Genomic DNA, 72,089 nt, shown 5'->3' on the forward strand with positions numbered 1-72,089 from the left:
ATGTGCTTTCTCTAATGGGCATTCTTTCAAATAGTTCAAACTCCTCTTTTACATCAAAGCAATGTGCCATCTTTAAAAAAGTCAAACTAACTTGAACATAATGTCATGACTTGGTATGAGGTTTTTCAAACAAAAATTTGTAGGTTGGGACAATTATAATGTTTTCCATATAATACTTTTCATCAAACACTTAGATGACTTCTGTCTTAACCTTATGTAAGGCATTTTCTTAACTTGTAAATTGTATCCATTCTTCTATCCATTATGCATTGATAGATATTCATACCTTGTTCGACAAGTTGATGGTAATTGATAAGGGTTTTTTTTGTTTGGAATTAAACCTATTATCTTATTCATATCTGGCAATACTAGCAATCCATTAGAAGACATGCTTTGACCTGTGGATTTGATTAGATTTGAGATTCCCATTTTCTTTGAGGCACTTTGTAAGATAATCTACAAGTCATTTCACAAGATAAATCTTTCATTGATGATCTCAAAATCTAGAATATTTGAGGAGTATTTGATCAAAACATCTAAGTATGTCATTCACTTTCCCATAGTTAACTGAGACACCTGTCCTTTCCCTATCTTGGCATGTTCCTTTGAGATGATCTAGTTCTCAATTCTCCTTTTTATCACTTGGAGAAGGAGGTTAATCACCATATTCAAAATACTTATTTTGAACTTCAATCTTAACTTCTTCATTTTTTTTTGGATGAGAAGTTAAGGTTAATGATTGGGTGGAAAATATGTGTTTTGAGAGTTTATATTAACCCTTTCCAGATGGAGAGGTTAAGATATCAAATTGGAACACATGTTTTGGACTCCAAACCTTAAACTTTTTAGATGAGGTTAATGGGAAATGATTTATTTGAAAATATTTATTTTGGAAACTTATCTTAACTTTTTTGATGGAGAGGTTAATATTTTAAAATGAAGTTCACATATTTTGGGATGCTTCATTAACCTTTGATAACTTCAGACTTAGGAACCGTATTTCAAAAAATTGAAGTGTTAGATAGAGGTGGGGACAAAATGAGTGCATCAAGATGAGAAAATCATTAAAAATATAATAAAAATTTGGCTCTTTTAAATCTTGAAGCTTAATACATTCAAACTTTTTTGACTCAAAACATAGATGGAATTTTAAGAATTTAGTGGGTATAAGAACCATGGCAATGTAACTATTATTCTCTATTAATATGCTAGGTATAAATGAAATGTGGTTTCAGTAAGATATATCTTACAAGTGATATATTTTACCAACTATGTTCTTTATTGATGTCTCATGAATCTCTTGAATTGGATGTTCACCTTCACCGCATAGCAGTAATGAATTTTTCCTAGCTTCATCTATTATGCTACCAATTAGCTAACAGATTTATTATCTTTTAACATGAATATGATTGATTGAATACCATGTGGATCTAGATTATTTTTGTGAGAGATTCGGTAGGAAACCTTGGTAATCTTGTGTGGAAATTACCTTTGAATTAGGTTTAGAATGGAGGCAAGAGAATGAGCCCATAGAATATGGACTAGACACAAGGTGGTAAAAGACTACTTAACATACATAAATCTCATGTTGGCTTGCATAAAAAGGTAATTGTAGACTATAAGTCATGTTGATGCCTACTTAACATGACAATGTCATAGAATGATCTAATTGGGGACTCTCTTATGGTTTATATAATTGCTTCATTGCTTAAACCTCGTAACTGGAGGCCTCTTAAAAATAGGTGATTCTTCTTGGATTCCTATGAAGTGGGTGAGATTTTCTATACTACAAAACACATATTTATGCAAAAGCAAACAATTTTGCAATTAAGGGCTCCAGTCAAAATATTTTGGGATATGCATGGATAGTTTGGTGATTTAATGCACTTGTTTGATGTGTATGGATTTCCTTTAACAATTGGAGACATCACATTAGTCCAAATTTACCTTATGATACATGTATGGTAAATTATGTTCTCATGTTCTCATCTATTGCAATTTGTTTGTGTAAATGATGGTGTGTGTTTCCAAAGAAGTTTTACCTAGAATGGTGTTACACTATACTTTCATATATAGATGCTGAAACATTAAATTTTCTCCCCAAATTATCAATCTGGGAAGTTGGGCTATGAATTTGATGTAAAATTAAAAATTGATTGCTTAAGGATTTTTTTTAAAAGATTAATTTTTGGCCATGCAAGTGATATGGGCTTTGGACATCTCTTGTTTCCTATACTAATAGAATGATAAACTACACATATTGGTGTTCTTTCATGTGGATGCTTTCATTTGAATTTTATTAGTGTGATCCCTCCTTTTCTCCAACTATGCTATTCACTACAACTCATTCTAACCAGTTACCATAACATCACTAATTTGGAAAATCATTTTCCTTCCATCCTTTGGAACAATCTTAAGGTTTCTTCATAAACACTATTAAGATCACAAAACCTTTACAAAGTACTCCAATAATTAGATACACATCCTAAATATAATGATATTTCTAAATTTTTCAAATAAGATTTCAATTTTATTCTAATATAAACCAAATAATGTATTTCACACCTAAGGTAAGGTTACTTTGTATGTTTAATGTAAGTTTTGAATGTGATTGTCCTAAAAATGATATGACATTTTTTGGTGAATAATGATAGCCCCATGAGTAACTATGATAAGTACATGTTTCTAAGTGAAAGGGTGGGGATTCATATCGTGGGGCATATTTTTACTAGTGTATACACTAAAATATTAACTATCATTTGTACCTGAAAAATTTATTTCATTAATTGTTTATCCTTTAATCAAACCTATGAATTTTTTTGTGTTTTGATTATGTTATCACTTGAATCTTCAAAGTATACATGTGTGGATTTCTTACATCAATGAAAAAAACATTTATATTTGGGGTACATACTTTAGGATAATGATAGGTAGGTAGGTCTAAATGACCTACCAAAATTTTGATCTTTCCACATTGATCACTCTCCCTATATGAATTCTAGCTTCTCCTCATTGTTGTTGGTATCAAGGTTGTCTTATTTTTTCCATCTTTAGGTCTTTTGATATGAAAATAAGTTATAGGTGTAACTGAAGTAGGGTTTCCAATCCTGACTTGGAATCTCCAAGTAGGTCAACGGGTCTATATGGCTCAATACATCTTAGTATAAATCCATCAAAAAAAACTTGGAAGAGGAAACCATTGATGAATAGTATTAAACTATCTACAACATTAATCTTATTTTCTTAGCAGCATAGAGACTGTGTAGGTTTTACCATCTTCCAAACAACTAGCCATTTCAAAATCAAGCTATTGTTGTTGGAAATAAATAGTACAAAGCATTTTTAAAGAATAATAGCAAAGCCACACGGCTTGGTAAAGTTAGGCATAGAGTAGCATCAAGTCATTCAACATCACTAGAAAAATTATCTTCAAAAATGTGTTCAAGAAATTTGACATAAAGAACAAAAAAATTAGATTTCTTAGAATTTAGAAAAGCCAGAATTATCTTTCATCTTACTCTACATTTGTTAGAAAACATGGATGTACAATGCGGTCATCTTGCATTTACAAAACTAAAATTGTATTATCCAATCTCACAAGGACTTTCTCATTTATTAGCCCTTGAAATAGTGTACATGGCCCTTAGAAGGCAGCACTAGCATTAGGTAGAAAAAAGGGCATCTCTACTGAGCATATATACTCTATTTTGTCATGCATACTATCTTATATTGATCATCATCTCTTCCACAAGTTTGACTAAATACAAATTATCCACCAACCATGGAAAATATCTTTGAGTCTAATTATTATTTGAAGTCTTTTATCCATTGGCAAGAATGGGTAATGATCTTTCATTTATTTTTTTCCAAGGTCCCAATAGCCAACAATGGTTGATCACAATTCTTCTTCCTAATTCAATCTTGGTTAGTTACTTAGAGAATGCTTGATTGGGAATATGATATCCACTTTTATAATACATTTAGAGAGACTTCTTGCATGAAGGGTTCTACCATATATTTGCCAACCTAAGTTTGTATAACGGGTTAGCTTCAACTTCCAACTTAAAATTATATTGGATAATGTTCCATTTATAATCCTAGAGCTCCTCATATGATGCAAAAGAATCCTAGGCCGAAAAATTGTATTGCATCAAAAAAAATATTGAGTATTCTTTTTGCATGAAATTTTGCAATTTCTTGTTATTTTACAATTATTTTGGCTTGTCATAGTGGAATTTTTTTAACACAATCATTGTGTGAGCACTCAAATTAGAAATCTAATTCATGTATATAGTAACACTTAAGCATCGATTTTCATCAAATTTTGACTAGATCTCCAACAAGCCATTCGAAGCATGTCCACATGTTTCATTTATATTTCATGTTTCTATGAGAAGTTGAATTTTCTAATCAACTCAAGGGATCTATGAGACATGTGCCATAATTTAGAGCTTTATACCAAACAATACTCATTTGTGAAGTGTTATTGGTCCCACAGAAGTTTATGTTTGAAGCTACATTGATTTTGAGTAATATTAGTTTTTCATGGCACCAACAAGAACATTCTCTATCAAATTTAGATTGAAAAAGGAAGGAAAATTTATTTGACCATAGTTTGTGAAGTTATTTGATTAAAGTACCTTCTCAAAATCATATCCGCACTAACCTACCAAACAAGAAAAATAATTGTTTTTTACTCCTTTTTCTTACATTCAAAATGGTATTTTGTAGATGACCTTATGCAAAATATAAAATAAGGCATTCCAAAGGATTAGTTATATCATCAAATCAACAAATATGTGCCTATCAAATAGACAACCAAGAGTGGTCTAGGTACCAGTTATCACTTTCTATGTCTGATACAGAATTGATAATATGTAAATCATTATAACAATAATGATATACTCTAAATATTGTGGTAGGCTATCTAATATGAAAATATTATTATGCTATTAAATAATACTAAAGTTGTGATGCAAGGAGGAGGTGATGATCTTGTTTTCTATTACCAAACTTTCAAGCTACTAGGCTATCTTTTTCGAACCTTATCTAAGAATATTATATGCTATATCTTAGGATTCTCCAAGATTAGAGACCAGGTGATTGACCTATTCCTTATACCACCTCACCTATTCCAAATGCCTCTATCTATACCTTCACAAAAACCCAAACAACTATCCTTCACACAATACCCAACACCTACACTACCTTACACCCTCTAGGATCTTTATCAACACCATATCCCAAACTACTTCCAAAGGATTAAATTCATCACCAATAATGAGATTCTAAACATTCATAAATTTTTATACACCTTAGTGTACTTCAAAACATCAATTCTCACAAACTCTTCCTATGTGGATTTCAAAACATCAATTCTCACAAACTCTGCCTATGTGGATTTCAAAACATCAATTCTCACAAACTCTTCCTATGTGGATTTCAAAACATCAATTCTCACAAACTCTTCCTATGTGGACTCTCCCTTACAACTCTACCAAAACTAAAGGTAGATTGAGATACCCATTATAAAAACTTACTTAAATCCAACATTTATAGATTTTGAACTATAAAATAAGGTTTATAACCCAAAGGCCCTATACTAGTTAATAGGCCTAAAATTCATACTCATGTTAAAAAATCTTAAAACTCTCAAATAACACCATCAATGAACTTGAAGTTATCATTACCTTATTAAGAATCTTCCAACTATTGATTCTCGGGTTCCTTATCTTTGAGTAGATGATTAAACTTTCAAACATGTCCTTGGTGAGGGTTTCATTATGGAGTGTAATTGTTGACTCCAAACTTCAATATCTTAGCTATTCCATACTTTTAAAAAAAAAGTTTCTTAACATCCCATAGATGCCTACCAACCTTCCAATACTATGCAGCTCTCAGAAAACTTTTATCATAGTTTCTTTAGAATGTTGACTCTTTTCATTTATGATTCCTTCATTTTCATATTTTCTCCTTGATATGGAAATATGTTCCATGCATGTGATTAAATGAGTGTATCATGTTGTATGTATGGTTGAATGATGCAATTAATATCCTATTGAATTGAAACATAGATATGGTGGTGTAATTTTATATGTTGGTGTACTGTTATATGTCTAATGTGGTTTTGAGAATACAAAGTGGGATTGACACATGGGTTGTGTTTTTCTCAAATTTCTCTATTTTTGTATCACAATTAGTGTTTACCTGATTACATGCACCTATAGATTATTCATGCACTTTTTTTGTGGGCTTATTTTAGATGGGTTATACTCTCCTATTGCTTGGCTTAATTGAAGACATTTATTACCACAAATATTGAAAATTATTTAGCAAAGCTATTTAGTATTTATCATATTCCTTACAGGATACATGGTTCACTTTAAATTTGATCATGAGGAGTATATTATGACAAACTTAAATTTCCACCTAATTTCCCATATAAGCCTCTAGGCATTAGGTCTCTTTATTATCTTCTCCTACAAAATGTGACATCCTTGTACATGAAATTTAGTTGTTGAAAAATGTAATTTAATAATAGTTGATTCCTTTTTTCATGTTTTTTGAACTTACAATGTTTCACAAAAAATTGATGCATTAATTACAACATCTCTATTTACCTCCCTTGCAGCATGATTAAATCATGTGGGTTCTTTGCAACTCAAAAGTGGATATGCATGTCTATGAGTGATTGTAATTTTTTATAATGGTTTTATACACAATCTAATTTGTTACAAAATTTTCTTATTCTTATGCTTTCTAGAATATTACTAATTTATTTGGAAATTTTATCATTGTATTTACTTGTGTATTGTCCAGTTCATCCAGAAACATGGATTTCATGTGGTTTGTCTCAAGGTATATATTAATTTGATTCAATATTATTAAATGATTATGTTCACATGACTTTTGTATGTGTTTGATTTGAGGAATCAAGTACAATTCATTTTTGTGCCAAATTTGTGATTAACTTATTATTATTTACTGTAAACACATGGGTGCAACATTCTAACATGACTTCTTTCCTTCATGGTAAATTTAAACTGGTTTTTAAATTTTCATGGTATTTCTGCTCCTACTATTGAGTTCATAGACATGTTCTTAAATTTCGTGAATCCTTAATATTGTCATAACTATATTGAGAGAATATAATCTTCTGAAAATGGATGTACTTTTCTATTTATTATACTGTGGTTGTATCTTGCTATAAAGCTCAAAGATTTTTCCTTTTGATGTTTGAATTGAAATATTGGTCAAGATTATTCTATCCTAATTAAAATATCATTTTACTTCCTCTTAATATGGAAAGTTTGGAAATGATCGACATATTGTTTTGGAGGACAATGAATCCCCATGTGATGGGGAAGTATTACAGGTTCTCTTTATCCTATAGGCTAGCAAGATCACACACTTATACCACTGGAAGATCCCTTTCAAAATTTAGCCTCAAAATTTGAGACTCAAGGAACTTCACTAAATACATTGCAAACAATCTTTGTATATGTTGTTTCAATGTTTCACTTTGTTAATGATTTCTTGAAATGATGTCAAATATGTTTTAATTGCTCTCGAATTGTTACTAAGATGTCTATGTAAAGAACCATCATGTAGATGCAATTTTTTCAAAACTTTTGAATCGATATAGATGATCCGCACTATGTAAATATGTAGGTGTCTACATTAATATAGATAGTTGTCATGCAAACTAAATATGATGGAGGTAACTTTGACATTTAAACTCCTTGTGACTACAATAATGTTAGAATGCAATAAAATTTCTTATATAGTGAAATGATGTGAAAAAGGTCAAATTTTGGTTTAGAATGATGTATCTGATGCAATTACCAAACTCCATAAATTCCTATCCAAATGATCAACATTCAATTGAAATGTGCCAAACATATATTACTTTATTCAATTCCATACGTTAATATGTTGCAACTTCATTCAAATAGTTGAAGTATGAACTACTTGCTTCTTAAACTCTACACCCTACTAGAAAGGTCTTCTAGCAGATGATGGATTTGTATGGCTAGGTATAAGTATATAAGTCTTCCATACTCACCTAGAAATAAATCATTCTATTGGGTATGTGCAAGATCATGGTCAACCAAACTATGCTCTTAAGTGGCAATAAAATATTAAAAAATCAGGGCTATGTCAATTTGACGTGCAATTTTCTACTTGTTATTAACTTTATATCAAAAAGTTGAAAGAAAAGAATCTCTAGAAAATTTAATCTAGTTTCTAAACTACTAGGACTTATCTTTAAAAAAAAAAATTGATTGGTCAAAATTCTGAATTTTAATGCAATATTACAAAAAATTTCAAAACAAAAATAAGAAGTAGATGTATGTCTGACCACTTTAATCAAAATCAAATGATAATATTTTTTAATAATATTCTTGATATAAATAGTAGACTCATGCTTGAATGTGACATAGATTTTTGGGTATTTTTTATTTTAAATAAATAATAATTAATTAATTTTTGACTTTAGTATTTTTGGAATAAAAAACTCTCGTGTCTAACCACCTTAACTAATTCAAAACTCTACAAAATTCAAATTTTCAATTTTTTCCTTATAGTAGAAGAAATATAGAATGTGATGCAGCTTTTGGATTTAAAAAATGTTGTACCATTTCAAAGTTATAGTTATTTTTCAAGTAGTGTGTCAATCAGCACTTTATACATAACTACATTAGAAAATAAGCAATAATTACTTACTAAATTCATAATTTGACAAACCTTACATTTATGGAAAGATAAGAACATTCTTAAGAAATGCTTTTCATTTCATCAAATTTTGGTGAAAATAAAGTTGTGAGCTAAATGTTTGAAGTAAAAATCACATAAAAACAAGCCAAAAGCACACTTTTAGGATTTTTTTAAAGTTGAACATATAGATTTGGTATCAAAAGATATAGTAGACCTTATAAAGATATTAATTGTTTTCATTTAGTATCAGGGTGGGTGAGAAGAAAAATTGGAATATATTTTGAAACGGTTTGAGATATTTCAAAACTATAGATTTTTCAGATTACCAGTTTTTGGCACACCATGATCCTACACATACCCTACTACAAATCTGAAGCAAATATACTTGACGAGATGTCATGCAAGTATGCACAGAAAAAATACAAAACATATGAGAAGAAAATAAACATATAATGGAAGCTAAATAACTCTCACAATATTGTGATTTTGTCTTAACCATCTAAAAGAGGAGTTTTCATAGTAATTTCCGAAGTGGGAAAATCATTTTGTGTAGGATTATTGGATTGAAGATGATTCTAGAAAATTTGAGATTTTTCCTTGATATGCAGCCCCCTTTAGATGTCACTAGACTTAACTCTTTCTTGGAGACATTGGGTACTTCCAGAAGCTCATTAAGGACTTGCATAAAAATCCTATTGGTTGGATAAGGTGACTTGAAATGCTAAGCCATACACATGGGAGATTGCACAAGGAGAGGCCTTTGAGGAGCTCAAACAAGGCTAGTGTGTACAACTATTTTTGGCATATCTAAATTGGGAAAAGGATATCTATTTTAGAGGCATCCACATGAACATAGAAATCCTTGTCCCAATTCAGATATGCCAAAATGGGTGTACACACTAACCTTGTTTGAGCTCCTCAACGGCCTGTCCTTGTGTAATCTCCCATGTACAACTTGCCATTTCCAATCAACATATCCAAGTACTAGGATTTTTATGCAAAGTTCTTAATGAACATCTGGAAGTTCCCAATGTGTCCAAGAAAGAGTTATGTCCAGTGACATCCATAGGGGCCTCCATATCAAGGACAAATCTCACTTATTCTGGAATCATCTTCAATCCAATTTTCATTTTTTCTTCAAACAAAGTAAATTGGTCAAAAACTTGAACAATTTTGGTATGACTTGGTCAAAATTTAGACCAAACTTGATCAAATTTTTGACCAGGTCATCGACAAGGATGTCATCGTGGGATTGGCATCTTGGTTGATCAAGGATTCCAACTAATAAAATTTTTGACCAAACATGGTCAAAATTTTGATAAAATTTTATATATAAATTTTTTTTAAAAATAAATAAAATTAATGTGGCATTTTCAACCAAACTTGGTAAAATTTTTGACCAAACTTGGTTGGCATTTCGAAAAATTGCCATTAATAATGGTCATACCAAATGTGGTCAATTTCAACTTAGTATTTGGTCAAAATTTACTAGTGCCTCCTTTATGGTACTTATTTATGGTGTTGATGTGTAAAATCATCCAAATATTAGACCATGTAGTCAAATTGTAAATAGATTGAATTTGATTTTCACTTAAATTATGGAAACACTTCACTAAACTACCAAGAGATGACCATTATCACACATTCCATGAGAAGCAAGTAGAATGAATTTTGATTTTGAAGGAAGAAAAAAATAACAATAATATATATGTGGATGAGCATAATGAAGAAGGTGTCGAAATTTTCCAACCATAGCTTAAAATCAATTCAGAACATATTTAATGAATCAATGATTCATTGCCTTCCTAGCTGTTACCATTATCTCTTATTCTCTAGTTGCCATTGGTTTAAGATTTAACAATACGTACACATAGATATGTTTTAGAACAAATTTTAATCAAACATAACCATGTACACAATGTGACTAATAAATGTTCATAAAAAAAAAATATTGACAAGAAAAAAATGGAATAAGATGGATGCTAGTTCACTTCTCTAATCCTTTCTCCAAAAATTTATAGCACTCCATCCCAATCTTTGTGTCTCCTTCCCAAGATTTGGTAGTGTGATTCTAATTTCCCCCTTAATTGACCCAATACACTAGATAATCATAACTAATTGTTTAGTTTGGTAGGTGAAACTCTTATCATGTTATCCCCATGCAATATTTCATTCACATTTAAATAAAAAATTATAACAAAAAAATGTGTTGAATGGATTTTGGAAGTCTCTTATGAGACTAAAGTAGCCTCTTAGATAATTATGTGAAGGTTAAGTTCATCTGCATAAATGTAAGTATCTTCTTTGCCTATTATTCAAAGACTCTAGATTTGAGGAATTTTTCCCTTTGCAATTTCTCCATTAGCATCTCATCTTATAATCTTTAAGGATAATAAGTCTCTAAATTTCTTACTTAAAATATTTTTAATTGGGTGGTTAATTAGAAAAATATACTATGTGTTCATTCAATGACTCTTGGAGGGACTTCTCATTGACTTCACTTAATTCACAAAAAGAGGAGTTCTAAAATTGGAGTTCAATTTCTTCTTCTATGCTTCCTACACAAAGTGGTGGCTAATAAGGATTCTTAGCGAGTATGGGTAGTCTAGTAATGTCTTATTTGGTACTCGATCTATGTTTAAGATGCCACTAAAAGGTGATGGTTTAGGTGAGATGGCTAGAGTATATCTAGGACATATTTTCATAATTCTCTCTCTAATGAAACTAGCATATTTTGTGATTCTATGGGTTATGAGACTCCTTATAATATATCACTAATTTATATGTATTATTCAATTAAATCTCATGATGATCCTTCCACTTTGCAACCTCATCTTCATTTTTTATCTTCTGACAAATCTCTGTTGTATATAAATTTCATTTCTAATTATTGATGTAATTAAATATTTAATAAATATAATATACTAACTTTATTTAGGATTATACATCACATTGTAGTTTTCATAGTAGAAATCAAAGAGTTTACATCTTATTATTGTATGTAGTGTAGGATAAAATTTAGTTTAGGTTGGGATAATAGTTATCACATTTTTACATTACATGTTTGAGATCCATCTTTAGTAAAATTACCACATTTGTGACTATAAGAATTTTCCCTAAGAAAAATTCTTACATGGTATCAGAGGTTTGATATTTTCTCTTTACATAGCCATTCAAGACCATTGTTGCTTCAGTACCTTAGCTTAAATCCATAGTACTGCAGAAATTGGAAGCATCTAGAGCTAGATCTGTCACCATTGCATCCATAACACTGATTCAGTGAAGATCGACTATAAATTCAGCTACCTTAGCCCAAAGTCAATCCTGAGACAATTTTTTTTGCAAATCAGCACCCAGAGGCCATGATTTCCAGTTTAAGTATGGTCATTTGGAGATTTAATTAATTTATTCAGATTTGCATTTTAAATTCTTTGCAATTTTTGACAATATTTTTTCGAAAAAATAATTTTGCCCTCTAGGCAAGTAGTAGAGAAATTTTTTTGTAGGTACCAAGCTATCAGATCTCGACCCTACACAAAGGAATTTTTTTTAATTCTATGGGCATATCTCTTTTGGCAACAACATATTCCACCATAGAGCACTGTACCATTTTAGATGAGGGCACCAAATTTTTTGACTACATAGTAGGCAGTGGATCATATTACAAGCAAATGAATCTTGGAGTGACAAAAATTTTTTGCCCCCCCACCATGCAAGTTTGGCAGCTATATATCCCCCACCGGTTTCTTTTGTGAAAGTTACTACATGGGCATCTTTTAAAAAAGCACTTGCAGTGCTTACCCATTAAATGTGGGATCTTTTATAAAAAATATCTGGCACTACTTTTATTCTTTTTAGTGGCTCATGTTTACAATTGTTCAATAGATAGTGCATTAACAACCCAGTTCCACATCGACATTATGTACACCTATGCTTTTGCCACATGGACATTGAGTCATGTCCACTGCTTTCTCCTCTAGCACGTAAGACTGTCCTATCACATTAGTGCTTATGTAGGCAGCTATGTTAGCACATATATAGTTAGCTCAACACATGTTTAGCCATGTCCTTAGCCATGTAGAGGGCCATGTCACCGAAAGGAAAAATCATTTTTTTACCACAACAACAATTACAGTGCCACATTTGATAGTGACTTAGCTGCCATGTGTCATACATGTAAGCAACGCTTTACAGATCCATACATTCTGTACCCTTTCCACACTAGCAACCAACTAATCCTTTCCATATAGCCACATTAGCATATGAATTTTGCTACATTTCATGTCCGTATGAGTGACATCAGCAATTCGTATTACCACATCAACTGGGGCCTAATTTTTTTGTTGATGTCATCATTTTGCTACGTTAAATTTGATAGCCATCTGACCATGAGAACTAAACTTTTTATAACTATTGCAATAACCATTTGATCGTCAAATTTAAGAACACAATTTTCCTTCCAAACCCCTCTCTAGATTGCTTTTTTCTTTGGCTACCTAACTTTGCAAGCCCATAACTTGGTCATCCGGACTCCAATTCAGGTGCAATTTTTTTAAAAATTGGGTAGAATTTCCTAAAACATTTGTCATTGTGTTCTTTTCTAGTTTTGGTGCAAGGATTTTTTAGAAATTATATTTTTTGGTGATTGTACCTGCTTAATCCTACATTTTGCAAGTTTAAACACTTCGTACGGGCTCATCTGTTCACCTTTTCATGTTCTATTTTTTTGAAAAGTGCATTATTTTTCATATCCTTTCTAGATATGCAAATATGTGTTAGAGATGTATGGACAAAAATCTCACTTTTAGAATTAGGCATTTTTTTGCATTGTAAAGCTTTGATTACTTTTTAGAATTGTTGTACATTACAACTACAGTGATTAGTGATAGAGTTTTGTCTCAAAAGGTAGTTGTGAAAGAAAAATTAGAAAGTCCACTTTATTCACCTTGACAAGTGGCCCATTGTACATGCACTACTTATAAAGTGTTGAAAGCATCTTTTTTGGAGGGATCTTTTGATTGAGTGAAAAGGCGGGGGTGTGTACTATGTTTTTCTGTCTTTTTTTTTTTTGCTATTTTCATTTTTTGCATCATGGGTTCATTTAAATGTCCACCTCTAACTTCATGCAATTATTCTACATGGAAAGATATTGCATGGAGTAGATTAATGGAAAAAGGTTATAGTCTTTATGTTGATGGTAGAATTACCAAATCTACTATTGTTAAAGAACTCATTGAATGGAAAAAAACAAGACTGATAGGCTTTAGGAATTATTAGCAGTTCTGTACATAGAGATCTCTTCTTTCACATTGCCAGTTTCATGGAATTCAAACCTGCATGGGACAAAATTGAATCATGGTATGGTAAGGTGGATGAGGAAAAGCGATTTCAGATTGAAGATGATCTACTTGTCTTGGATCCAAAGAACTTTGAAACAATTTAGGATTACATCAACAAAGCCAGTGAGTATAGGGAACTACTTAAAATTGTGGAAATTCCATGAAGGATGAAAAGTTGATTCATCACATCCTAAAGAGGCTACCTCTAAAGTATTCTTCCTTTGTTTCGAGTCTTAATATTCATAGGTTGACCATGGGAACTACTCAACAGAAGCCTACGTTTGATGCATTTGTAGAGATTTTGATTGTTGAAAAATCTCACTTGATGGATTTGGGACTTCTTAAGTCACCAAAGACCAAAGCCTTGGTGGAAAGTGATGAGCACCAATCAAGTCAAGGAGGGAAAAGAAAAAAGAAGAAGAAGAAGTAGTGGAAGTAGAAATCACAATCTGAGACACAAAAATCCTCCTCATAGTCAGGCAATTCTTCTTCCAACAAGAAGGGAAGTAATGAAAAGAAGGAAAAAAAAATTGTTCATACTACAAAAAGCCAAATCATGATGAGCATCATTGCAAGACTAAAAGAATCGATAAGTTAGAGAATCTACTTAGGAAGAACAAGATTCAAGTGCCAGGTACTTCCAAGGATTCAACTCCAACCTCTTCAAAGGGTAAAGTGGGAGAACTTATGGAAAACACAAGTTCTTCTTTGGAATGGATACTTGAATCAAGTGCCTCCTAGCATATGGGTTCTTCAAAGGGAGACTTTTCTTCATTAAAGTAGTCAAAGGTACCACACATCTTCATGGGAGATGATACCAAAATGCAAGTTGAAAGAAAAGGACATCTAGAAATGGGAAACGGGGAACTCAAAGATGTTCTCTATGTTCCAAACCTTAGCTCCAATCTCCTCCCAATTTACCAAATCACTCACCTTGGAGAAGGTCACAATGTTGACTTCCTTCTAGATTCAGTGATGGTGTGTAGTCTTAGAAATTATTCATTGGTTGTAATGGGAAAAGTCAATCATTACAAGGGGCTTTATTCCTTCTCCCACTTTGTGCCTAAGTCTCATTCTCAAGCCTTGTTGACTCACTCTACTTCACAAGCCACATTATGCCATGAGTGGTTTGGTCATCTTGCCTTTCACTATCTTTAGTAACTTTGTTTAGAACACATGGTCAAAGGTCTACCTAACATAAAATTTTCTAAAGGAGAGTGCTCATCATGTTCAGTGGATATGCATCTCAACAAGAAGTATGACAAAGGCAAGTCTTCATGAGCTCCTGTTGTTCTCCACTTGGTTCACATGGTTTTAAAAAGTCCTTTTGTAGTGACTTTAGTTAGCCAAGGCCAATACATCCATACTTTTTTTGATGACTTTTCAAGATTCACATGGGTCTACTTCATCACAAGAATGAAGTGGATCATAAGCTTTAAGAATTTAAGACTCATGTTGAGCACAATTCTAGGAAAGCCATCAAGGTTTTATAGGTGGACAATGAGAACAAATATGTCTCAAATGACGATGTGAAGAGAAAATTTGCAAGCTTTGATACCATGTAAGAATTTTCCTTAGGGAAAAATTCACCCAAGAACTAAGAACTCAAACACAAGCACACTTGTAGACTAGAAAGAGAGAGTATGATTAGAATGATGATATATTCATTCAATATGCCTTAAGTGTACACTAGGAGTGCCTATATAAAGGCCTCTGAGATATGTCTAGAATGCTTCATAATCAGCTACATGATAAGTCATACCACCAGGCACATGTCCACTAGATATCCTCCATTAAGCACCAAAGTAAGTGTGATGATGAGAGGATAAGCCTACAAGGGTGTGACATGCAAATTAGTGTTGTAGACAACATGCGCTAAAAGGGGAGTGCGAACAACTATGTTGTCTACATGACAACTCAGTGACTGATGCAAACTCTAGTGTTATAGACACCATGTGCTGAAATAGAGTTGCATACTTCTATGTTTTCAACATGAGAACTCGAAAAGGTGTGCAAACTCCTAAGTGTCTCACAAAAATAAAATAATGCATTAACCTAAGTAAACTTAAGTAAGTGAAAATAGTAAATATGTATTTACACCAATAGTAACTCCATATTGTTGTAATTTTGTGTGCCCCATTTTTTATTTTGTAGAAATATATCCTATCATTTAATCAAAATTAAAACTTCTCCTCGGAGAATTCAAGAAGTTCTTTTTTCAACATTCCAATCTTCTCTTCAAGTTATTAGACTTTGCACAAAGAGGCTCAAAGCTTTGATATCAATTGTTAATATAGGATGAATAAGTAATGTGCAACTTTATAAAATTTAAACTCAAACCAAAACTTATCAAAATTAATTAACCAAAATTGATCTTATCATCTATTCATTCATTCATTCATCCATTCATGTTAACTTGTAAAATTTAGTCATAAAGAAATACATAAAATTATCTACACAAGTAACACAATAACATAATAATACAAAACAAATTATATCATGGAAACCCTTGGTCATAGGGAAAAACTCCATGATATGAGTTGATAGCCACATGTATTTTTCACTCTTCTAAATTAGCCCTTTAAAAAGTTATGATTTGGTTAAAAATAGACCATGTTAGGTGTCACTCACTCAAGGGAGTTACACCTTTATCAATCAAAACCCTTCAACTAATATCTGCTTTCTCCACACACTTACAAAGTATCTCTTGTTGGATACAATTGTTAAATTGTGTGTTGTCTTTGATGTTATACAAATGTCATATTAGTTATCAGACAGAGTCTACTGAGCTCAGTTGGCTAGCAAAGTAAATTCTAAAGTCTACCAAGCATTCCTGAATATACTCTATGGAAACAGTTTCTACCAAGCTCACTTGGGCATCGAAGGATTCTGTGGCAGAAGTTAGTTTCTACTGAGCTCACAAAGTTAATGAAGGAAAGTCAGTGTTTACCAAGTTCAACAGTCTCCAAATAATTTTGCAGATTTCACAGTGTTCACCGAGCTTTACTTGGTTAACATGGGAATAATTTCTAGAGCAGTGTTTACCGAGTAGGGTTGACCAATGAAGGATTTCATTATTTTGGGTAATAAAGTTTAATTATTTCATGTAATGTTTGTAGCCGACTGATATAATGATTATTGATAAATTGTAACTTGTAAATAAGCCGACTTGAGAATTTGTAAGGTATAAATAAAAGGTCAAGTTGTGAGTTCTAAAGTATCAATGAATGAATGAGCAAGCATGCAAGTGAATTGACTGTGTAAAGAGGAAAGTGTGAGTGAATTTTGAAGAAGGATCAGATATCCTTGATGAGCAAAAAATTTGTATTTGATCAGAGAGGATCTAGTGAAGTAGAACATAGATCTATATGAGCATAGTTTAGTTGCATCTCATTTAGCCAACTCATTGTTACTTTCTCACAATTGTAGTAGTGATTTATAAATCTCTTAATAGAGTTGGTTTAATAGACATTTTGTAAATCCTCTAACAAGGTGGATAGTTCTATTTGAATTGTTCTAAAGTCCTCTAGCAAGACCACTCCTAGTAGGGTGATTAAATCCTCTAACAGAGTAAAACCTAATAGTGTATTTTGTAACCTTAAATAGGGTTGGCTCCTAATAGGTCTCACTTCAGAAGAGTGAAAATCAGTAGCCAGTTACTTGGTACTTTTTCCCATATTGGATTTCCATGTTAAATCTGGTGTCTCTTGTGTTCATTTTATTTATTTATGCATGCATGTTAAATCTCTGTGAATGCCTAAAGATCAGTAATAAGTTAACATTCATCTACCAAGTTACAACATTTTCCTATGTGGCTACTGTGTGATAGTAGTAACTAGTTTTGAAGACATCTAAGGGATCTATGGATTTATTTTTGTGGTAACAAATTCATCCCCCTGCACTTTCCCCCACCCCCTTCCCCCCTCAGTTACTCCATCTAAGGCTTAATAGGTATAAATTTTCAACATGGCAAGGTCTCAGGAGACTCCATCTAGCTTCCATTGGAGATACAAGATTCAAATATCTTGATGAAGAATATGTAACTCCTTCTGTTACATTATCTGTTAATGACATTGCTAAGAAGGAAACTCATAACACCATGATGATAGACATTGCATCTTCCCTAAGCTATGAAGAATTTGATGATATGAAGGACTACAAAACTACCTTTGAAATGTGGAACAAGTAGAAGGAAATCTATGGAGGTGATGATAATATGAGAAGAGCCAAAGCAAAAAGTGTAAGAGGATAGTTTGATCAAATGAGGATAAGAGAGGATGAGAAAATTGCTAAATATGTTGAAAGAGTCAAAGCAAGTGTCAGTGCAATCAAAGCTTCTAGAGGAGATATCAAAGAGAAAAAAATTGTAAGTAAAGTTCTTAGAACATTGCTTCCCATTTATGCAATTGGATTTTCTGCAATTCAAGAATGAAGATGTGAGGAAAATCATAAGATAAATTTAGAGGCCATACTAGGAAGATTGATTGCATTTGAGTAAGATAACTATGAAAACTATGTTCCAACTTCCATGTACATTGAATGAGCATTTGAAGCCAAGCTTTCACTCAAAGAAAAGGGCAAAAATATAAAGGATTCTCAGTCAGAAAGTGAAGAAGAATCAAAGCAGAGTTCTAATAGCGATCTTAAGGCGGTTGAAGCTCTACTAGCAAAAAAAAGTATTTTAGAGGCAAAGGAAAATACAAAAGTAAGTTTTCTTTGATCTATTTTTCATGTGAGAAAATTGATCATATTGCTTCTAGGTGTCCAAACAACCAAAATAAGGATTAGAAGTAAGGTCACAAGTGCAATGGCTAGAAAAACTTAAAATCATTCAAGGACAAAGGTAAGAAAACATGTTTCATGGTTAAAGATTCTAAGGATTCTAACAATAATGAGGATGAAATTGTTTACATTGCCATGAAAGATGAATCTGATAATGATGAGAAAGATAAGATGGCACTTATCTCTCATGTGAACAAAAATGATACATGAATCATAAACAATGGTTTTTCACATTATATGACTACTGATAAAACTAAGTTTGAATATTTTGAAAACTATGATGGTGGTAGTGTGAGGTTTGGAAATAAAGAACCCTCTTGCATAAAAGGAAGAGGAAGAATCTCACTAACCAAAGAGCTTGTATGTAATAATGCCTACTAGGTTGAAGGACTAAAACACAATCTATTGAGTTTGGCACAACTACTCAATAATGGATTCAAATTGGAATTCATACATGGAAAAGCAAGACTATTGGATGACAAAGGAAAGCTCATTGGATCATGCATACCAAAAAAAAAGTAATTTGTTTTATCTTGAACTTGGTGAATGTTCATGTTTTATTGCTCAAGTTGAAGAAAGTTAGGTATGGCATAGAAGGTTATGTCATGTGAACTTTGATAATCTGGTGAAAATAAGAAAATTCAGAAAAGTAAGAGGCATTTCTAGTATAAAAAAACCTAAGGTTGGTCTATGCAAGAATTATCATATTGGTAAGATGGGAAAGGCTAGCTTTAAAAGTAAGTACTATCAATCTGAAGGAATTTTGGAAATTGTGCATACTAATTTGTGTGGACCTATTAGAATTCAGAGCTATACTAGAGAAAAGATCTTCATACTTTTTGTTGATTATTACTCTAGAATGATGACTGCCATGTATTTGAGAGACAAATCAAAAGCATTTGAGAAGTTCAAATGGTATTTGGCCAAAGTTGAGAAGGAAAAGTGAAAATGAATCAAATGCTTGAGGTTACACAGAGGTGGTGAATTCATCTCCCATGAATTCAATAATGTTTGCATTGAAAGAGGAATCAAAAGATAGTTATCAACATCTGGTACTCTCGAGTAGAATGGAATAGCTAAAAGGAGAAACAAATCTATCATGGACTATGCAAGAGCCTTAATGATTGAAAAGAACATTGCTATCAAATACTAGAAGGAAGCTATCAACACTGCAGTTCATACCTTGAACCAAGTACAACTAAAGAATGACTCATTCAAAACTCCTATGAGTTATGGTATGGCTATAAACTCAATGTAAGTTATCTAAAAGTATTTGGAAGTAAATGTTACATCTTGAAAGAATCTAGAAAAGAAAAATTGGATGTGAAGGGTGATGAAGGCATATTTTTGGGATATTCTTGCAAGAGTAAAGCATATAGATGTTTGAATTTTTCTACTTACAAAGTCATAGAAATTGCACATATAGAAGTTGATGAGTTTGTAGAAATGACTGAAGAAGAAAGAAAAAGGGAACCAAAAAATTACAAGAATATTTTTTTCATTAAACCTAATACAGTGCTAGACACATCTATTAATTAGAAAAGTTTTACTCCCGAGTCTTCAGTCACTGAGTTACAATAAGTTCAAACCAAGTTGTAGGAACCTGAGTCATATTTAGATGCTACTGAACCAATGCCTACCGAGTCTGAAGGACTCGAGCAATAGTCAGATCAACCAAAACTAGAAATTGAAATACAAAATGAAGATAATGGAACTCAATCAAAAGGCAAGGAACCTATATTAGCCAAGTATGTCTAGAGATATCATGCACCAGATTAGATTATTGGGGACAAATTTGAAGGTACTATGACAAGAAGTAAGCTAAAAGGTACTTGTTTACAAGCTAATTTTGAACTTAGAAATGTCAAAGATGCATTAGAAAATGAAATTTTGATTGAGGCTATGAATGAAGGGATAGAGAAAATAAAGAAGAATAAAACTTGGACTCTTGTACCTAGGCTTAAAGATAAAAATGTGATTGCTACTAAGTGGGTATTTTGAAATAAGATGAATGAATATGGTAAGGTATCAAAAAATAAAGCTAGATTGGTATGTAAAGGCTACTCTCGAGAAGAAGGAATTGATTATGGAGAGACTTTTTCTCCTATTGCAAAACTGGAAGGTGTTAGGACCTTACTTGCATATGTTGCATACAAAGGATGTAAGGTATATTAGATGGATGTCAAATCTCCATTTCTCAATGGTATTATAGATGAAGAAGTCTACATTGAGAAGCTTGAGGGTTTTTTTGAGCCAGACAAGGACATGGTCTGCAAATTACACAAAGCATTATATGGTCTGAAACAAGCCCCTAGAGCATGGTATGAAAGATTGTATAACTATCTTATTTAGATTGGTTTTTAGAGAACTAATGATAACAATAACTTATATATTAGGAAAAGACCAAATAACAAGATTGTTTTGGCAGAAATATTTGTGGATGATACTTTTTTTTAATAGGAAAAGACGATTTATGGAAAGAATTTTTAGAGAAAATGAACAAGGAATTTGAGATGTCAATGTTTGGTGAGATTAAATCTTTTGTTGGTCTACAAATTCAATAGAGCAAGAATGGTATCTACATCACTTAGTCTAAATACATCAAGGAGATAATTAAAAAGCTTGGTATGGAAGATTGTAAACCAGTTGGAACTCCCATGTGTACTGGACAAAAGCTTACCAAGGAAGATGAATCAAAAGAGGTAGATCAAAGCTTATATAGATCAATGATTGGAAAGATGCAATATGTAGTTCATAAAAGATCAGATATTGCTCTTGCAGTTGGTATTGTAGCAAAATTTTCAGCAAAACCAAGAGAAAATCACATGATGGCAATCAAAAGAATCATGAGATACTTGAAAGGCACTAAAGATTATGGATTATGGTACAAATTTGGAGGTAATCTAGATATGAAAGTGTTCATTGATGCTAATTGGGCAAGAAACATTGATGACAAAAAAAACACAAGTGGAAGAGCATTCTTTCTTAGAAAGAGGTTGGTTTCTTGGACAATTAAAAAGCAAAATTGTACATTCCAATCTACAAAATAAGTAGAGTATGTTGCTGTAGCAGTAAACTATTCTAATATTGTTTGGTTTGAGAAATTATTGGAAGGCATGAAGGTGGAGATCAAAGAACTTGTTGTTATGTTTGGTGACAATACAAGTGCAATCAACATATCTAAAAATTTAGCAATACATTAAAAAACCAAGCACATTGCAATAAAGTATCACTTTGTCAGAGAATTGGTGCAAGATAAGGAGATCAAATTGGAATATGTCCATACAAAGGAACAAATTGCTAACATATTCACCAAGCCATTATCTAAGGATGCATTTTTGTATCTAAGAGGTAAGTTAGCAGTCATTCCCCTATCTAAAGCTCACTGGAATAAAATTTTAGTGATGCATCAATGATTCAATAGGTACCAAGTTGAAGATCTATCAGTTGATGTAGCATAGTCATGAAAACATTGCATATGAATCAATACTTAAGGTACATTGTTACTCATTTGGTATGTGTTTTCTTTGGCATGTGTTATCAAAGACAAAGAGTATACTGTCATATCTTTCTAAAATTTGAATTTGTTTGTGGAGAGTTTTTTGTTTGAAAAGAAGCTATTTAATTCCTTCATAGAGGGAGATTACTCTATTAGAGAAGATTTTGTGGCATAAAATTTAAGAGGGAGAAATATTCTATCAGGAAAAGACTTGTTCTCAAATTTCATTTGCTATGACATATTGTATTGCCATCAATGCCAAAGAGGGAGATTGTTAGATACAATTTTTTAGTTGTGTGTTCTCTTTGATGCTACACAAATGTCATATCAGATATCAAATAGAGTCTACCTAGCTCAATTGGTCAGAAAAGTAAATTCCAGAGTCTACCGAGCATTCCTAAAAATACTTTGTCAGAACAATTTCTACTAAGCTCACTCGGGCGTTGAAGGATTCTGTGGTAGAAGTTAGTATCTACTGAGCTCACAAGGTCAGCAAAGGAAAGTCAATCTTTATTGAGTTCACTCAGTCTCCAAAAGATTTTGTTGAGTTCACAGTGTTCATCGAGCTTCAATTGGTTAATACTAGAAATCATTTTTGGAGCAGTTTTTATCGAGTAGGGTCAGCCAATGAAGGATTTCATTATTTTTGAAAATAAAGTTTAATTGTTTCATGTAATGTTTGTAGCCAACTGATGTAATGATTATTGATAAATTGTAACCTGTAAATGAGCTGACTTGACAATTTGTAAGGTATAAATAAAAGGTCAAGTTGTGAATTCTAAAGTATGGATTAATAAATGAGCAAGCATGCAAGTGAGTTGATTGTGTGAAGAGGAAAGTGTGAGTGAATTTTGAAGAAGGATCAGATATCCTCAAGGAGAAGCAAAGTTCTATTTGATTAGAGAGGATCTAGTGAAGCAGAATATAGATCTATATCAGCAAAGTTAAGCTGCATCTCATTCAGGTCAACTCATTGTTACTTTCTCACAATTGTAGCAATGATTTCTACATCTCTTAATAGAGTTGGTTTAACAATCATTTTGTAAATCCTCTAACAAGGTGGATAGTTCTATTTGAATTGTTCTAAAGTCCTCTAGCAAGGCCACTCCTAGTAGGGTGATTAAATCCTCTAATAGGGTCACACCTAATAGTGCATTTTGTAACCTTTAACAGGGTTGGCTCCTAATAGGGCTCACTTCATGTAGTGCCTACCCCTGGTTCACATTTTATTATCATTGCTTAACTCTTTTAGAGTTAGTTTTATGTTGCTGGTTAGCAGTATTCTTTTGAGATTATCAGATATTGTGCTATGGATTCGGTTTATTATGTGATGAGATTACATAGACTCTACATTTTATGTATGTATGATGATTATTTTCAGTGTTTGCAGTTACTAATGATGATTAGTAAGATGATTTATTATCATATATGTTTTCTTATAGATACTTACCCCATACTTGCATGTGTATAGTGTGCGTGTTTGCTTTGCATTTTTTCTTTTGTATGGCGTGTCTAATGTGGTTAAGGAAGGGAGTCGTAGTCATCTGCTAGTCGGGATCTACATGATGCACCACTTCCTGCCATTGCCTATTTAGTTTAGTATATATTGTGTTTGTACATCCATAGTTTTTATATAGATTTCAGGTACTGGGTATTGAGTTCCCTGAATTTGCCAAGATGAGCGTACCCTATCATATTATTTCAATCATAAGAGAGGGGAGATAAATTTTCAAGTCCAAATCCCAACCCTTTTAAGCCAAATGTTGTAATTGAAAAATTAGGACAAGTATATGAGTTGAGTACCCTTCAAATATGTTGGATAACGTAATTCGTGATATAAACCCTTGGTTTGATTTTGTATGTATTTTGGCTATGATGATTTTCATATTTTTACCTTGTGAGTCTTTGGAGTATTTTCTATTAATTAAGCCTAATTAAAAGATTTAATTAATGGTTTAATTAAATGAAAAATTTATATGATATTTTAATATTTATTTTATTTAATTAATTGAAAAATTAATTAAATAAAATTATTAAATTTGAAAATAAAAGTTATAATATTAAATTTGGAATGTGACAATAATTATTTTAATAATAATGTATTTAAAGTTAATTTTTAAATAAATGACTAAATAATATTATTATTAAAGCTAATAAATATTTTAGCAAATTAAGTTTTGGAAAATGAAATTTAAAACTAGAAAATATATTTAAATTAATAAAAGATTCTAAATCTCATGTGATTAAAATATTAATATATTAAGATTGAAAAGTGGAATTATTAAAGTAAGTGCATGAGATTTAATAAATAAATAAATTAAATTGGAAAGAGTAAAAGTAAATATTAAATAAATTAATGTGCATTATTTTAATATTTGGTCACATAGGAGTTGGCAAATTCTCGAGAGTTGTCATGTAGACAACACTGGAGTTTGCACTCTAAGAATGCACTAGTTGTCTACACATAGAAGTTAGCATTTTATTTGAGCACATGGTGTCTACAACCTTAAGACTCATCTAAAAGGTTGGAGAAGACTCATGCTTGGTTGTCATACTTATCTTCTATTTGTTTCTAGAGACACTCTAGATGCATCTTAGAGGCCTTTAAATAGAGGCTCTCCTAGTGTGTTTGGACAAGCTTAATGGAAGCTACAAGCTACAACCTAAAATGGAAGATTCAAAGCTCACATGCTCATATATTTTCTATATGCTCCTATGCTTCTTCTAGAACTTCTAGTCTCTTGGAGGATTCGGTTGGCTTGGGTCTTGGAAGAATTGAGAATGATGGAGAACAAAGGGATTTTCTATGTACTTCTAAGGCATGGAAAATTAGCATCAGTGTCCAAGTGCACTCGTGATATTCACATACTCTCTTTGTACTCTTTCTCTTCCTGTCTTCATCGTGTCTGTTATATGTGTCTGAAACTTCTCTATGATTGAATCTGTAATTTAAAATTGGAATCTAGATATATATGTTATTTGGTTTCAAAGAAAACATTAGAAAACCTTAGCTTCAATTTAAAAAATTAGATCTGAATCCGGTTTGGATTTGAATTTATATTGTGAAATTAGATAGACAAGATTTGAAATTAAAATTAAAATTCTAAGTAGAAGATTTGAGTGGTTGGATGTAATCTTTCTATCAATTATATTTTCAGATGCATACGGAAAAACCTATTAGGTGGATGAATGGGTAAATTTAGACAATAATTACCTTTTAGGAAAAATTCTTAATTCATCACAAACTGTCCTGTCGCTACCCCTTGGATAGATCCGAACTCAATCATTCATAACTTTTTATCGTGACGAATTTATTCGAGCGCTCCAGTTAGAATTGGCGCAACTTGGCCCTCTCCAACATATTTAAATTTCAGCCCAATTCAATGGTTCATTAGGGAGATATGGCCCTCGTACTGGGACTGTTTTATTCAAAGATAGATATTTCTCCATTTTCCGTAACCAAGAGTTCTTTATGCGGAAACTTCACAAAAAAATAATATATCAAAGCATGGAATGAATTAAAGATATTATCGCAATCTTCCCTTAGTAGAATCTTATTAAAATGCATTAGTTTTATATGATTTATTATCTAATCTAATTAAATCAAATTTAATTAAGATTAGCTAATAGTAGAAGAAGTGTAATTAATTATTAGTCAATTTAACTAAATGGATTTTTAAATGAGGGAAAATCAAAAGAAAAGAGATATTAATAAGTGGAATTAAATAATTGAATTATTAATGAGATCATTATTTAATGGATAAGATTATTAATGAGTGATGGTATAAATAGTTTTAATGAGACTAATTGGTCGAGATAGAGGAAAAGAAATTCATTATACTATGATTAAATCAGAATCATCTCTCGAGAGAACATTAAATTATAACGATTCAAACATTTACCCTTAGTTGAGTTTAGAAAGGTTGATTTCAAAACATTACAAGGATTATACTATTTAAATAGGATAACTATAGGGTTAAAGGAAGTCTTATTGCTTGATAATAATTATTGAGTTATCAATTAAGTTATGCAATAGATTGATTAATTGAAAATTGATAAGCATTATTTTGATAGTTTAAAATAATCAATTACTACGATTAATTGCACCTATCGTTTAAATATAAAAATGGGTGGAATCATGAATCTCTTCTACCTAGAAAATACTTTAAATTTGAAAATAGTAGTTGACTTATAACTTACAAATTATAGTTAGTTATTAATCGACTGATAATCATTGGGTTGTCGATATGGTTATGTGATTATTAGTTAAATCAATTAGTTAGAGTTAATTAGATTTAATTAATAATTAAGTTATATAATAAAATGTTTAATTGATATGATTCTGTTACCAAAGTTGCAAAGTAACTACGTCGAAGTTGATAAGTCTTATTCTAATAACTTGAATAGTGACTTAGATATTTTAACAGTTATTAGTGACGATTTAATTATTATAATGATTATAATTAAGAGGCTTAAGTGTTAGAGATATTTAACTGAGTTTTAACTATTAGAATGTTAAAGAGTCATGGATTGTGTACCTATGTTAATTGATTGATTTAATTGATCATTTTATTAAAGTTATAATCTTCTTAATCGAAAACTAGTAATTGGCTCTCTTATAATTTAGACGAATAATAATCCTTTATTTATGTTAAAAGTTGAAGTAACATTAAGAAGAGTCATTCAATTTGTAACATTGATCTTACCAAAATAAAGTGAATGATTTTATTAAGTGTCAAATGATTTAATATTTATCCTTAAAGTTATTCTTAGAATATTATTGTTAATGAATGGAAGGATAATGCTATTGGGGAACAAATGGGTTGACTTGTAGGTCAAATGATGAAACTTAAGACACTTGAAAGTATACTTGCAAACAGAAATAGGAAACCTCTACATTGAATTCAACTATGTGAATTTAGTAAACCAAAACGTGTGTTTGCATTGTGTATTCTATATGCTTCTTGTTTTGGGTTTTTGGGCTGACTAGTGTTCACCAGTCTTAGGTTGTTACTGTAGACACCTAAAAACTTTTAGAAAATAAAGTATTTTTATTTTCTGAAAAATTCTTGATGACATCATGATTTATTAATTAATTAATTATTTAATTAATTTATTTATTTTTATGCCATTAAATCTCTTTATCTTAATTAAAGATATTTAATTAAGGAATCCCTCCCAAAAATGTTTAAATCTTATTTAAACATTGTTTCCTTATTTATTAATTATTTAATTAATAAATTGACCAAAAAACTCAAAATAAATTAAAAAATTATTTTTTGTCCAAAACTTGACCAATTTCCTTAAGACCACTAACCTCTTTCAAAATCTTCTAATCCTTCTTTTATTTTGATTACAGGCTAATCACATCATTTCCTACCCCTAATCCCAACTCAAAATATTTAATTAAGATTAAATATTAATCCTCATGTTTATTTAAAAATTTTTTTAAATATCTCCTCAACCCAAACCCTTGAAATAAATAAAACTTTATTTATTTTCTAAAAATCTAATTTATCCTCATCCTAAGAAGTTCTAGACTCTTCTAGAAAGTCTTCATCCCCATCCTAGGAAGTTCTAGACTATTCTAGAAAGTCTTTATCCTCATCCAAACTCTAGACTCTTCTAGAAGATGTCTTTAAACCTAATCCTAATCCCCTCCTAACCTTGTCACATTTTCTAATCATGGGTTAATTCTTACTAACCCAAGCCAAAGTTAACAAATATCTCCTCCTTGACGCACCCTCATTAAATGCCATCCACTTGCCTATCCCTAAGCTAATCCTTAACCATCATAATCCATCATCTAATCATTTTCACAATTGTAAGCAAGCTTAAAACCTTCCTAATCAAGCCCAAGTCGAAATTCTTCTCATCTCCTTCAAAATATCCCAACCATAAAACTTTATGAAGCCCACTAAGCCATAAATTACTCTTTCAAGCCCTTTTATTGCTCTTACAAGCCATTATGAGGGTCTTTATGAAAATTTTATCCCTTGAGCCTCCTTTGTTGACTCATCCTTCCCCTTTCCTCCATCCTCTCACCTTGTGACATGTGTCACTCCCTGATTGGCTATAAGGAAGCACAATCCATGTGCTCTCCTCTCATGCAATCTGAGCACTCCATGAGCTTTTTCCCATGCTTGTAGCTTAGCCCTCAATCCCTCAAGCCTCTTGCCTATAAATTAGATCCTTCCCCTTTGCAAAACAACACAATCCATGAAGTAAAGTCATAATGCCATTTTAAGAAGCCATTTTACATCAAAACCATACACTCACACCCAAATTCCAACTCCATTTGAAGCCTTTTTTGAAGCATAAGTTTGAGCATACATCCTATCTATTTAGACAAAGCCACTCAACAAGAGAGCTTCTTATTGAGAGAGCCCATTAATGGCTCATATTCTTAATTGAGAGCTCATCTTAGTCTATCTTGAAGTTTATGAATTTTGTTTAGTTTGTAGAAGCTTTATTTAAATTTGGTTTCTATTAGCATACTAACATTGCTCATATACATTTTGGCACGCCCAGTGGGACCCCGCATGGGTCATCTTCATTAGTTTTTTTAGTCAAATTTTTTTATGTCATTTGCTAATTTTGGCTGATTTTGCTTATTTTTGTGATTGGTAGGATTGTATAAATTGGTTTTGTAGGTGCACATGAGCATGAAGAAGACAAAGGAACTCATAGTCTATCTCATAGTATTTGCAGATTTTTCAAGCTTATAAGTCTACAAAGCACTTGGAATTCTTCTTCCTCCTCTTGTCTATATTCTTCTTATTTCATCTACTTCTTCTTCTTCTTCTTGTGGGAGATCTTGGCCATTTTTTTTTAAAGGAAGCAAAATCATACACATTTCTTTTTAGTGCTTAAAATGAACCCCCAAATCATACTTAAATCCATTAAAAAATTAAAAATTTGCAAAAAAGAAAAAAGCTTTTAACAAGTGAAACTAAACCAATCCAATCATTTGCATCCTTGCAACATCAAGGTTTTAGATGCATTCATGCAAAGTTAGGAACACTTCATTTTTTAGAATTTAAAAAGAACTTCAAGTTTCCATTTCAAAAGGTTCAAAATCAACACTAAGTGCACACTAAAATCTAAATCAAACTCAAAGCATCAATCAAGGATAAAATGAACCTCATTTGAAAATATTTTAATTTTCTTTTAAAAATCTCATGAAAACTAAGAGTCCTAAATGGTTGCCAAAAATTGTCCTAAAAGCTTTGTTATTTGTTCCAAACAAATGTCTTGTTGCAAAATCTTGAATATTTCTTAGGTTTTTCATGCATCAAAACAATCTAGGAATATCATTTTTGGGCTTAAAATATGCAAACTAGAACACAAAATCTTGAATGAAAACCAAAGTCCAAAGAGTCATTTTCACTTTTGAGTCCAAAACAATCTTGAATGATTTAAGGTTTAAAAAAAGTACTTCAAAGTTCTTAAAATAACACACAAAATCTCAATCTTGAATGCTCAAAGGAAAAAAACTTGAATGTTTAATCACTTGTCTTTGAATGCATGTTGCTAAAATCACTCTTAAGTGCCATGGATTAAAATCAAGTTTTTTCTTTTTTCTGAATGCATGATTAAAACAACAAATCCAATCTTGAATGCCATAGATCAAATAATCATCTTTTGGGGCATAAAAAGAATCCACATTTTTAAAATCTTCTAAGTTATAAAAACTAATAAAGACACTTTGAGTAATTTTGTAGTTGGACTCACCCTCTTTAATCACACATCAATTTAACCATTGGTTGCAATCTCAACACCATCTATGGGGATGGGTCTACCTAAGAGGGTGTTAAGTGCTCCACAAATATCAAACTCCACTCACTTGGGTCTTTAGTGGTTTTTCTAAGTTAGAAAATTTTTTGAATGCGCATTAATCTCGCTCACACTTCATTTGGGCATAAAAATTGGACAAATCTTGACGTGGAGGGCCTCTGAGCGTGCGCTTGGCAATCAAGTTTCACACATCTTTGTTTTGGGCTTAAAAAAAACTCACACTCAATCTTGAATGCCTAACAATCAATGAACATTGCATGGTTTGGATGCATTTTCAATGGCGCTCGCATTTCTTATGTTGACGATCTCTCGACTTTCATTATGCTGACGATGCTATCAAATTGGAATGAACATTGTATGCCATAATCACAACTGTCTTCAATCATAGCTTACAAAATCTAAATCATCAATTGGAATAAACGCGTGTCTTTTAAAGCCCAAGATCATGTATGTTGTCTTGTTTTACACTTTTTAGGAGGCCTTCTTGGGGATTTCATCACCCCTTGGGATGACCTCAACTCTAGCGTTCTGACGGAGTATAAAAATCGAGAGGTGAATCCAAAGACACCTCTCTTGGAATCAAGATTTTGTCACTCGGGCTAAGCCTCAAGGAACTTTATACCCTTGAAAAGTGAAAGAGGAGAAGTGGGTTACCGCTACTCTCGGCTATGTGACATCTTTTTGATTTCATCTACGGATTCGGGCCTCATGTACCTTGCATATATCGAGGACTCCCTAGCTATAACAAATTTTATCCTTGTAGAAAACTTCCTAGGATGTTGGTGTGTTTGACGTGCTTGCTCCAAAATTTTGTCTGCTTGTTTGTTCATAGCTTTTGAATGAATATTTGCCAACTTTGGTCAAAATCCCAAAAAAGGAAAAATCTCCCAGCTCAAGGCATACTTAGCGTAGTCACTGCCTCATCAGAAAATCATCCAAGCTCCCCCACTACAACCAAATCTATCTAGTTCCTTGCTTTAGAATAATCCCAAATCCAAAGTCTCTCCAAATCATCCCCCCCAGCTAGCGAGTAACCCGATCCAAAATCACACCCAAGCCTTTAGAGAGTTGTTGTCATTCTGCTAGAATTTTTTATCCAATCAATCCGACCAATCCACCAGCCTCACCAAGGTTATCCCTTTGACAGAGCTTTGTCTAGGGTAATCTAGCTTTGTCACTTGTTATCCCTCATCACCTTGAGCTAAAGGTTGGGATCCACAAGTTGTCAATCTCGTGTCATGCCCATAGGATCATTAGTCTATCCTTAAGTTGACATAATCTCCACCAATCCATTGCATAGGAAAGAAAAACTCTCACTTTTTGATAGCATGCCCTTGAAGTCTTCCATCCACAAGAAAGCCAAAAATCTCCAGCCAATCCTCCTTAGGTCTGTCATACAACTTTGACTCTCCTTAGGAAATCCTTCATCGGCCAATCCAGAATCTGCGCTTAATCCAAATCCAACCATGAGCTTCCCTGTTCATCCATATGCAAGACCCCATCCCCATCCGACTCATCATCAAAACATGAAATCCCAAACCTATCATGATGTGTTCAGTTGTATTGTCCTTGCTCCCACCACCTCCTATTCCAATGATGATGAAAATCTTGCTGACTATGACAAGTAATTGAAAGCCTTAGAAACATTCCCCCAAGCATCCCACAAAATTTATGCATTCTTCCAAACTATCTAGTCATGCCATCTGATATCCCAGCTTCTCCTCCATCACCCAATCAACCAAGTTTCCAATCTTCCACCCCCATCACACTAGCTATTCCTGTCAATCCACCTCCACCTCCGACACACAAGTCTCCAAGGAATTTCCTAGAGGAAATACAAGAAAAGTTGCCTCCAGCAGTCGATAAGCCATGTCATCTAATCCAACCATGTGAAGTAGTCAGTAATGAAGCTTCCCCATCTATAATATCACCTCCATCTCCCATAGCTATCATCCCCATACCATCCATCAAATTGCTTAAAATCCTTCCACTTCCCACAAGCATCAAAATCCCACCATCTGTCAAAACCCTCCAAATCCTATCCACATCACCTCCAAGCATTTTCCAAATCTCCCATAATGACCATTATGCATCCATCTTCTACTCACCCATATCCACTACTGAATCTCCCATCTATCCATCTACTACCTTTGAAGAGTCCATCCCTTCACCTCCTATCGCACCATCCACTCCAAACCAATCCTATCAAGATCCTACCCAAAAGCATGTTGACATCCCCCAAAGCATAAACGAAGATATCATCGTACCATGTCTTCCATCCATAGTACAGTCGCTATCCCCTCCATCTCCAAAACCTGAAGCCATACATCCTCTACTGTAGGATATCTTTTCATGCCATCAGCTAAATCAAGATCCTATCCTACCATCTCCTCCACTCCATGCTTCCATCTTACCACCTATCCAAGCTATTTCACCATCTATAATATACCCTCTTGGTTAACTTACATTCATCCATAGTGGCCTCCTCTCAGCAGAAGAATTAAGAATAGTATCTCCCTATTGCAATACATCTGATAAAGCACTTCCACCATTTTCTGCAAGCAAAAAGTATCCTCAGCTAGTTCAAATGCTCAATTGATGGCATTATCAAGGTCAAGGTTTAGGACCACAAGAGCAAGGAATCAGAAAGCCTATTATTGCACAAAAAAATCTAGGATTTCATGGTCTTGGATATGTATCCAAAGGCTCACCATCTAAAGGTGTTGGTACACCACACCCCCAAACCAAGCCTATCTCCAAACCCCCCATGCCAACCTCCCATCACTCCTTCAAGAAATCTTATGTCATCCCCACTCCACCATCTTTGCAACCTAAAACAACCTACCATATCCCCCCTTTATCCGCTAAATCCATTTTGAGTCCATATGTCCCAAAATCTACCATCCTCCATCCTCCTATCAGCCATCTTTCAAATCCTATTCCCTCCATTTCTATGCAAGATCAGCAAAGGCACATATCGAGGCACATCATCCATCATCATCCCCCTACACACTCTCCCATATCCTCTCCATCTCACAAAGCTTCTCCTAATCATCTTCCCAAAGCTTACCACAGCAATGTAAATGCCAACTTCAAAATGCATAAAGCTAAAAATCGACATCTTAGGCAGTCATATGTCTATTCTAAAAGACATACTCCAAAAAGGAAAAATCCAATCAAAGAATGCAAAATAATGCAAAAGCCTATGAAAAGAAAAATCCAAAACCATGTGGATCCCAAAGAAAAAAGTTGAAACCCAATGCATAATGGCATCTACCATTGCTAATCCTCCATCCAGTAACTCATGTCCCCCATCTCCTAACTCCATCTTGGGTGCCTATATCCCCAAGCATGCTTCCACAAATCCTCCATCACGCCCGCATCTACCATCTATCCCCCATATGCTCTTTTCACACCCGTCCCAACATGTGCCAATGTTGCTCTTGCAAGCATCCCCATCTCATGTTCCTTTCCAACCTTTTCATCCCTCCACCTCCTACCATCAATCCCATCTAATCCAATCTATTTCATAAATCACACATCCAGTGTACCAACAGCTAGCAACAAAATTGAACATTCCAATAGCCAGTGAAAAATCCCAAAAAAGCCAAAATAGCTGAAGAAAGCCAAAATCATTCCAGCTAAGTCCAAAGTTAAAAAGTCAAAAAAATAAATAAAAATAAAGCGTCCACTGGTGAAAAATTGGCAATTCAAGCGCCTTGGACAAGTACCATGATGAAAACTTGGCAAACAAGCATCATGCATAATCCCACCATCCCCAGCTTAGCCTATCACCCTCATGCTTTTGGTCATCTCTTGACATCCAACTCCATCTTCCAATCTATCGTCCTATCCTCCACCCTCCATCTTCGATCTCACACCATCCACTTATCTCCTGCAGCTTCAGCCAACCATCCCAGCTATCATCCATCTCCCTAGCCCCTTCAACTTTTTCCATCCTAGCTTCAATCCTATCACATCCATAATAAGACCTCCTTTCGCATGTTATCTTCTGATTGGGGGCACTATATTCCTTGGAGATCTTGTCTTGTCCATCCTCCCTTGTCATTGGTATCTAGCTCTAGGCTATCCTCATGCAAACCCAATGTTATCTCTTTATATCCATCATAATCCTAGCTATCTACCATCCTATCCAGCCATCTCATCCTGCTCCTCTAGCTATCCTTGGTCACAAAATCTCTCATCATCATTGGATGCATCCTGCCAAATCCATATCTTTCGCTATCACCCCACCCTTAGCTTTCACATCTTGCACAACATTGAACCATCCCGCTATCCTATCATCCTGAGCTTTTGCCTGCTTGTAACTATCTTGGTCAGCTTCAGCATGTAAATATCTTGGTCTGTCAGCTTGTACATCCTCTTTAGCTTAGTACCATTGTATCTATCTAGCTTTTGTGTCAGTTCCTCCTTGATGACATCATCATTAATTAATTAATTAATTATTTAATTTATTTATTTATTTTTATGCCATTAAATCTCTTTATCTTAATTAAAAATATTTAATTAAGGAATCCCTCCCAAAAATGTTTAAATCTTATTTAAACATTATTTCCTTATTTATTAATTATTTAATTAATAAATTGACCAAAAAACTCAAAATAAATTAAAAATTTATTTTTTGCCCAAAACTTGGCCAATTTCCTTAAGACCACTAACCTCTTCCAAAATCTTCTAATCCTTCTTTAATTTTGATTACAGGCTAATCCCATCATTTCCTACCCCTAATCCCAACTCAAAATATTTAATTAAAATTAAATATTAATCCTCATGTTTATTTAAAAAGTTTTAATAATATTCTCCTCAACCAAAACCCTTGAAATAAATAAAAATTTATTTATTTTCTAAAAATCTAATTTATCCTCATCCTAAGAAGTTTTAGACTCTTTTAGAAAGTCTTCATCCTCATCCTAGGAAGTTCTAGACTATTCTAGAAAGTCTTTATCCTCATCCAAAGTCTAGACTCTTCTAGAAGATGTCTTTAAACCTAATCCTAATCCCCTCCTAACCTTGTCACATTCTCTAAACATGGGTTAATACTTACTAACCCAAGCCAAAGTTAACAAATATCTCCTCCTTCACCCACCCTCATTAAATACCATCCACTTGCCTATCCCTAAGCTAATCCTAAACCATCTTAATCCATTCTCTAATCATTTGCACAATCCTAAGAAAGATTAAAACCTTCCTAATCAAGCCCAAGTCAAAATTCCTCTCATCTCCTTCAAAATATCCCAACCATAAAACTTTATGAAGCCCACTAGGCCATAAATGACTCTTCCAAGCCCTTTTATTGCTCTTACAAGCCATTATGAGGGTCTTTATGAAGATTTTATCCCTTCAACCTCCTTTGTTGACTGATCCTTCCCTTTTCCTCCATCCCCTCACCTTGTGACATGTGTCACTCCTTGATTGGCTGTAAGGAAGCACAATCCATGTGCTCTCCTCTCATGCAATCTGAGCCCTGCATGAGCTTTTTTCCATCCTTGCATCTTAGCCCTCAATCCCTCAAGCCTCTTGCCTATAAATTGGATCCTTCCCCTTTGCAAAACAACACAATCCATGAAGTAAATTCATAATGCCATTTTAAGAAGCCATTTTACATCAAAACCATACACTCACACCCAAATTCCAACTCCATTTGAAGCCCTTTTTGAAGCATAAGTTTGAGCATACATCCTATCTATTTAGACAAAGCCACTCAACAAGAGAGCTTCTTATTGAGAGAGCCCATTAATGTCTCATATTCTTAATAGAGAGCTCATCTTAGTCTATCTTGAAGTTTATGAATTTTGTTTAATTTGTAGAAGCTTTATTTAAATTTGGTTTCTATTAGCATACTAACATTGCTCATATACAGTTACCAGAGGCTCGGAGGTTATGAGATGTCATGGCATGTTGATCTTTTTGGTCTCGATCTTTATAAGCCCAACCATGGTAATGTGATCATATGCTCTATGAAATATTTGTATTTTTTGATTTTTATTATTCATCAATCTTCATGTGTGAAGCTGAGATGTATATGAGACACTTGTGTTGGAAATATTCAAGATATAACAGTTTACTGAGAGGGGAGGGGTGAATCAGTAAACATAAAATCTTAAATTAACCAGTAAAATATTTAATCACCTAACCTGCAGTATGTAGACATTCATAACACATAAGCACAGAGATTTTGGTGACCCAGAAACCTTCCAAAATAGAAAGTAAAACTGGGGTGGGGATGAAACCCACAAATCTTCTTTACTGCAGTAGGAAGTTAGCCGGTTAAGGCATACAATGATCACTTCTGGTGATCTGCCCTATTAGGAGCATAAAGGATTGTTATATCCACCTTGTTAAAGGATTTGAAACATACTTCATAAGTATGCACTCTGTTAGGAGATTTAGTACAAAGACTGTTAAGTCTACCCTGTTAAAGGATTTATAAAAACTGATTCACCTGTTAGAATGAAACAGTGGATCTGAATACAACTGATTGCTGATAAGATCCGCTACGCTCTGATTGTCCTTGATATGACAGATAAAAAATTTCTGCTCCAATGCTGACCTTGCTGAAAACCTTCAAAATTCAGCTTACATGCTTTCGCACACATTCTTCACATACTTCATATACTTTTAGAATGATACAATACATTACATATATATACCATCCAAGTTAAAATTACATGCAATGGTCAGCTGAATAAAAGTAGACAAAATTTAACTGAGTCGTCCAAATAGCAAAACAAACTCGGTAGAACAAACTTCTTTGTTTACCGACTGAGCTCGGTTAACATTGAGTCCTATGTTAACCGACCGAACTCGGTTAACACTGCATCCGTCTTTACTCGGTTAATATTGAGTTCTTAATTAACCGACTGAACTCGGTTAATGCTGAGTTCTTAGTTAACCGACTGAACTCAGTTAATACTAAGTTCTATGTTAACTGACTGAACTCGGTTAAAACTGAGTTCTTCTTTACTCGGTTAATACTGTGAGAAAAGTGTTGTCACTAATGGCAAAGAACTTTATGCCAACAATCTCCCCCTTTGGCATTAGTGACAAAAAAAATTATGTATCAAAGTTTATGTACAGAAATTGACATACATTTCAAAAAGTTTCCAAAATTGTAGATCTTATTAGATGTATGTCTCCCCCATACAATATGCACAGTATTTACAGATCAATACATATATCTTTGCACGGATAGCTCTAAAGTTCTGAAGTTCTATCTCCCCCTTTTTGACAATAATGCCAAATAACATATATTTACACTGAGATTTCAAAATGAGAGAGAAATTCTGAATGTACCTTGAGAATAAGAGCCAAAGTCTTATCCCAATTTTCTTGCAAAATTTTGTTGGAGGAGAGTGCAATTTGAATTTCTGCAGAAAGTTCAATCATATGATCTGCAACTGAGAAATTGTTGTCATGAATCAATGTTCTGGAATGAGCAATATGCTTTTGCATTGAAGTCATGACAGGAAGAATCATATTCTGGATATCTATGAGAGTAGACCTGATTCTTGCTTCCTCTCTCAGCAATTCTGCCTGTTTCTCCGACAAAAATCTTATTTTATGATGATGGGATGAACTTGTACTGAGGTCAGATTGCAGCACTTGAGCACTGACCTTCATATCCTCATCAATTTTATTCAACTTTTCTTTTATATCTTTGGTATACTTAGTAACATCACAGAGTTTTCCAAAAAGTGAAGTTACATTATTAAAATAATTCTCAAAATTATTCAAAATTGTAGACAATTCTACCTGATTTAATGCAATATGCTGAGCAATGTACTCAAGCACCTTATTGTCAAATTTCTTCTCTGCCTTTTCAATCAACTTTTCTTGGCCGGAGGTATCCTCATTGAATTTGTTTACAGCATCTTCCAACTGAATCAAAATGTGTTGAGTAGAATCTACTTCAACACCTATAGCCTCTGTTATAATATTTTTAGCACTCTCAATGATGCTATATTCCAGATCTCTTTCATGCCGTAGCTGTTTCTGCCTAGCCTTCTGCTCTAATAGCTGACTGAGCATTCTCATTTCATCAACTGATGCTGTATCAAGATCTATTTTAGGAAGGATAATGTCCTTATCCAAATCAATTTCCTCATCCAGTGTCTTGCTGGAAAACATGTATCTTTTTGCTTTTCCAGCAAAGACTTCATCTTGACCCTTGTGAACTGAGACGATAGTTGATGAGGCAGGGCTGGCTGATAAGACTGGAATAGGACTATGTAAAGGAAGACTAAGAGATGTGCAAATGGTATCAAAAATTGATGTTGCTGTACAGGATGGAGTGGAAGAGCTAATAGTTGCCAAAATTTGATTAAGAGAAGTCAAAATTGTAGTATCTGTAGGTACACTTATTATACATTCTGCAGTAGAGGTTGATGTGCATGATGAACTTACTGCAGAGACTGATGGAGACTCGGTTAATGAAGGTGGCTACATCTCGGTTAATGAAGTGATTGGCACTTGCATAGATGGTATACGGAGCTAAGAGGACTTACCAGTAGAAGCTATTTCCATAGTTGATGCAACTGTTTTGGATGGAGAGTGTGGAAGAGATGCAATGACTTCAGCTGCAATTTGTACTGGATCTTCTTCCACCTTTGCTTGTTCTTTCTCCTCCATTTCTTTTTCAGCTTCTTCTTCCTCTAATTCTTTCTTAGCCTCTTCTTCCACTTCTAACATGATTGAATGAAGATCCTCTGGAATATCTTCAATATCATCATCATCTTCATCATCATCACTGTTGTCAATGTCCTTGATTTCAACAGTATCATCACTGGATTTGTGTAGATGATAGATGTTTTTCCACATGTTTGTTGCATCATTTACCACATGCTCAATGTCTTTGACAAGTATCAAACAGGTGTGGAATCTAATCATCATATTGCCTTTGTGATCTTTCAGTGATGCTTTCACTTCAGCATTAGTGAAACTTGGCAGGAGATTCTTCAGTGTCTGCTCATAGATGTCTTTTACAGTCTTGGTTGCAGCTTGCCATCTAATTTGCAACCTCTCCAATAGTTCTTTGGAGATCTGGGAGGCTATCTGGTCCGGTGAGTATTTCCATTTACCCATCTTGTTCAGTACCAGTTCCTCAATCTGCATCTTTTCTTGTTCTGTTCTGGTTTCAAACTTCAATTCTTTGAAGTTTGTGAAGCTAGCACCTGCTTCTAATTGCTTCAATCTATCCTCAAATGTGAGTGGAGGCTTAACAAGTACAGGTTCTTTCTTTCCTTGTCTTGTTCTCCTGGAGAAGACTGCAGAGGCTTGCCTTTTAGGTTTGGTGATGATCACCTTGCCTTTCTTTTGTTGAGGCTCCTTTTCCTTGTCTGACTCGGTTTCCTCTTCTTCTTCTTTGTCTTCTCCTTTGCCTTTTGTTATCATAAGAGAGCCAACTTCCGTCTTCAGTTGGGTTATCCTTCTCTTTCCTTTGCTAATGGCCTGAGGGATTTTAATTTGGAGCTCAATTCTGGCCTTAGCTTGATCATATGTTCCAAAAATTGGTTGCCTTGGGTCTACTGGTTCATTCACCAGTGCTTCTATGATATCCCTGGCTTCGTCAATTTTTACCTCATAGGGAAGAGGTTTCACCCATGCTACTCGAGGCCTGGCTGCCTGAATGTATACCTTGTCGCAATCTACCATGAAGCATATGTCTTCCTTGTATTCTTCAACCAGTTTGGGTGGAATTCGGAACCTATGATTCATCTTTTCCTTAAATTCTTCAAAATAGTTATCCAAAATACTATCAAAATTTTCACCTAGTTCTGCAATGAACTCGTTTATCTGATAAAGAATTGGTATATCTTTTCTCCATACTACTGATCCCTTTGATGCAAAAGATTTCTGAATATAGAAGAATAAACAAATCAAAAGCGAACTGAATTTGCAGGGATTGTTCTTGGAGGTTCTAATGCTTTCCATATTCTTATTGAATTGGGATAAAAGTAATTTTGATAAATCAAATTCTAAATTCTTCTTCACTATTTTGTACGCCAGATCCACAGCTTCACAGGGTACACTGTTTGGACGGCTTGAACTATAGATTTTGTGAGCAATGACGTGAATGCCAAATCTCAATTCGACGTCAGCTACAGTATTCAGCTTAAGTCCCCTACCATCCCATTCTGCTTGGGTCAGTTTCTGCAATTCCTCCCGACCTAGGGTTTTGGTAGACTTGGCTTTGCTCAGCATGGGGAGTCCAGTAATTTTGTTAATCATTTTCTTTGTGATGAGCACTGGTTTCTCTAACCACAATTGGCCATTGTGAACTCGACTGAGTACATACCTAACCCATTTAACTTGAAATTTCCTTGGCAAGTGCGAAATGTGGGTTAACCCTTTTGTTTCAAGATGCTTATGTTTGGGTTTTAGGTTTCCATCTATGCTCATTTCACCTAGGGCATTATCAATTTCTAGGTTTCCAAGTTCTTGAATAGAGCATTTAAAATGAGATCTTATATCATTGACAAGAAGTACCTTTGAAGGAATTTGAGATTGAGCACCATTAGGATCCAGTGATTCTGCAATAGCTGGTGCTAATTTGAAGTTCGGCGCCTTCCATTCCTCTCCTCTAACCAGCATTTCTGAGCCTTTCTTAGTCTTAGAGCTTCCACTTTCGGATGCCATTGTTACTTGATAGGTGTAGAAAAATTCTGAATTGATTCTTTCGCTCTTTTGAAAAATTCGCTCGGAAATGTCTTAAGCTCGCTCTGAAATTGCAGAAAATACCTTAGCTCTTTGTTCGCAGTAAAAATTTAGATCAAATTTTGCCCCTTTTGATAACAAATTTGCCATAAATGTTTTGGTACAATGGCAGAAGAAATGACAGGTTGTCATCCACTAGCTCGGTAGATATTATCAACTCGGCGATCGAAAGAAAATATTGAAGTACCGACCTTACTTGGTTAGGTCATGAACCGACCTTGCTCGGTTGACACAACATGGTCAATGAAACTTAGTTGTGACCGATCGAACTCAGCAAAGTCTCTTACCGACTCAACTCGGTAACTGCTACTCGGTTAATGAAGCTTTGTTACATCCAACCAAACTTGGTAAAGTATTGAACCGTCCTGGAGTCAGAGTGTATCTACAATACTAATTTGATCCATCTTCTTCCTTTGGAGCTGCATAGGATAAATCTTGGAAGATGCAGTTCCAATGTTTCTTATATGAATACTAATTGGAAATGGTAGAGTCACCCACCTCTTGAGTGACACTCCTATCTGACTTATCTTGTTCGGTAGATTTTGGAATCCATTGCTGCTTCATTTGCTTTCGAATGTTATCTGCTTTGATTTTCTTTTCATCCTCAATTCTTTTGATATTCATGTAATTTTTGGCTATATGACCGAGTTCTGTACATGTATAGCACCTTACAGTTGTGTCCTTTTTCCTTAGGTGATGTTTGGCACAATTCATGCCAATATGTCCATACTCTCCACAATAGTGACATCTGCACCAAGTGTTGTAGTCCCATCCGAATATGGCTTTGACAAGTTGTTCAGCTGGATTGAATGATTTGGATTTGCACTGGAATGCCTTGTGACCATGCTTTTCGCATTTGTAACAATTGCCTTCAAATTTTGGTTTTTCTTTACACTCATTTGCCTTGTGACCATGCTGATTGCAGTTGAAGCACTTACCATTGAATTTTGCTTTCCCATTGCTCCAGCATTTGTTTGATGTATGACCTATCTTTCCAAAATGATTACAAGTGGATCTTTTATTCCTTTGTTCACCTTGCTTAGAGGATTCACCAGCTTCTTTGTATCCAAGACCAGCTTTGCTTGTTTGTTTTTGAAGATTCTGCTCATTCAATTGATTTACGTCTACCTGAGATTTCATCATCCTTTCATTGACTTGCCTTTCAGAGATTAGGTCATTTTCCAAGCTTTCATTGATTTTTCTTTCTGATCTCAAGTCATTCTGTAGACTTTCATTGATTTTCTTTTCAATGTTCAAATCATTCCTTATTCTTTCATTTTGTGCTCTGAGAATCCTGATTTCTTCATTTGCATTGGTGAGTTGGTCTATGAGATCTTCATACTGATGAGTTTGATTGCGGATTTCATGACTTCTATCTTCCAGTTCTTCTTGTGCTTTGTTTCTTTGATCCAAAGCTTCACATAGCCTGATTGACTGTATTTCTTGTTCTCTCTTAAGCTTTCTTACCTCTTCTTGCAGAGATCCATTCTTTTCTAGAAGTTCTTTGATTGCTTGGTCAGCTTCTTCTAAATTGCTTGATGGTAACAGGTCTTCAATCTTCACTTCAACATACTGATGATCATTCATTTGTTTTGCAAGATCCTTTCTTCTTTTTAGGGATTGAGAAAGATGTTCCTTTGCTTCTTTAAGTTGAACCATGGCCATTTCAAGATCTAACTTTTCATTTTCTATAACTTTCTCCAATCTGAATATCTCCATTGACTTTGATCTTTGCTCAAGCTGTCAAGCTTTGTCCTGAGAACCAAGTTAACTCTGATACCAATTGTTGGAAATATTCAAGATATAACAGTTTACTGAGAGGGGAGGGGTGAATCAGTAAACATAAAATCTTAAATTAACCAGTAAAATATTTAATCACCTAATCTGCAGTATGTAGACATTCATAACACATAAGCACAGAGATTTTGGTGACCCAGAAACCTTCCAAAATAGAAAGTAAAACTGGGGTGGGGATGAAACCCACAAATCTTCTTTACTGCAGTAAGAAGTTAGCCGGTTAAGGCATACAATGATCACTTCTGGTGATCTGCCCTGTTAGGAGCATAAAGGATTGTTATATCCACCTTGTTAAAGGATTTGAAACATACTTCATAAGTATGCACTCTGTTAGGAGATTTAGTACAAAGACTGTTAAGTCTACCCTGTTAAAGGATTTATAAAAACTGATTCACTTGTTAGAATGAAACAGTGGATCTGAATACAACTGATTGCTGAGAAGATCCGCTACGCTCTGATTGTCCTTGATATGACAGATAAAACATTTCTGCTCCAATGCTAACCTTGCTGAAAACCTTCAAAATTCAGCTTACATGCTTTCGCACACATTCTTCACATACTTCATATACTTTTAGAATGATACAATACATTACATATATATACCATCCAAGTTAAAATTACATGCAATGGTCAGCTGAATAAAAGTAGACAAAATTTAACTGAGTCGGCCAAATAGAAAAACAAACTCGGTAGAACAAACTTCTTTGTTTACCGACTGAGCTCGGTTAACATTGAGTCCTATGTTAACCGACCGAACTCGGTTAACACTGCATCCTTCTTTACTCGGTTAATATTGAGTTCTTAATTAACCGACTGAACTCGGTTAATTCTGAGTTCTTAGTTAACCGACTGAACTCGGTTAATACTAAGTTCTATTTTAACCAACTGAACTCGGTTAACACTGAGTTCTTCTTTACTCGGTTAATACTGTGAGAAAAGTGTTGTCACTAATGGCAAATAACTTTATGCCAACAACTTGAGCTAATCATTTTTGAGTCATCGATCAGTTATCCTTGGATTACTTTCTAGTCGCCATGATGGGACTAAAATGTGGATTCAGTTCTTAATGATGTCATGTTGTGACATGTTTTGACTCAACCATTTTGGAGTCTTCGATCAATATGATTTTTAGATATTCTTGTTTTCTTGTTGAGAACCAATGGATATGGTGATTTATTTTGAGATATTTTTGGTTATTGAGAACCAATGGATACTTATGATTATCAGTGATGCCTTCAGTTGCCAATAGAGAACTGTTGTGGTCATGATTTTTTATAGATTCTTTTCGGATGCTCATGGAGATTTGATGATTCTTATCTTGGAGATTTGATAATTTTTATTGTGGATATTTGATGCTTTTATCATGGATATTTGATGATTCTTTTTATGGATTTTCTTTATAGTCGCTTGTACAGGATTGTGGTGATTTATGATTCCATGAGCTTAGGGTAGGTAATCTACTCGTAGTGTTGGAAAGTGGCTTGCAATGGGCGTCGAGGCCTAAATGGCTGCCAGAGTAACACATTGTAAGTTTGTTTAATAAGTGATAACATTTACACACTAAATGGGGATTAAATGAACCTAAAAAGATAATTGTTTTGTTTCTCGCCCATGCCTTGAGTGCTTGTATAGGCTAGGATGGGAGTAGTGAAAATACATGGTTGCGACTTTGCATTCTGTAGTATGCCTCGTCAGTATGAGAGGATACTAGTGGCCGCATGAGATCAATATGCCTCATCAATATGAGAGGATATTATCCCGCTTGCAGAGTAGGTTTCCTACATGTCATTGTGTGCCTCTACAAATTAGATGTCAATTTTGTGTGAATGGAACCTTTGAGTTAGTATACTTTTAAGATTCCTGGACTAATGAGACTTGCGCTATGTGTATTGGATAGCCTGTTTGGTTCCATGCGGTCGGGTGGTAGTGTTTTTTCCACTCTTATCATTTGAGATCTGTTTGAGACACCATGGGTAGAGTATTCTTAGTTGGTATTTATCTTCATTCTATTTTTGGTCATTATGATTGATGATATACCTTATGATGGATGTATTACTGGTATGTTTCTTACATTGATGATTTGCATATGTTAGACGATAATATCTTATGCTTTACTTTGCATGTTAGTAGGCTATTTTAGGAGTTACATTCCTACTATAATAATACCAATGATCTCTTCAGTGCTTTGGAATGTTACGCATGGAGGGATGGCTAGGATCCACGATGGTCTAATGATGCTATTTATGGTTGGAAGGAACCGTGCACTTAGTTATTTATTTTTGTGATATATGGTTATATTTTATGATGGATGTCTATATCTTTATGATGATGATGTATCATGTATGATTTTTGATTTCATTTACTTTACTTGCATCATGGATTAATATTGGATGATGATGTACTTTATTTACATGGATGTTTATTCTTTTAAGATTCTCATACCTTGTAACATGTACAATGAATGATTGAGCAATCTAAAATGTAATTATTAAAAGGACACTTGTAAAATTGTTTAAGAATGTTGGATGTATCATTGTTATTTCATAAGGATGTGATGTTAGATGAATAGTTAGTTTAGATGTAATACAACGTTAAGAGATCTTTAAAGAATGTAACTTGATATGTTATGTTATGTTTATTTCAGTTGGATGTTAGTATTGCTTCCGCAAATGTTATGAATAGTTTATCTTTCATGATTAAAAATAAAATTGTTTGATAAAATTAGTAAATTTTTTTGGATCCCTTGGCGGGGCATTACATTTGGTATCAGAGCCGGAGTTTCAACAGTGAGTGCTCTAGGTATATTGGAATGCCACTAGTTGTTAACTAGTTAAACAAAATGAAAACCTTGAACTATCATGTGTATCTCTTTCAAACTAAAAATTTGAAACTAGGTGAACTAAAACATAACCTAAATTGTTACTTGCATATTTTTCATACTTCGACACTTAGCTTTCAAAACTAAAAATTTTACTGAAAACCTAAATGAAGGTAAAACTAAAAAATTGAAACTCATTCTAGTTGCAGAACATGTATCTTTTATCTATGTTGTAAGGAAGTAAACATTTGTTTATCTTTGCAAGCATTAAGTTGCTCTTGTTTAGAATGTATTAAGGGATCTATTTTAGTAGTTGTTAAAAGAATGAATGTCGGATCGATATGATTTTCAGTTTACCATTAAACCAAAATCATATTGCTATAAGTGTGTTGTAATATTCCCAGAGGAATCATATTTCCCTACAAGGGGAAAAGGGTTCAACGGGACCCGCAAAGTGAGTATCTTAGTTTTTCATTCTTGTAGGCTTCTAGGAGTAAGCCTAATCCCAGTGGGGGTGGATGTAGTGCCTACACCTAGTTTGCATTTTTTTATCATTGCTAAACTCTTTTAGAGTTAGTTTTATGTTGTTGGTTAGCAGCATTCTTTTGAGATTATCAGATATTGTGCTATGGATTCAGTTTATTATGTGATGAGATTATGTAGACTCTACATTTTATGTATGTATGATGATTAGTTTCAGTGTTTGCAGTTATTAATGATAATTAGTAAGATGATTTATTATCATATGTATTTTCTTATGGATACTTACCCCATACTTGCATGTGTATGGTGTGCATGTTTTCTTTGCGTGTTTTCTTTTGTATGGTGTGCCTAATGTGGTTAAGGAAGGGAGTCGTAGTCACCTGCTAGTCAGGATCTACATGATGCACCACTTCCTGACATTGCCTATTTAGTTTAATATATATTATGTTTGTACATGCATAGTTTTTATGTAAGCTGCAGGTACTAGGTATCGACTTCCCTGAATTTGTCAGAATGAGTGTACCCTATCATATTATCTCAATGATAAGAGAGGGGAGATAAATTCTCAAGTCCAAATCCCAACCTTTTTAAGCCATTGCCTCTAATTGAAAAATTATGATAAGTACCTGAGTTCAGTACCCTCCGAATACATTGGATAACGTAATTCATGATATAAACCCTTGGTTTGATTTTGTATGTATTTTGGCTATGATGGTTTTCATATTTTTACGTTGTGAGTCTTTGGAGTATTTTTTATTAATTAAGCCTAATTAAAAAATTTAATTAATGGTTTAATTAAATGAAAAATTAATATGATATTTTAATATTTATTTTATTTAATTAATTGAGAAATTAATTAAATAAAATAATTAAATTTGAAAATAAAAGTTATAATAATAAATTTGGAATGTGACAATAATTATTTTAATAATAATATATTTAAAGTTCATTTTTAAATAAATGACTAAATAATATTATTATTAAAGCTAAAAAATATTTTAGCAAATTAAGTTTTGAAAAATGAAATTTAAAAGTGGAAAATATATTTAAATTAATAAAAGATTCTAAATCTCATGTGATTAAAATATAAATATATTAAGATTGAAAAGTGGAATTATTAAAGTAAGTGCATGAGATTTAATAAATAAATTAATTAAATTGGAAACAGTAAAAGTAAATATTAAATTAATTAATGTGCATTATTTTAATATTTTCTCACATAGGAGTTGGCAAATTTTCGAGAGTTGTCATGTAGACAACACTAGAGTTTGCACTATAAGAATGCACTAGTTGTCTACACATAGAAGTTAGCATTTTATTTGAGCACATGGTGTCTACAACCTTAAGACTCATCTAGAAGGTTGGAGAAGACTCATGCTTGATTGTCATGCTTATCTTCAAGTTGTTTCTAGAGACACTCTAGATGCATCTTAGAGGCCTTTAAATAGAGGCTCTCCTAGTGTGTTTGGACAAGCTTAATGGAAGCTAGAAGCTGCAAGCTAAAATGGAAACTTCAAAGCTTACATGCATCGGAGAAGCTCACATTCTCATATATTTTCTATATGCTGCTATGCTTCTTATAGGACTTCTAGTCTCTTGGAAGATTCGGTTGGCTTGGGTCTTGGAGGAATTGTGAATGATGGAGAAGGAAGAGATTTTTATGGACTTCTAAGGAATGGCAAATTAGCATTAGTATCCAGGTGCACTCGTGATATTCGCATACTCTCTTTGCACTCTTTCTCTTCCTATCTTCATCGTGTCTATTATATGTGTCTGAAACATCTCTATGATTGAATCTGTAATTTGAAATTGGAATCTAGATATGTATTTTATTTGGTTTCAAAGAAAACATTAGAAAACCCTAGCTTCAATTTAAGAAATTAGATCTGAATCAGATTTGGGTTTGAATTTATATTTTGAAATTAGATAGACAAGATTTGAAATTAAAATAGAAATTCTAAGTTGAAAATTTGAGTGGTTAGATGTAATCTTTCTATCAATTATATTTTCAAATGCATACGAACAAACTTATTAGATGGATGAATGGGTAAATTTAGAGAACAATTACCTTTTAGGAGAAATTCTTAATTCATCACAAACTGTCCTGTTACTGCCCTTTGGATAGACCCGAACTCAATCATTCATAACTTTTTATCGTGATCGAATTTATTCGATTGCTCCGGTCAGAATTGGCGCAACTTGGCCCTCTCTAATATATTTCAATTTTAGCCCAATCCAACGGTTTATTAGGGAGATATGGCCCTCGTACTGGGACTGTCTTATTCAAGGACAAATATTTCTCCATTTCTCATAACCAAGAGTTCTTCATGCTTAAACTTCACAAAAAAATAATATATCAAAGCATGGAATGAATTAAAGATATTATTGCAATCTCCCCTTAGTATAATCTTATTAATATGCATTATTTTTATATGATATATTATCTAATCTAAATAAATCAAATTTAATTAAGAATAGTTAATAGTAGAAGAAGTGTAATTAATTATTAGTCAATTTAAGTAAATGGATTTTTAAATGAGAGAAAATTAAAAGAAAAGAGATATTAATAAGTGGAATTAAATAATTGAATTATTAATGAGATCATTATTTAATGGATAAGATTATTAATGACTGATGGTATAAATAGTTTTAACGAGACTAATTGGTAAAGATAGAGGAAAGGAAATTCATTATACTACGATTAAATCAGAATCATCTCTTGAGAGAACATTAAATTATAATGATTCAAACATTTACCCTTAGCTGAGTTTAGAAAGGTTGATTTCAAAACATTATGAGGATTATACTATTTAAATGGAATAACTATAGGGTTAAAGGAAGTCTTCTTGTTTGATAATAATCATTGAGCTATGAATTAAGTTATGCAATAGATTGATTAATTGAAAATTGATAAGCATTATTTTGATAGTTTAAAATAATCAATTACTACGTGTAATTGCACCTATCATTTAAATATAAAAATGGGTGGAATCGTGAATATCTTCTAACTAGAAAATACTTTAAATTTGAAAATAGTAGTTGACTTATAACTTACAAATTATAGTTAGTTATTAATCAACTGATATTCATTAGGTCATTGATATGGTTATGTGATTATTAGTTAAATCAATTAATTAGAGTTAATTAGATTTTATTAATAATTAAGTTATATAATAAAATGTTTAATTGATATGATTTTTTTACCAAAGTTGCAAAGTAACTACATCGAAGTTGATAAGTCTTATTCTAATGACTTGAATAATGACTTAGATATTTTAACGGTTATTAGTGATGATTTAATTATTATAATGATTATAATTAAGAGGCTTAAGTGTTAGAGATATTTAATTGATTTTTAACTATTAGAATGTTAAAGAGTCATGGATTGTGTACCTATGTTAATTGATTGATTTAATTGATCATTTTATTAAAGTTATAATCTTCTTAATCGAAAACTAGTAATTGGCTCTCTTATAATTTAGATGAATAATGATCCTTGATTTATGTTAAAAGTTGAAGTAACATTAAGAAGAGTCATTCAATTTATAACATTGATCTTACCAAAATAAAGTGAATAATTTTATTAAGTGTCAAATGATTTAATATTTATCTCTAAAGTTATTCTTATAATATTATTTTTAATTAATGGAAGGATAATGCTATCGAGGAACAAATGGGTTGACTTGTAGGTCAAATGATGAAACTTAAGACACTTGAAAGTATACTTGCAAACAGAATCAAGAAACCTCTACATTGAATTCAACTATGTCAATTTAGTAAACCAAAACATGTGTTTGCATTGTGTATTCTATATGCTTCTTATTTTGAATTTTTGGGTTGACTAGTGTTGACCAGCCTTAGGTTGTTACCAGAGGCTCAGAGGTTATGAGATGTGATGGCATGTTGATCTTTTTGGTCTCGATCTTTATAAGCCCAACCATGGTAATGTGATCATATGCTCTATGAAATGTTTGTATTTTCTTATTGTTATTGTTCATCAGTCTTCATGTGTGAAGCTGAGATGTATACGAGACACTTGAGCTAATCATTTTTGAGTCATCGATCAGTTATCCTTATATTACTTTCTAATCGCCATGATTGGACTGAAATGTGGATTTATTTCTTGATGATGTCATGTTGTGACATATTTTGATTCAACAATTTTGGAGTCTTTGATCAATATGATTTTGAGATATTCTTGGTTGCTTGTTGAGAACCAATGGATATGGTGATTTATTTTGAGATATTTTTGGTTATTGAGAACCAATGGATACTTATGATTATCAGTGATGCCTTCAATTGCCAATAGAAAATTGTTGTGGTCATGATTTTCTATGGATTCTTTTCAGATGCTCATGGAGATTTGATGATTCTTATCTTGGAGATTTGATGATTCTTATTGTGGATATTTGAAGCTTTTATCATAGATATTTGATGATTCTTTTTATGGATTATCTTTTGGATTTTCTTTACAGTTGCATGTACAAGATTGTGGTGATTTATGATTCCATGAGCTTAGGGTAGGTAATCTACTTGTAGTGTTGGAAAGTGGCTTGCAATGGGGGCCAGGGCCCTAAGTGGTTGCCAGGGTAACTCATTGTAAGTTTGGTTAATAAGTGATAACATTTACACACTAAATGGAGATCAAATGAACCTAAAAAGATAATTGTTTTTTTTTGTCCATGCCTTGAGTGCTTGTACAGGCTAGGATGGGAGTAGTGAGAACGTATGGTTGCAACCTTGCATTCCGTAGTATGCCTCATCAGTATGAGAGGATACTAGTGGCTGCATGAGATCAGTATGGACCCATGGAGTTTAGCTAACTATCAGGATAACTTGTATGTGATAAATGCGATGACACTTTCTTGCTTGCAGAGTAGGTTGCCTACATGTCATTGTGTGCCTCTAGAAAGTAGATGTTAGTTTTGTGTGAATGGAACCTTTGAGTTAGTATACTTTTAAGATTCCTAAACTTACAAGATTTGTGCTATGTGTATTGGATAGCTTTTTTCGGACTTGAGATTATCTCGTTAGCATGGCAGGAGTGGACCACTTAGGTTCCACGCGGTCGGGTGGTAGTGTTTTTTCCACTCTTATCATTTGAGATCCGTTTGAGACACCATGGCTAGAGTATTCTTGGTTGGTATTTATCTTCATTCTATTTTTGGTCATTATGACTGATGATATACCTTATGATGGATGTATTTACTGGTATGTTTCTTACATTGATGATTTGCATATGTTAGATGATAATATCTTATGCTTTACTTTACATGTTAGTAGGATGTTTTAGGAGTTAAATTCCTACTATGATAATACCGATGATCTCTTTGGTGCTTTGGAATTTTATGCACAGAGGGATGGCTAGGATCCACGATGGTCTAATGATGCTATTTACGGTTGGAAGGAATCGTGCACTTAGTTATTTATGTTTGTGATATATGGTTATCTTTTATGATGGATGTCTATATCTTTATGATGATGATGTATCATGTATGATTTGTAATTTCATTTACTTTAGTTGCATCATGGATTAATATTAGATGATGATGTACTTTATTTACATGGATGTTTATTCTTTTAAGCTTCTCATACCTTGTAACATGTACAGTGAATGATTGAGCAATCTAAAATATAATTATTAAAAGGACACTTGTAAAATTATTTAAGAATGTTGGATGTATCATTGTTATTTCATAAGGATGTGATGTTAGATGAATAGTTAGTTTAGATTTAATACAACGTTAAGCGATTTTTAAAGAATGTAACTTGTTATGTTATGTTATGTTTACTTTCAATTGGATGTTACTATTTCTTCCGCGAATGTTATGAATAGTTTATCTTTCATGATTAAAAAAAAAATTGTTTGATAAACTTAGTAAAATTCTTTGGATCCTTTGGTGGGGCATTACATTTGGTATCAGAGCCCGAGTTTCAACATTGAGAGCTCTGGGTATATTGGAATGCCACTAGTTGTTAACTAGTTGAACAAAAGAAAAACCTTGAACTGTCATGTGTATCTCTTTCAAACTAAAAATTTGAAACTAGGTGAACTGAAACAGAACCTAAATTCTTACTTGCATATTTTTCATACTTTGACACTTAGCTTTCAAAACTGAAAATTTTACTGAAAACCTAAACGAAGGTAAAACTAAAAAATTGAAACTCATTCTAGTTGCAGAACATGTATCTTTTATCTATGTTGTAAGGTAGTAAACCTTTGTTTATCATTGCAAGCATTAAGTTGCTCTTGTTTAGAATGTATTAAGGGATCTATTTTACTAGTTGTTAAAAGAATGAATGCTGGATCGATATGGTTTTCAGTTTACCATTAAACTAGAATCATATTTCTCTAAGTGTGTTGTAATATTTCTAGAGGAATCATATTTCCCTACAAGGGGAAAAGCGTTCAATGGGACCCGCAAAGTGAGTATCTTAGTTCTTCATTCTTGTAGGCTTCCAGGAGTAAGCCTAATCCAAAGGGGGGTGGATGTACTGCCTGCCCCTAGTTCGCATTTTGTTATCATTGCTGAACTCTTTTAGAATTAGTTTTATGTTGTTGGTTAGCAGCATTCTTTTGAGATTATCATATATTGTGCTATGGATTCGGTTTATTATGTGATGAGATTTCGTAGACTCTACATTTTATGTATGTATGATGATTATTTTTAGTGTTTGCAGTTATTAATGATGATTAGTAAGATGATTTATTATCGTATGTGTTTTCTTATGGATACTTACCCCATACTTGCATGTGTATGGTGTGCGTGTTTGCTTTGCGTGTTTTCTTTTGTATGGCGTGTCTAATATGGTTAAAGAAGGGAGTCATAGTCACCTGCTAGTCGGGATCTACATGATGCACCACTTCCTGCCATTGCCTATTTAGTTTAGTATATATTGTGTTTGTACATGAATGATTTTTATGCAGATTTCAGGTACCGGGTATCGACTTCCCTGGATTTGCCAAGATGAGCATACCCTATCATATTAACTCAATGATAAGAGAGGGGAGATAAATTTTCAAGTCCAAATCCCAACCCTTTTAAGCCATTTGTTCTAATTGAAAAATTAGGACAAGTATATGAGTTGAGTACCTTTCGAATACGTTCGATAATGTAATTCGTGATATAAACCCTTGGTTTGATTTTCTATGTATTTTTGCTATGATGGTTTTTATATTTTTACCTTGTGAGTCTTTGGAGTATTTTCTATTAATTAAGCCTAATTAAAATATTTAATTAATAATTTAATTAAATGAAAAATTAATATGATATTTTAATATTTATTTTATTTTATTAATTGAGAAATTAATTAAATAAAATAATTAAATTTGAAAATAAAAGTTATAATAATAAATTTGGAATGTGACAATAATTATTTTAATAATAATATATTTAAAGTTCATTTTTAAATAAATGACTAAATAATAATATTATTAAAGCTAATAAATATTTTAGCAAATTAAGTTTTGAAAAATGAAATTTAAAAGTGGAAAATATATTTAAATTAAAAAAAGATTCTAAATCTCATGTGATTAAAATATAAATATATTAAGATTGAAAAGTGGAATTATTAAAGTAAGTGCATGAGATTTAATAAATAAATAAATTAAATTGGAAAGAGTAAAAGTAAATATTAAATAAATTAATGTGCATTATTTTAATATTTGCTCACATAGGAGTTGGCAAATTCTCAAGAGTTGTCATGTAGACAACACTAGAGTTTGCACTCTAAGAATGCACTAGTTGTCTACACATAGAAGTTAGCATTTTATTTGAGCACATGGTGTCTACAACCTTAAGACTCGTCTAGAAGGTTGGAGAAGACTCATGCTTGATTGTCATGCTTATCTTCTAGTTGTTTCTAGAGACACTCTAGATGCATCTTAGAGGCCTTTAAATAGAGGCTCTCCTAGTGTGTTTGGACAAGCTTAATGGAAGCTACAAGCTGCAAGCTAAAATGGAAACTTCAAAGCTTACATGCATCGGAGAAGCTCACATGCTCATATATTTTCTATATGCTCCTATGCTTCTTCTAGCACTTCTAGTCTCTTGGAGGATTTGGTTGGCTTGGGTCTTGGAGGAATTGCGAATGATGGAGAAGGAAGGGATTTTCTATGGACTTCTAAGGCATGGCAAATTAGCACTAGTGTCGAGGTGCACTTGTGATATTCGCATACTTTCTTTGCACTCTTTCTCTTCCTGTCTTCATCGTGTCTGTTATATGTGTCTGAAACTTCTCTATGGTTGAATCTATAATTTTAAATTGGAATCTAGATATGTATGTTATTTGGTTTCAAAGAAAATATTAGAAAACCCTAGCTTCAATTTAAGAAATTAGATCTGAATCGGGTTTGGGTTCAAATTTATATTGTGAAATTAGATAGACAAGATTTGAAATTAAAATAAAAATTCTAAGTTGAAGATTTGAGTGGTTAGATGCAATCTTTCTATCAATTATATTTTCAAATGCATATGAACAAACCTATTAGATGGATGAATGGGTGAATTTAGAGAACAATTACCTTTTAGGAGAAATTCTTAATTCATCACAAACTATCTTGTTGCTGCCCCTTGGATAGACCTAAACTCAATCATTCATAACATTTTATCATGATCAAATTTATTTGATAGCTCCGATCAGAATAGGCACAACCTGGCCCTCTCCAACATATTTCAATTTCATCCTGATCCAATGGTGAATTAGGGAGATATGGCCCTCGTACTAGGACTATTTTGTTCAAGGACATATATTTCTCCATTTCTCATAACCAAGAGTTCTTTATGCTTAAACTTCACAAAAAAAAAATATATCAAAGCATGGAATGAATTAAAGATATTATTGCAATATTCCCTTAGTAGAATCTTATTAATATGCATTAGTTTTATATGATTTATTATCTAACCTAATTAAATCAAATTTAATTAAAATTAGTTAATAGTACAAGAAGTGTAATTAATTATTAGTCAATTTAGGTAAATAAATTTTTTAATGAGGGAAAATTAAAAGAAAAGAGATATTGATAAGTGGAATTAAATAATTTAATTATTAATGAGATCATTATTTAATGGATAAGATTATTAACGAGTGATGGTATAAATAGTTTTAACGAGACTAATTGGTCGAGATAGAGGAAAGCAAATTCATTATACTATGATTAAATCAGAATCATCTCTTGATAGAACATTAAATTATAATGATTCAAACATTTACCCTTCGTTGAGTTTAGAAAGGTTGATTTCAAAATATTATGAGGATTATACTATTTAAACAAGATAACTATAGGGTTAAAGGAAGTCTTCTTACTTGATAATAATCATTGAGTTATCAATTAAGTTACGCAATAGATTGATTAATTGAAAATTGATAAGCATTATTTTGATAGTTTAAAATAATCAATTACTATGAGTAATTGCACCTATCATTTAAATATAAAAATGGGAGGAATCATGAATCTCTTCTACCTAGAAAATACTTTAAATTTGAAAATAGTAGTTGACTTATAACTTACAAATTATAGTTAGTTATTAATCAACTGATATTCATTGGGTCGTTGATATGGTTATGTGATTATTAGTTAAATCAATTAATTAGAGTTAATTAGATTTAATTAATAATTAAGTTATTCAAAAAATGTTTGATTGATATGATTCTGTTACCAAAGTTGCAAAGTAACTACATCGAAGCTGATAAGTCTTATTCTAATAACTTGAATAATGACTTAGATATTTTAACGGTTATTAGTGACGATTTAATTATTATAATGATTATAATTAAGAGGCTTAAGTGTTAGAGATATTTAATTGAGTTTTAACTATTAGAATGGTAAAGAGTCATGTATTGTGTACCTATGTTAGTTGATTGATTTAATTGATCATTTTACTAAAGTTATAATCTTCTTAATTGAAAACTAGTAATTGGCTCTCTTATAATTTAGACAAATAATGATCCTTGATTTATGTTAAAAGTTGAAGTAACATTAAGAAGAGTCATTCAATTTGTAACATTGATCTTAGCAAAATAAAGTGAATGATTTTATTAAGTGTCAAATGATTTAGTATTTATCCCTAAAGTTATTCTTAGAATATTATTTTTAATTAATGGAAGGATAATGCTATCAAGGAAAAAATGGGTTGACTTGTAGGTCAAATGATGAAACTTAAGACACTTGAAAGTATACTTGAAAACAGAAATAGGAAACCTCTACATTGAATTCAACGATGTGAATTTAGTAAACCAGAACATGTGTTTGCATTGTGTATTCTATATGCTTCTTGTTTTGGGTTTTTGGGTTGATTAGTGTTGACCAGTCTTAGGTTGTTACCAGAGGCTTCGAGGTTATGAGATGTGATGGGATGTTGATCTTTTTGGTTTTGATCTTTATAAGCCCAACCATGGTAATGTGATCATATGCTCTACGAAATGTTTTTATTTTCTGATTGTTATTGTTCATCAGTCTTCACGTGTGAAGTTGAGATGTATATGAGACACTTGAGCTAATCATTTTTGAGTCATCGATCAGTCATCCTTGGATTACTTTCTAGTCACTATGATGGGACTGAAATGTGGATTTATTTCTTGATGATGTTGTGTTGTGACATGTGTTGACTCAACCATTTTGGAGTCTTCGATCAGTATAATTTTTAGATATTCTTGGTTTCTTTTTGAGAACCAATGGATATGGTGATTTATTTTGAGATATTTTTGGTTATTGAGAACCAATAGATAATATTGGTGATCAGTGATGCCTTCAGTTGCCAATAGATAATTGTTGTGATCATGATTTTCTATGGATTCTTTTCGCATGCTCATGGAGATTTGATGATTCTTATCTTGGTGATTTGATGATTCTTATTGTAGATATTTGATGCTTTTATCATGGATATTTGATGATTCTTTTTATGGATTATCTTTTGGATTTTCTTTATAGTTACTTGTACAGGATTGTGGTGATTTATGATTCCATGAGCTTAGGGTAGGTAATCTACTTGTAGTGTTGGGAAGTGGCTTGCAATGGGGGCGGGGCCCTAAGTGGCTGCCAGGTAACTCATTGTAAGTTTGGTTAATAAGTGATAACATTTACACACTAAATGGAGATTAAATGAACCTAAAAATATAGTTTTTTTAGTTTTTGCCCATGCCTTGAGTGCTTGTATATGCTAGGATGGGAGTAGTGAGAATGCATGGTTGCGACCTTGCATTCCGTAGTATGCCTCGTCAGCATGAGAGGATACTAGTGGCTGCATGAGATGAGTATGGACCCGTGGAGTTTAGCTAACTGCTAGGGTAACTGGTACGTGATAAATGCGATGACACTTTTCTGCTTGCAGAGTAGGTTTTCTACATGTCATTGTGTGCCTCTGGAAATTAGATGTCGGTTTTGTGTGAATGAAACCTTTGAGTTAGTATACTTTTAGGATTCTTGGACTTATGATATTTGTGCTATGTGTATTGGATAGCTTGTTTGGGACTTGAAATTATCTCCTCAGCATGGTGGGAATGGACCACTTCGGTTCCACATGGTTGGGTGGTAGTGTTTTTTCCACTCTTATCATTTGAGATCCGTCTGAGACACCATGGTTGGAGTATTTTTGGTTGGTATTTATCTTCATTCTACTTTTGGTCATTATGATTGATGATATACCATATGATGGATGTATTTACTGGTATGTTTCTTACATTGATGATTTCCATATGTTAGATGATAATATCTTATTCTTTACTTTGCATGTTAGTAGGATGTTTTATTAGTGACATTTGTACTATGATAATACCGATGATCTCTTCGATGTTTTATAATGTTATGCACAGAGGGATGGCTAGGATCCACGATGGTCTAATGATGCTATTTATAGTTGGGAGGAACCGTGCACTTAGTTATTTATGTTTGTGATATATGGTTATCTTTTATGATGGATGTCTATATCTTTATGATGATGATGGATCATGCATGATTTGTGATTTCATTTACTATAGTTACATCATGGATTAATATTGGATGATGGTGTACTTTATTTACATAGATGTTTATTCTTTTAAGCTTCTCATACCTTGTAACATGTATAGTGGATGATTGAGCAATCTAAAATGTAATTATTAAAAGGAAATTTGTAAAAAAAATTAAGAATGTTGGATGTATCATTGTTATTTCATAAGGATGTGATGTTAGATGAATAGTTAGTTTAGATGTAATACAACATTAAGGGATCTTTAAAGAATGTAAGTTGTTATGTTATGTTATGTTTACTTTTAGTTGGATGTTACTATTGCTTTCGCGAATGTTATGAATGGTTTATCTTTCATGATTAAAAAAAAAAATTGTTTGCTAAACTTAGTGAAATTTTTTGGATCCCTTGGCGGGACATTACACTTCAGAAGAGTGAATATCAGTAGCTAGTTACTTGGTGGTTTTTTCCATATTGAGTTTCCACATTAAATATGGTGTCTCTTGTGTTCATATTATTTATTTTATGCATGCATGTTAAATCTCTGTGAATGCATAAATATCAGTAATAAGTTAACATACATCTACTGAGTTACAACATTTTTCTGTGTGGCTACCAAGTGATAGCAGTAACTAGTTTTGAAGGCATCTAAGGGATTTGTGGATTTTTTTTTGTGGTAACTAATTCACCCCCACTCTCAATCAATCCATATATATTTCCAACATATCTCCACCATATAATTATAGTTTAAAAATTACGTAAACCTAAATCTAAACATGTTACCCATGCAAGTCCAAAAAATTTCACATTGGACTAAGACAACTTTAAACAATATATTTTAATAGAAAGCAACAATTCCAGCTAACCTATAACAGGTTCAAGAGATGATTTTTAAATTTGGTACAGATTGAAACACATATATTAAACAAAAAAAACTATAAGAACCTTAGGAAGAATTATGTTCTTGAGAAGAGATATACTAACATTAGAAGTCAAGAGAAGTTTGACTTTTGGATAGGGATAAGATCACAAAATTCTTCTAGACTATAGCAAATATTAAACAAGTTGAGAAACCATCTTTGAAATTAATCATGGAAAAAATGGACATCAATTAATCTCTAGATCAAATATTACTCAAGAGGGTGTTAGATTTTATTCAGATGTACTTGCTTTGCAAAATAGTCAAACCCTTAATTGAGAGAAGGAAGTGGAAGAAATGTTAGAGAATATTTTAGTATTAATATCATCAACAACTAATTCATTATTGATGCAACCATTCACTATGGATGAAGTTAAAAGAGTTGTTTTTTTTTCCTACCAAAGAATGCCCCTAGCTATGATGGATTCACCACTTTATTCTTCCATAAATATTTGGAATTCATTGATTTTGATCTTTTGCTTATTTTGGAAGAGAATAGGAAGAGTGAAGTATTATTTTCTAACTTCAATGAAAATAAAATCTTATTGACACCTAACTTTTGGAAATACTCAAGATATTATAAGTTACTAAGAGTGGAGGGGTGAATCAGTAACTTCAAAATTTTTCTTTTAATTCACCATAAATCCACTTATACTACTACATACATTAGTATTGAAAGATAAAACATTCATCACACAAAAGAACACAATGTTTTGGTGACCCAAAAACCTTCCAAATAGAAAGTAAAATTGGGGTGGGGATGGTACCCAAAAAACTTCACTATTATAGCACAAAGTTGGCCTGATAAGGCTTACATTGACCACTTCTTGTGATCTACCCTATTAGGAGCACAAAGGACTATTAGGTCCACCTTGTTAGAGGATTTACAAACATACAATGAAGTATGCACTCGGTTAAGAGATTTATACAAAGACTATTAAGTCTATGCTGTTAAAGGATTTAGAAACTGATTCACCTATTAGGATGAAGTAGTGGATCTACTTACAACTAATTGCTGATAAGATCTTTTATGCATTGACCACCTTATGTGATAGATATGACTTTTGTACTTCTGTATTGACCTTACTGCATTCCTTAAACTGCTGTTGATAATCCTTCTCATGCATTTCTCAAAAACACTTTATAGTACTTCAACAATACTTCGATACAAAATGATATCTTACAATACATCTTACATATATACCTTTCCAATTAACAAAACCACAAGGTCAACCAAAATACAAGTGAACAACACATTACAAATTTGGTCCAATAGTAAATAACACGAGGCCACTGAACTAACTTAGTGACCTTCTGATACTTGTTGTCCACTCCATTATATGACATCATCATGCACTTGGTAGAAGTGAAGGCTCAGTCCATACTAATCACTCGATGTAGTTCTAAACTCGATGACCACTGGTAACTTAGTAGATGTAGTGCCACTTAGTAGATACTACATGTTGAGTTTACATTGCTTCACTTGGTAAACACTACTTCTTCCAACGCTAAATTCACACTAAAATTCTATGACACAAACTTACTGCTTAGTAGACACTATGAAGATTGGTAGACACTGAGAGGCTCGGGAGACACTGTTGCTTCACATTGCTTGTATTCACTTGATAGCCACTGTTCTACTCGGTGAGTGTAGGAAACTAAGTGCTAAGTTCGGTAGCTATACTGATATAGATAAGTGTTGTTACTAATGGAAATAATAACTTAATGCCAACAATCTCCCCCTTTAGCATTAGTGACAAAAACTTATGAGCCATGTAGACACCTAAAAACTTTTAGAAAATAAAGTATTTTTATTTTCTGAAAAATTTTTGATAACGTCATCATTTATTAATTAATTAATTATTTAATTAATTAATTTATTTTTATGCCATTAAATCCCTTTATCTTAATTAAAAATATTTAATTAAGGAATCCCTCCCAAAAATGTTTAAATCTTATTTAAACATTATTTTCTTATTTATTAATTATTTAATAATTAAATTGACCAAAAAACTCAAAATAAATTAAAAAAATTATTTTTTGCCCAAAACTTGGCCAATTTCCTTAAGACCAGTAACCTCTTCAAAAATCTTCTAATCTTTCTTTAATTTTGATTAAAGGCTAATCCCATCATTTCCTACTCCTAATCCCAACTCAAAATATTTAATTAAGATTAAATATTAATCCTCATGTTTATTAAAAAAGTTTTAATAAATATCTCCTCAACCCAAACCCTTGAAATAAATAAAACTTTATTTATTTCCTAAAAATCTAATTTATCCTCATCTTAAGAAGTTCTAGACTCTTCTAGAAAGTCTTCATCCTCATCCTAGGAAGTTTTAAACTATTCTAGAAAGTCTTTATCCTCATCCAAAGTCTAGACTCTTCTAGAAGATGTCTTTAAACCTAATCCTAACCCCCTCCTAACCTTGTCACATTCTCTAAACATAGGTTAAAACTTACTAACCCAAGCCAAAGTTAGCAAATATCTCCTCCTTCACCCACCCTCATTAAATGTCATCCACTTGCCTATCCCTAAGCTAATCCTAAACCATCCTAATCCATCCTCTAATCATTTGCACAATCCTAGGCAAGCTTAAAACCTTCCTAACCAAGCCCAAGTTGAAATTTCTCTCATCTCCCTCAAAAGATCTCAACCATAAAACTTTATGAAGCCCACTAGGCCATAAATGACTCTTCCAAGCCCTTTTATTTCTCTTACAAGCCATTATGAGGGTCTTTATGAAGATTTTATCCCATTGAGCCTCCTTTGTTGACTCATCCTTCCCCTTTCCTCCATCCTCTCACCCTGTGACATGTGTCACTCCTTGATTGGCTGTAAGGAAGCACAATCCATGTGCTCTCTTCTCATGCAATCTGAGCCCTCCTTGAGCTTTTTTCCATGTTTACATCTTAGCCCTCAATCCCTCAAGCCTCTTGCCTATAAATTGGATCTTTCCCCTTTGCAAAATAACACAATCCATGAAGTAAAGTCATAATGCCATTTTAAGAAGCCATTTTACATCAAAACCATACATTCACACCCAAATTCCAATTCCATTTGAAGCCCTTTTTGAAGCATAAAGCTTGAGCATACATCCTATCTATTTAGACAAAGCTACTCAACAAGAGAGCTTCTCATTAAGAGAGCCCATTAATGGCTCATATTCTCAATTGAAAACTCATCTTAGTCTATCTTGAAGTTTATGAATTTGGTTTAGTTTGTAGAAGCTTTATTTAAATTTAGTTTCTATTAACATACTAACATTGCTCATATACATTTTGGCATGCCCGGTGGGACCCCGCATGGGTAAGTTTTTTATGCCATTTGCTAATTTTGGCTAATTTTTCTTATTTTTGTGATTGATAGGATTGTATAAATTGGTTTTGTAGGTCCACATGAGCATGAAGAAGACAAAGGAACTCATAGTCTATCTCATAGTATTTGTAGATTTTTCAAGCTTATAGGTGGACAAAGCACTTGGAATTCTTCTTCCTCTTCTTGATTATATTCTTCTTATTCCATCTACTTCTTCTTCTTCTTCTTGTGGGAGATCTTGGCCATTTTTTTTAAAGGAAGCAAAATCATACACACTTCTTTTTAGTGCTTAAAATGAACCCCCAAATCATACTTAAATCCATTAAAAAATGAAAAATTTGCAAAAAAGAAAAAATCTTTTAACAAGTGAAAGTAAACCAATCCAATCATTTTCATCCTTGCAACATCAAAGTTTTAGATGCATTCATGCAAAGTTAGGAACACTTCATTTTTGGAAATTTAAAAAGAACTTCAAGTTTCCATTTCAAAAGGTTCAAAATCAACACTAAGTGCACACTAAAATCTAAATCAAACTCAAAGCATCAATCAAGGATAAAATGAACCTCATTTGTAAATATTTATAAGTTCTTTTAAAAATCTCATGAAAACTAAGAATCCTAATGGTTGCCAAAAATTGTCCTAAAAGCTTTGTTATTTGTTCCAAACAAATGTCTTGTTGCAAAATCTTGAATGTTTTTTAAATTTTTCATGCATCAAAATAATCTAGGAATATCATTTTTGGGCTTAAAATATGCAAACTAAAACACAAAATCTTGAATGAAAACCAAAGTCCAAAGAGTCATTTTCACTTTTGAGTCCAAAACAATCTTGAATGATCTAGGGTTAAAACAAGGCAGTTCAACGTTCTTAAAACAACACACAAAATCTCAATCTTGAATGCTCAAAGGAAAAAACTTGAATGTTTAATCACTTTTCTTTGAATGCATGTTGCTAAACACACTCTTGAATGCCATGGATTAAAATCAAATTTTTCTTTAATGCATGATTAAAACAACAAATCCAATCTTGAATGCCAAGGATCAATTAACCATTGCAATATCAAACACTTCATTTGGAGCTTCTAAAATTGAACAAAACAAATCTCTTTTCCACATGCAATTTAGATAAAGTTTGATTTTTGGACATTTAAGAAACTTTGTTAAGTTAAATACAAATTTGCAAAAATTAATTTGAGTAGTTCCTTGGACTCACCTCTTTTCTAATCACCCATCAATTCAACCATTGGTTGCAATCTCAGTGCCATTTATGGGGATGGGTCTACTTGAAAAAGGTGTTAAATATTCCACAATCTAACTCACTTACTTGGTCTTTGAACATTTGCTTTAACTTTATCAAAAAATTTAAATGACCAAAACTCTAGATTAAATTGATCACACTTCAAGTTTGGGCACTAAAATTGAACAACTATTGATGTGGAGGGCCTCCAGGCGCGCACTTGACAAATCGAGTCTCACACATCTTTTCTTTGGGCTTAAAACAAAATCTCACCATCTCTTGAATGCTTTAAAGGAAATTAATTGATACTTGATGTGGAGGGCCTCCAGGTGCGCGAGTTTTCTTTTGTTGACCCTAACTCTTCTTCTTGTTTGCATTCTTCGATCGATTTACTTTTGTTGGTACTTCAAGTTGGAATTGAACATTGTCTCTTAAACACGAGTGCTTGCAAAGTCTAGATCAACACACATAAGAGTTAGTTGGTAAAAGAACAAGTGTATTTTTTAGCCCAAGGTCATCCAAGTCTTCTCTCCCCTTGTGGTCTTTTGAGGCCATCTTGGATGCATAAGATTAGGATCCAAAACCTTGTTTCTCTTTTTAGGAGGCTTGCATGGGGATTTCATCACCCCTTGGGATGACCTCAACTCTAGCGTTCTGGCAGAGTATAAAGATCGGGAGGTGAATCCAAAGACACCTCTCTTGAAATCAAGATTTTGTCACTTGAGCTAAGCCTCAAGGAACTTTATACCCTTGAGAAGTGAAAGAGGAGAAGTGGGTTACCGCTCCTCTCGGCTGTGTGACATCTTTTTAGTTTCATCTACGGATTTGGGCATCATGTACCTTTGGGTATATCGAGGACTCCCTAGCTAAACTAAATGTCAACCTTGTAGACAACCATCTAGAGTATTAATGTGTTTGAAGTGACTGATCAAAACATTTGTAAAATATACACACTCCTTAGTGCAAGTATCACATTCTGAGAATCAAAAACTTCTATCTGGTTGTTCCTATCTATTGCTTTCTTTTTTATTTGTTGAATGAATGTTTGCCAAACTTGGTCAATCCTAGCTTAGGGTACACTTAGCGTAGTCAATGCCTATTCTAGAAGTTGAACAAGTTGAAGTAAAATAACTGAGGTCTCTAAAAGCCAAGCAGATTCAAGAATTGATGTCAGAGCAACCCAAACCCAAATAAAAGTTCCGCAAAGTTAAACTCAAACCATCTCAGGCATACCAAGAACTTTTAGCCAAGAGAAAGGAACTAACACCAAGTCCTTGAATTTCCAAACTCCACAAAGCAGAGGATAAAGCTGTCGACGAAGCACTTCAGGAGGCCTAGTTAGAGTGCAGCATCAAATTTAGCCAACATCCAGGAGTTAATCCTACTTATGCCTTACCAACTAGGCATGATTTCTATGATTAGTCACCCTTGTTTCTCCACACCTTCTTGGATAAGCTTCACCTTAGAGTCATATTTGTAGAAAAGTTAGCCATATTAGGTTATCCCCTTAAGCATTATTAGCTCATCCATCTCATTTAGGACCAAACCATCTAGCCAGCAATCCAAAATCTTCACATCCAAGCCTTCAAAAATTGTTGTCACCTTGCTAAAAGTTTGTCATTCCTAAAATCTTTCAAAACCACTGATCTCACCAAGGTTATCCCTTTGACAAAGCTTTGTCTAGGGTGATCTATCTTTGCCACTTGTTATCCCTCATCGCCTTGAGCTAAAGGTTGGGATCCACAAGTGGTCAATCTCGTGTTCTTCCTAAAGGATCATCAGTCTATCCTTAAGTTGAAACAATCACCACCAAGCTTGCACATAGGAAAGTAGACCTTTTGTGCTTTGGCAATGTATCTTTGAAGTTAGAATCCACAACCCAATCCTCCTTAGGTTTTTTCATATAGCTTTGCCTCAACCTAGGAAATCATTTGCATAGAAAAGCCTTCCTCCCTTTTGCATCCACCAACATTTTTGCATCTCATCCCTAGGAGCATTTTTCATGCCACACGTCACTCGCTTAGCCAAGAAGAAAGAAAAAATGGAGCCCTATCATTTGGTTCAAATAGCCTTACCCCCCTTGAGCACTCAGCCATCCTTTAGCCCAAAGAAAGCTATGCCATCATCTACTGACATTGAAGCTTTCATGAACCAACTAGGAAATGCAGTATTGGTAAACACCATTATAGACAAGAACAAAGAGACAATCATGGCTAATTTTCGAAGGGAAAAAGCAGGAACCTTTGACTTTGGAAGACCCCCTCCATTATTAGATCCATCTCACCCATTTTTTGGGTAGCTGCCACCACCCATAGGCTCTTATGATCCAAATTATCCTCAATATATGCCAAAAGAAGAGCCTCCAGCCAATCCATATGATCCAATAGACCCAAACATACCATCATCCACCCAAGTTGAAATCTCCATGCCGCAAGCCAACCCATCCACCACCAATCCATCCTTGGTTCATACCTCTCCGCTCCAAACCCACTTAACCCAAAACACCTCACCGTTCATGCCCTTCACTATTGCTTTTGTTGCTCCCCAACCCAGCCTTCCAAATCCACCCATCTCCCAAATTAGTGCTAGCATCTTTGGCCAACCTCAGCAATATACAAAAGGGATGCCACCCATGGGGCCAAGTAATCAACCTTTCATCACCCCTAGCTTGTTCACCACAACCCAAAGCACAATCCCATCATTTACATTAGGTCTTGGGAGCTCAGTGCCATCAGCCACAAATCCACAAGCTACTACCCTCACTCCAAAAAGCTATCAAACCCCACAAGCTACTACCAATGTTCTTCCCAGCTCTCAAGTGACCCAAGCTCCCGCCACCACTCTACCAAGCTTCCAAATCTAGCCACCAAGCTATCAAACCCCATCAATTCCATTTCCTAGCTTTCAATTCCCACCACCACCACCACTAACTAATCCATTACCTCCTATTACCAACTACTTTTCAATGCCACTTTTAGGAGGTAACCCACCAATCCAGCCAACCACCAATTATTTGTAGGTACCATCCCAAATGGGGGTGTAGCCCACATACCTTGGTCAAACCCCACAAGCCCCTTGATCCTTTTCCCAAGCTTCACAACCATCTTATACCTTACCTCCACAAAGAAATTCATTTATCCCACAGCCAGCTTATGTTCCTCAATCTCAACCTCAAATCCCATATCAACAACAAGCCTAGCAACACATGCAACACTATGCACCACCTCCCCCTCAGCAAACTGTCATCCACCATGTAGCTGCCCAAACAATGTACAATCCCTATCAGAAAATCCCTTACAACCATCCATATTCAGTGGCCCCATCTAGTGCATACCTACCTCAAGGCACTCCTACATTGGGGGCACCCCAGCCATCACCCATTAATTCAAAATGGGAAGCCATGAAAATAGCTTTGAAGAACATCCAAGAGGGAAATGATCCAAAAAATTTCAAGTTTGAGAATGTGTGCCCTTACCCATTTGATAGAGCCATTACCATGACACCATTCCCCAAGCATTTTGAGACACCCAAATTTGACAAATTTAGAAGATAAGGAGACCCTGTCACACATATCAAAGAATTTTACATGCACTGCCAAGAAGTGGCATATGATGATGTCTTCCTCTTGCGTCTCTTTCCCAAAAGCTTGGTCGGACAAGCTCTTGAATGGTTTTATAGAATCCCCTATGGCACAATTAAAATTTTTGCTGAATTATCTGAGGCATTTGTAGCCCAATATGCCCATCTTGTTGAAACAAAGCTATCAGTAGTTGATCTTGTCCACACCAAGAAAAAAGGTGGAGAAAGTCTTCCTGAATATCTGCAAAGATGGAAAACCCTTACCACCCAGATATCTTGCAGCTTGCCAGAGCGCCATTTGGTGAAAATGTTTATTGATAATGCCCATCCTAGCTTGGCTCACCACATGACCATGAATTGTTTGTAGACCTACAAAGATATCAAAGAGAAAGGAATGATCCTTGACCAAGGACTCATTAAAGATGGTGTGGTCAAGATTTATAAGAAAGCCAACCAAAATCAATCACATTCCAAAGACAAGTCTAGGTATTGGAACAAAAACAAGCATGTTGCAATAGATGGCGTCACTTACACCAAACATGTGAATATTGTTGGTCCTTCTTACAACTAGTCCAACCCACTCTATCAACCAAACAATTAGCAAGCTATCAACTACCAACAGCAGAATAACCACAACTATCAAAACCACAATCCAAGATCAAACTTTCAAGGGTCTAGCAATCAAGCTAATGCCATCAATGTAGTTGCAGGATAAAAGCCCAGATTCCAACCTACACCTAGAAACTATACACCCCTTGGTGAGCCATTGGATGTCATTTTTGAGAAATTAGTCAAGGAAAACCTCATCAAATTTCCTCCTACCTAGCAAATTGACCCAAGCCAATACAAAGCTGCATGGTACAAAGACAATGAGTACTGCAAATTTCATAGGGTAAAAGGTCACACTACCCTTAGATGCATGAAACTGAGAGACTATGTGCAAGACCTCATTGATCGGAAGGAAATCACTATTGGTGCCCAAACCTCTCCCAATGCAGGCTTATAGATCTATCAAAATGCTTTTCCTCCTCACAACAATCAAAATCTTGGAAAAGAACCTATCCAAACCAACAAAAACACCACCAACAACCGTCAGCCAAACCAATAGCATGGGAAGAACAATGACCACACTTCATCCTATATAGACTATGGTAGCCTTATAGGTTGTACATTCAAGAAAGAACCTTCTGTCAATGTTATCAATATCCAAGGACCAAAGAATGAGTGTCCAGTCACCACTAGAAGAGCCTGATTTAACATCGCAGGCCCATCCATTTCACCAGCACCATCAGCTCCATCAGAAAGCCAGTACAATATCTTGGAACACCTTCGGAACATGCTAGCCCAAATCTCCATTTTAGATGACCTTCGCACTAGTCTTGTGTAAAAGAACATCCTTGATAGTGCTCTCATAGAATCCCATGTCCCTTCTGGTATCAATGCTACTGATTTTCGTAATCTTGTTGGACACCTTTCATCCTCATGTGCCCTATCGTTCAAACCCACTGACATACCTGTGGTCGAGCCAGATCACAACCTTCTGCTTCGCATAGCCATCATGGTATCCAATTTTTTTGTGAAAAGAGTAATGATAGATAATGGATCAGCCTTGAATATTTGCACCCTAAAATTCATAAAACAAGTTGGGTATACTGAGGCAGATATCATCAATAAGGTTATCACCATCAAAGCTTATGACAACTTGGAAAGAACCATAGAAGGAACTATTTTGCTGTCAATCAAGGTTGGGCTAGTCATCCAAGAAACACTCTACCATGCTATTGATCTAAACCTACCATTCAACATCCTCCTCGGTCGCCCATGGATTCATGCCATGAAAGCTGTTCCATCCACTTACCATCAGTGCATCAAATTTTTGCATCAAGGCACTGAGGTAACCATCCATGCCGATCCAGAACCCTTTGCTTACTGCAATGCAGCTGAAGCTTCATATACAAACTATTGCCCTGGAATTGATATTAGCACATCCATTGCCATCTCATCCCACACGTGTAATGAACCAACAACCATCCTCGCCTCTACCTTATCTACCGTGAAGATCAATAACAAGGGCTATGGAGAGTATAGTCTGTCGGATGCATTTGTTGTCGGGGCACTACCACTTGATCCACATGCCCATGGATGACCGACATATTACAAAGCTAAGGAGATTCCACCTCCTTGATACAAACAGTTTGGCCCAACAACCTTTGTATCCTCGAAAATCCCTCTTCATGAGGAGCTCACTCCAGATATCAACAATTGGTCACATAAGGATGCACCTCAAAGGAATTAGGCATGCCTTGATCACTTCAGCCAGAAGTATCCCAAAGAAAATAAGCTCATCACTGATAAATGGAACTATCAAGGTGGTTGTCTAGCACCAAAAGAAAGAGGCATGCAGTGCCCCATTGACGCACACAAGTGGGAAATGAAGTCAGGTCTTGGCTTTGGCATACCCACAACTGAGGGCACCAATACAGATGGTCACACTTTTTTGAACATTCACCTCGACCTTGTTGAAATTGAAGACATTCCTGAGGAAGTTGAAAAGAGAGCCTACGATGATATCCTAGACCAAATCTCCCTCGGAGACTCTGTTCTCCAAGAACTATCCATCCACCTCATTGACCTACCACTTGCCCATCCACAACTCATAGATTGGGACCAACCAAGCATCATACACATTGATGAGTTCACATCAGAGGAAGAACTTCTGAGATTCATGGGAGCTGAAACACCTCACAAGAAAACAAAGACAGATTCTGCCTATATCTACAAGCTAGATCCCAAGGGGTATTTTGGAGAAAATCCCCAACCAAGTTTCGATACACCCAAAACTAGAACTAAGGTGAATCTGAGACTAACTAAGGTAGTGAAGAGAACCCTTCAGCAAGAACATCTAGAGCCACAAGCAGAACATGAGGATTTAGCATTACCTCCTCAAGATAATCGACCATAGATATCTTCTATTCTAATTGAGGATACTAGGGAAGTCAACATCGATTCTTCAGAGATCCCTAGGCTTGTTCACATTGTTGCATCCTTATCACAAGACCAAGCTGATCTCCTCTTTGAGGTCTTAAGAGAGAACATTGGCCGATTTGCATGGTCATATCAGGACATGCTAGGGCTTGATCCAAAGCTTGTAGTTCATCATCTTGCAGTCAATCCACAGATCAAGCCCGTCAGAAAAAAGCTTAGAAAAATGCACCCCAAGGTGGCATTATTGGTCAAAGCTGAGTTAGAAAGAATGTTAGCTGCTAAGGTTATCTGATCTATTGACTATTCAGAGTGGATCTCCAACATGGTCCCCATCACTAAGCCTTCTGGTGACATTAGAATCTGCACTGATTTCAGAGATCTTAACAAAGCTTGTCCAAAAGATGATTTTCCCTTGTCCAACATAGATATGATTGTAGATCTTACAGCTGGACATGAAATTTTGTCCCTCATGGATGGATTTTCTGGGTATAATCAAATCAAGATTGTAGAAGAGAATCAACATAAGAGAACATTCACTACCACTTGGGGAACCTTTTGCTACAACATGATGCCTTTTGGCCTAAAGAATGCTAGGGCTACCTATAAAAGAGCTATGACAACCATTTTTCATGATCTCATCCATAGCATTTTGGAGGATTATGTGGATGATATCTTGGTCAAGTCTCATACCTTCATGGATCATCTTGCTGACCTAGAGAAAGGCTTTGATAGGTTATCCAAATATCATCTCATTCTGAATCCCAAGAAATGTGTCTTTGGGGTCACATCTGGCAAGCTTCTAGGCTTTATAGTTTCTAAACAAGGCATAGAGATTGACCCCAAGAAGGTCAAGGCTATCTTAGACATGCCTCCTCCCCAGACACTGTGATAGCTTCATTCTCTTCAGGGAAAGCTTCAATCTATTCGGCGCTTCATCTCCTAGCTTGCATAAGTGTACACCATTTTCACATTTACTAAAGAAGGATGAGAACTTCAAGTGGGATCCTTTATGTCAGCGCAGCTTCGACCATCTCAAGCAGTATCTCATCATTCCCCCTATCTTGGTTCCACCAATTCCTAGTCGTCCCCTAATTTTGTACATGTGAACAACACCTACTACTCTAGGGGCACTTCTAGCATAGCTCGATAACTACAACAAAGAAAGAGCGATCTACTACATCAGTAGAACCCTAGTTGGTTATGAACTCAATTACACTCCTATGGAAAAAGCTTGTTTGGTAGTTGTTTTCTCAACTCAAAAGCTTCGCCATTACATGCTAAGTCATACCATCCAAATAGTCTCCAAGATTGACCCTCTCAAGTATATGCTCTCCAGAACAGCACTTACAGGCCGTTTGGCCAAATGGGTTATGCTCCTTAGCGAATTTGACATCCAGTATGTGGATAGAAAGGCAATCAAAGGGCAAGCTATAGCAAATCACCTAGCTGATGCACCTCTAATAGATGCTTATCCATTGATCACAGAATTTCCAGATGAGCATATCTTTCTAATTGAAGAACAACCCCCATGGAAACTTTATTTTGATGGCTCATACACATCTCATGGATCAGGGGCAGGAATATTGTTAGTCACACCTCAAGGAGATTATTTTCCAAAAGCCTTCAAGCTACAATTCCCTAGCACCAACAATATAGTTGAATATGAGGCCCTCATAGCAGGATTAAAGATACCTGCAGAATGGAACATTGTTGAGCTACAAATCTTTGGTGATTCTCAGCTCATTATCAAGCAAGCCCTAAATAAATATCAAACCAAAAATGAAAAGCTATTACCCTACAAAGAGCTAGTTGATCAGCTAACCCAGCATTTTACAAGGCTTTAGTTTACACAAGTGCCTCAAATACAGAACAAAGTAGTAGATGCTATTGCTACTATAGGCTCGCTCTTGGAAATTCCCCAAGAAGCTACACAGTATGAGATTTTAGTGGAGTAGCTCCTCACACCCACCTATGCGAATGAGGATTCAAACCGTTTTTGTATCTTGGTTGGTCCCCAATCCCCTTGGTACCATGAGATTCACGCTTACCTTAACGATGGTATCATATCCCCTCAGCTCACACGTACCCAACACCAGAACTTCATCCAAAAATCATCCCGCTGTATTATCATAGCCAATA

This window comes from Cupressus sempervirens, chromosome 3 (genome assembly GCF_028749045.1).
Source record: "Cupressus sempervirens isolate cs-2001-9-10 chromosome 3, ASM2874904v1, whole genome shotgun sequence".
NCBI classification, from domain to species: domain Eukaryota; kingdom Viridiplantae; phylum Streptophyta; class Pinopsida; order Cupressales; family Cupressaceae; genus Cupressus; species Cupressus sempervirens.